General features: G+C 30.3%; 5 protein-coding genes across 36 annotated transcripts; 3 read left to right on the top strand and 2 right to left on the bottom strand.

Annotated features, from left to right (window-relative positions):
- Positions 1 to 417: 417 nt before the first annotated feature.
- LOC112285981 (protein ENHANCED DOWNY MILDEW 2) lies at positions 418 to 6,555 on the bottom strand. 24 transcript variants are annotated; one of them, XM_090252575.1, is made up of 16 exons: positions 6,421 to 6,555; positions 6,023 to 6,119; positions 5,017 to 5,598; positions 4,650 to 4,903; positions 4,275 to 4,327; positions 3,738 to 3,834; positions 3,434 to 3,490; positions 2,899 to 3,296; positions 2,606 to 2,702; positions 2,342 to 2,440; positions 1,963 to 2,207; positions 1,736 to 1,792; positions 1,325 to 1,434; positions 1,149 to 1,188; positions 889 to 969; positions 418 to 756 (listed from the first exon to the last, which is right to left on the bottom strand). In XM_090252575.1, the coding sequence occupies exons 4-15, from the start codon at positions 4,650 to 4,652 to the stop codon at positions 942 to 944; spliced, it is 1,284 nt and encodes a 427-aa protein (XP_090108701.1). In that variant the 5' UTR covers positions 4,653 to 4,903; positions 5,017 to 5,598; positions 6,023 to 6,119; positions 6,421 to 6,555; the 3' UTR covers positions 418 to 756; positions 889 to 941. The 24 variants fall into 24 exon arrangements, with proteins under 24 accessions (XP_090108701.1, XP_090108692.1, XP_090108689.1 ...); XM_090252566.1 differs by having other exon boundaries at positions 889 to 979; positions 4,275 to 4,415; positions 5,223 to 5,598; XM_090252563.1 differs by having other exon boundaries at positions 4,275 to 4,415; positions 5,223 to 5,598.
- A 7,182-nt stretch (positions 6,556 to 13,737) lies between these two features.
- Positions 13,738 to 15,160, top strand: LOC112286091 (small ribosomal subunit protein uS7). Its single transcript, XM_024527656.3, has 4 exons — positions 13,738 to 13,854; positions 14,079 to 14,350; positions 14,504 to 14,707; positions 14,859 to 15,160. The coding sequence occupies exons 1-4, from the start codon at positions 13,795 to 13,797 to the stop codon at positions 14,911 to 14,913; spliced, it is 591 nt and encodes a 196-aa protein (XP_024383424.1). The 5' UTR covers positions 13,738 to 13,794; the 3' UTR covers positions 14,914 to 15,160.
- Positions 15,161 to 29,836: 14,676 nt separating this feature from the next.
- On the top strand, positions 29,837 to 33,601 carry LOC112285802 (uncharacterized). 8 transcript variants are annotated; one of them, XM_024526971.3, is made up of 11 exons: positions 29,837 to 29,966; positions 30,285 to 30,339; positions 30,688 to 30,755; positions 31,031 to 31,174; positions 31,351 to 31,461; positions 31,674 to 31,905; positions 32,077 to 32,135; positions 32,263 to 32,315; positions 32,631 to 32,862; positions 32,967 to 33,075; positions 33,252 to 33,601. In XM_024526971.3, exons 1-11 carry the CDS (start codon positions 29,931 to 29,933, stop codon positions 33,518 to 33,520), a joined length of 1,368 nt encoding a protein of 455 aa, XP_024382739.1. In that variant the 5' UTR covers positions 29,837 to 29,930; the 3' UTR covers positions 33,521 to 33,601. The 8 variants fall into 8 exon arrangements, with proteins under 8 accessions (XP_024382739.1, XP_090108683.1, XP_024382740.1 ...); XM_090252557.1 differs by having other exon boundaries at positions 29,955 to 30,075; positions 33,264 to 33,601; XM_024526972.3 differs by having other exon boundaries at positions 29,958 to 30,075.
- On the bottom strand, positions 33,483 to 34,488 carry LOC141045700 (uncharacterized). Its single transcript, XM_073535787.2, has 2 exons — positions 34,154 to 34,488; positions 33,483 to 33,845 (listed from the first exon to the last, which is right to left on the bottom strand). The coding sequence occupies exons 1-2, from the start codon at positions 34,345 to 34,347 to the stop codon at positions 33,716 to 33,718; spliced, it is 324 nt and encodes a 107-aa protein (XP_073391888.1). The 5' UTR covers positions 34,348 to 34,488; the 3' UTR covers positions 33,483 to 33,715.
- A 312-nt stretch (positions 34,489 to 34,800) lies between these two features.
- LOC112285801 (uncharacterized) lies at positions 34,801 to 37,362 on the top strand. 2 transcript variants are annotated; one of them, XM_024526967.3, is made up of 3 exons: positions 34,801 to 35,112; positions 35,266 to 35,987; positions 36,087 to 37,362. In XM_024526967.3, exons 1-3 carry the CDS (start codon positions 34,996 to 34,998, stop codon positions 37,054 to 37,056), a joined length of 1,809 nt encoding a protein of 602 aa, XP_024382735.1. In that variant the 5' UTR covers positions 34,801 to 34,995; the 3' UTR covers positions 37,057 to 37,362. The 2 variants fall into 2 exon arrangements, with proteins under 2 accessions (XP_024382735.1, XP_024382734.1); XM_024526966.3 differs by having other exon boundaries at positions 35,266 to 37,362.
- Positions 37,363 to 57,638: the final 20,276 nt, after the last annotated feature.

Below are 57,638 nucleotides of genomic sequence, written 5' to 3'. Positions count from 1 at the left end.
TTCCCTTATGCTTGTATGCACACATCCATAATACTTCTCCATTTTCACTGATTTGGTAATATTTCAAAAACTATATTCCCTTTCATATGTCTTCAATTATTCCTCTCAAAGTCATCACATTGACTATTTGCTGTACCAATTCGTGGTTTTTTTTATGCTTTTAAGATATTGGCATAAACTTCAAATATTTTCACCATCCATGAGTTGGGGTATCATCTTCAAAAGGTGTCCCTTCTCCTTCACAATTCTATCTTACCAAGATAATAAAAATACAGATCTTATTTAATAACTATTTAATATCTGAATCACAAAAAATAACCCTAACGAGTTACTTCCTTTCGATGCAGCATCTCTAAGATTTGCGAAAGGACAAAATAACTAACGAAAGACGTGACAAGTCACGAAATAAATAACAAGTCAGATTAACTAGCACTTCAGGGAGAATTTCATTCTGTAGGGTTATTTGTACATTGGAAATTTCGTCCAACATCCAAAGTTGCCCAAACGCACCGGGCAAACGTTTGCAGCTGACTAATAGAAGACAGCATTTTCTTTACATTTTCTAACTGGGAATAACAAAACTGAACTTGAAACCATTACTCAATTGGAAAATTCTCTCCTTTATACTGGATCTGGTTAAATGCCGAGGAGTGTTCCTTACACACTACGTACAAGTCAGCATCATTGCGTGCTTCCCTAGCCCATATAGTCTTGGTCTTTTCACATTGTTCCTATTGGACAGTTTTAATCCAGTCACTGCAAAGGCAGGTTGAATACAGTGCAAATTTAGTAAAGAAGAGGCACATACTAGTTCAGATGTTTCTCCTCAAACAATATGGAAAAAACACAACAATCGAGATTCAAGAGCTCAGAGCCAGAGCCACTCACCAGCATCAAATTTAGCGGAGAAAGTTTCACTTTCTGCTCGATTGTTTTATGAGTCAAGATTTTGAAATTGTCCCTCTCACGCTACATGACACTAAAACAGTAATTGTTAAACAAGTAATTCAAATTTTGAGCAAGACTAATTAGATACGTATAACTGCATTCAAAAATCAACCAAAAACTAAACTAGTGGTTGACAGAGTTCTTTACATAATGATCGACAGTAGCATCTAAAATCCAATTCGAAGAATTATAATTCTCACTTTAGATTTGCTCCGAAAGGCTTAGTTTCGGGGTTGATATCTGCAAGAAGTGAAAGTAATTAGCCCTCATTCTCAGATCACATAGAACATCCATCCCAAATTATCAGCAGCCCGTGTACATCATTACCTAAATTATATGATTGGTGCATATTCTCCAGCAATGATATGTTGCTAACCTGAAGCTGGTACTTCATATGACAATAAAGACTCTGAATATTTGGAGCCGGCTGGGAACGTGATGTGGTTACGCTCTGGAGTCAGCAACTCTGGATCAAGTCGATGTTTTCTGCTCATTCACGAAGAAACAATACGATCCGATAGCTTACTCATTCATATGCCGAAGAGAAAAAACTGATATTTTCAATAAGAAAAGATTTGTGAAGGCAGAAGTAACACGGATTGATGACAGACAGAAGGAAAAAGAAATATTCGACACAAATGAGTTTTAACGACCAGGGCAGTATCCGAACTACTGAAACTAGTTTGCGTTAAATCATGCACTATCATAGCAGTGTGAAATACAGGAAACTGCATTGAAAATAATAAAAGATGAATTTAGGCTGAAATCAGAGTTACAGAACACCAACCCACAATACATAACACACTTGCCGTCTGCAAGTGGCCAAATTTGACTCCGGCATACTCTGCAATCAACAGAAAAACAATGTTAATGCATACACGAAGTTAGTATAAATCTTGTAAGCAGGTACGAAGACAATCTTTGCATTCACTTGCATTTGCTCATATGGAGATTCCATTTCAACTGCCAGAATACATGCTACGAACTGATATTAGATGGTTAAAAGATCCATACTGTGGCAAGCATTTCTCATGCCATGCTACAGGACACCGCCTGCACTTGACGAGGTGCAGAGTAGGGTCTATTTTATTTTCATCCAAGTTGCAATTTGCACACTTGTGCAGGGGACAAGTAAAGGTCTCTAACTTCAATTGGATGCGACAAGCCAAATTGTTCTGTGCTGCTTCAGAAACAAGGAGTTTTGCCACACAAGCAGGATGGTAGAATCTCCTACATCGGTTATGATCACATACAAAAACCTGCATGCGGGAGGGGGTTGTAAGTACAGAGTTAGCTTTGGATCCAAGGAATTATTTAAAGAGACCATAAAAACTAGGCAAAAAAGGTCCGATCCATGCGATACATCACGAACAACCCAATCATTTAAAATTACCTCCTGCTCATCTGCTGACTCTGTGGATTTTCCAAGCTTTCCGCACGCAAAACATTGATGCTGCCCAACTTCACAGTTTGGGCAGATCCAAGTCTCAACCTGTAAGAAACCATGTAAGCTCAACACATGTTTACGTAGAGAGTACTCATAGTAAATAGCAACGTCCATCCAGGAGGAGTTTAATTGGATCTATGTCCCTTGCCAAGAGCATCAGGCCTAAAACACTAGCTATCTATAAGCATATTGGGAAGTGAGTTATCTTACACTAATGGCTGCTCTGGTAAGGCGAAGAGTTTTGCATTTGTTCTGCAAACCAGAGTCTATAGTAGGATGAAATGACCTCATGCATGGACCATCACAGCTGCATGATCACAGAGTACAAGTGCATGCAGAGCACGTTCATCAGCATACAAAAAGCGAGAGTTTGAAGCAACTACGAATATGTAGTCAACATTCAGAAGATAGTGGTGACATAAAAATGTTTCCTTTAAACTATGTATAATGATTAGGTCAATTTGCATGAACATCAGTTGTTCATTAAGGTAAAGATACTGTACCAAAGAAGTCGCTGACTACCTTCCACACCATCATCACAGAAAACACACACATCAGGCTCATCGGCCCAATCTTCATCTCCGCCAAGTTTGGCACTTCGCTTTCCCTTTCTGAAAGAGTTTCCACGTGCTGGTCGTCCCGGTTTTCTCTTCTTTGGCACTGGTGTCAGCCTTTTTGAAAGGGGAAGATCAGCCTCTACAGCAAATTCAGCAAGACTACGCATCCTGCGCATGGATTGCGAACTCGGTTCTCCATTCAGACTATCGTAAGCTAGTGAAGGAGATTCAACTTCATTACTGGAAGTGTTCTTTCCATTGCTTAACCCTTCACATTTAAGCGCCTCCGAAACAGGTGAACTTTCCCTTTTTACTCGCAATCTCTTCGCATCCGCATCCGAACCCTGACCTCAACAACAAACCGACTATTGCTCAGTACTTAATCTTATCAAAAATTGAACACATATCAGGAAAGAGAACGTGTTATGCTACTAACCACAGAGAAAAACAGAAAAATAATCCACATGCTCCTTTCACGAACCTTGGCGGATCGAGGTCCCCACTTCTTAAATAGTTTTGGAAAGAACTGTGATATAACCTGGAGACAAACCAACAAAGGAAAACAGGTTAAATAAATTAAAAAAACTCAACTTGTATAAGAAAGAATGTCATCCACTTCATTTACAAGCTATTTGCGCCTAAGTGAACTTAATTTAAGGGCAGTTTATCAATATCTAAAACAAAAAAAACAAAAACAAAAAAAAAAAAAAAAAACTGGCGTTCAAAAATTGAAGGCATTGTCGTTTCGAAACTAACTAAATAATACAGTTTGAAGTTGCACTCACCGAAGATGCCTGTAATTTCGGATCGCTAGTCACTATTGCTTGGAGCAGAAGAAAAGCAGGAGATAAATCTTTCTGGTTTGGCTTCACTTTGAACTCACTGCAATTACAAGTTAACATGCAAATCAGCTTCTACGATAAGGAATAACAATACACATAAATAAGTCATCATGTACCAGACAAATGACTAGTATATACACAAAAAACATCCAGCTCGTTGTTTGAAGCCTGTAACTACCACGTATGACTTCGAAATGGTTGTTTTAACTTGCCAACTAGACCCAGCTGTCAAATTGTTGAAAAACCAGGTAATAATAATGTAAAGAGTGGCTTAAGTCCTATGTTTACTATCTCAATGCCAAAGGTCATATCATCAGTTATCAATTCAAATAACAGTATTAACCTGATTAAGATAGACAGAAGCCCAGACAAAGATTCTCTAGCAGAAGGATAGGCCGAGCATTGCAGCGTTGAGCCTTAAAAAAAAGTTGAATAGCCAGAAAGAATGGAATAGATCCTCGAAACATTAGCATGGCTCACCTACACTCTTTGCGGATGTATCGCCACACAGCACCTTTGGTAGATTCTGGGCTCTGCTTGGCAAATATCAAGAAATGAGCTGCAACAATAACCACTTTCATGGTCTCCAAGTAAAAGTCACGCGGTTTACGAAGCTCAATCCTAAAAGCGGACACAAACGCATCAGTGAACCCATCAATTGAGAACAGCTAGCTGCCTCCCATTGAAGCAGTTTGTGTCATCACTAGGAGACTTATTCAACAGAAATCGAAACCATCAAGTACATCGCTGTTGAAAGCATGAAACTTGACAAAACATGCGAAATCTGCACTACGCGGTAACATGCAATGAGTAATTATTTTCTTTATTTTGGTCGTCCAGACTTCTGGGGCTCACCATGCACCAGCTGCTTCATGAATCAAAAATTTTGGCTTGCCAACGATCGGAAGCTCTAATTTCCACAGGTCGATTTCAACAGATACTTCTTGAAGCCCATTGAACTTGCCCTGCACATACACTTTCTCTGCTTGCGACCGCTCCCATTGAATTTCGCGAATGGCAAATGGCAGCTGCATAAGCGAAGGATACTTGTCACCAGATGTCAGGAAAAAATCTTCAAAGAAATCTATAGCCGGCACAGTCTCCATCACCTGAAACACAAATAAATTTTATTCAGGCGTGTGTGTATGAGAGAGAGAGAGAGAGAGAGAGAGAGAGAGAGAGATTATCTGTAATTGAAAATGAAGGAATTGCATAAGTGTACCTGTAGAGTTCAAAGACCAAATTTGTGCCATATGATATACCCAGAACATTCGATTTTTATTTAATGTATGTAAATATGCATTTATGTATATTCAAGCCAAATTGAAGTGTACGTATGAGTAGAAGACATTCATGAAACCACGGCATTCTCACTAGCTCCTTCAGTGCATTATCACCAGTGAGATCGCAAGGTTAGAGAATAGTTACATCGGATGAACCCCACTAATACCAAGTCAAGAATTACGTATCAAGTAGGTCGAGATGGAAGAACACCGGCAAAGCTTTGAAAGTTCTTTTCGCTTCCAAAACACAGGTGTTAGGTGAGTCCCTGGTTGAGCCAGATCACCAGAGTGAATACGATACGGTGTCAAGTCAGCCCCGAAAACCATATCCACGCCGGTCGCAATATATTTTCGGGGAGAAAAATTGGATAAACCATGAACCCGTACAGGCCATGATGCACTTCATTCACATTCTCTACAGCAGGAATATATGAGCTGTACAGGATAAGATTCGCTTATCACGATGAAATATTGGTTAATGAAGGATGTTGGTACACGGTAAAAGTCCACGAAGGTAAATTCTGAAACAAGAAAAGGAATCAACTAAGAATTGGCATACGAGGAACATTTGAGACAATGATGAGCAGCGTACAATACACAAAAGAATAAATAAATTAATAAATAAAAACAAAAAAAGTAAAAGACAAACTCTGCTTCAAACTCAAACAAAACAACACATTGAACGTGCAAGCTGACTGAGCAGAGAATAGAATGCACTTCTCCAAAAAGAAAACAGAAAGTTTATGAACCTAATCAGTCGGCCAAAGGATGCACCAATGCATGGAAAAAAACTAGACATTGCAACAAAAAAAACTCGACAACAACGTAATACAGCACTCTGCGAATCCTGCTAGCTAAGGCCCCACCAAACCAACTCCACAAACCAATGCAGCCCAGCTGAAACCCGACATCATGCACCCACAGGAACGCACTGGATGAACTCACCTCCAATGTACGGCAGTGACAAATGCCAATCACACGCGAATTCTTCTCTCCTCCACTCAGCTCGCCTCTCGATGCAATTCAAAGTGCCACCACACTCCTGCACTCAGAATCAGAATCACACACGTAAGTATTAAAAAACACTGATAACAATAATAATAAAAGACTAGACCCCATTTCGCACTCTACATCCTCACCACAACCTCAGAATCATCCCAAACGTCCCCAGACCATACACACAAGCCGACCTAAAGAAAAAAAACACACGCACACACACACACACACGTCCATCGGTAAGCACCACATAGGAAGACGTCAAAACCCTGACGAGGAACGCAAAACGCCACCAAAACTTGGGAAGCAGCAAACCGATCTCAAAATGCAAGTACTCCGCATCTTACCAGCACCAGGCAGTGGCGGCAATACAAACACACCGATCTCAATTCGACGCATTCGTCATTATCTCTTCTGCAATGAATGAAGCATCCCCCGAAAACACAATGACACGATAAAAACGTAATTTTCTAGTTTTAAATTGGGTAAGCGTGCAAGGCTACACTCGCACATTCATTCCTGCTACCTCAACCCCGATTCATTGAATGAATGTCCTCGTCCATCCTCTGATATTCGTCCGACTGTTTTCCTTCGTTCGACGTTCCCTTTTATCGTTGGGTATTTCTCGTTCGTTCGTCCACCTTTCCGTCCATCCGTCCGTCGGGGGTTTAGGCCTGTAGTGAATTATCCTTAAGCCCCATTCTTTAAGACTAGATCCAGTTCTGCCACAGTGGTACTGAGCATTGGCTTGGGTACTAGATTGTGTGGTCCCTTGTACTAGAGCCCCAAAACAATGGAATAAATGACTTGGTGAATAAAAATGACAAGTTGGCATCACAGTACTAAAGTCACGTTTCATTTTTATACTTGGTGTGAGAAAATTGAAGACGAGGTCAAAAAATAAAATAAAATACAACAATAACTTTCAACTTCCACATCAAAAGTTACATTTCTAAAAAAAAAATCAATGTCTATATATATATATATATATGTATATATATAATTCCTTTCTTTGTAATTTTTTTTGGAAAAAAATTCATGTTAACTTGAAACCTTGGCTTTATGACAAAATAATGGTAATTCAAAATAAATTAATTTATATTCATCAAATATCATTTGCACATATATATATATATATATATATATATGTATACAAACATTACATCAAAGTTAGATATGAAGATCCACATCCCATGGATTTTAATTGTATTGTATATCCCATAGAAACATGGTGTTTTTTAATTTTAGTTTTGTTGCTATAATGTTATTTAAAATAAACAAACCCCACGGGATAAGTAATTCTTTAAGTTCGTAAGTCATTTATGATTCCAATGGATTAATATATTACTTTCAATTATGATTCCAATGGATTAATATATTACTTTCAATCAAAGTTAAGGATTCTAATCAATATATATATTAAAAAAGAGTATTTTTTACATGTGTGCTTCCATCTAAAAGTGCCATACATTTCTTTAAGTATTTATCAATCTATTAGATCAATTAAAAAAATCACCATAATTATTAGTCAATTCTACTTCCTTTAAATAAATATCTCAAAAAAAAATTAAAAATAGATAGTGATCCAATAATTAAGTTTGATTTTAAAACCCACACTCAACTAGTTTTAATTGTATTATCTATTTTCCATTGTGTAAAAGATATTTAAAGTTTTTGATTTTAATTTTGTTGCAATTACTTTAGAGAATTATTAATGCAACATCTCCAATTAATATTATTACACCTTGCATGACGTTCTTGTACACAACTAGCTAATAATATGCTTCCAATTGCTTATTATAATTATTGTTGCAATAGTAGACATTGCATTTTTTTCTTTATTTGAACTAGATGGATTCTCTTAACACAATCGAAAATGGCAATAAAGAATGTATTAGCTATGGCAATTTCTTAAGTAGGTTTGTGTAGTTGGAAATGATAACATTTCTTAAGAAATGTACATGTCTATCTTATGTCATATTCTAGATTTGAACTTTTGAGCAAAGATATTAGAAGTGAAAGTCTTCTTACGACACTTTTTTTGAAATTACAAAATTAAAAGGATGTGAGTGTAGCAAAATTACAAAGAAATTGTGATAACAATTAAGTCTTGAAGTACATCTTTTATAATTGATATTGCAATTTTTGTTAACTTTTTAAAAAAATTATGTGAGTGAAGAATGCATTTGATTAGATATAAGTAATGCAATAAAAGTAGAATAACACAAATACCTTGGTCAAATTGCTTTGGACATAAAAAAAACAAAACAAACAAAACATTAAACAATAGACATGTGTAGTTGTTGTTCCAATATTATATATTGTTGTAAATTTCATTCTAAAAAATATTACTATATAAAATTAAATATAAATAGTATTAATATATATATCTAATTTTTGAATTAAATATAAGTAAATGATATATTTTTTAATTATTATATAATTATATTAAAAATATATATATAATATATAATAATTACAATTAAAATATAAAATTTTAAAAAGTTAAAACAAATAAATATCATCCACTATTGAATGATAATTTTGTAATATCTATTTATAATATTAATAATTTGGATACTTAATTGGCTAAAAATGAATCAATTCTTAAGCTAATATAAATAAATAGTTAATTTTTTAAATTTCCTAGTCACGTGCTAAAATTGTATTAAAACCTTAATTACTTTATATGATCAATATCAAGATTTTTTCAATTATTATTGTGTATATATTTTTTTTGTTGATGTATGCATTTAACTGTTGCATCTTTTTGTCTATTTAGTTATTTGAAGTAAATATAATATGGACAATGAGTATAAGGCCAATAAATGATAAATTATAAACAATTATATTACTACTTTGATTAGCATTGATTACCAATAAGATGAAGTTGTTGAAACAACTCAATTTAAAGATGTCCAAATTATCTCCAAAGACAATCAAATTGGTATCACAGCAATCCTATAAAGTATAAAAATTTTCAAGCAAAAGCCAATTTAAAAAAATAAATATTTATTTTAGATATGAATATATTTTAAGGTTTTCAATGGTTGTTTAATATGCATAGAATGTTAGTTGATAAACACTCAAAATATGCATTTGTGCCCCCAATCTACCTTAAATAATATTTTTGCCCATCATTTCAAAATCACCTATAAGAATAAAAAGATTCTTTGTAGTGCTTGTAATTAGATTCAAATAATATTATCTAATATAAGAGCTTTAGATTTGTATATTATTATGGAAGATGACCAATGCTCTAAACTATTAAAATCTTTGGTGTCTTGGATTGCAAACAACAAACAATTATTTAATGTTGTGAAGAAGTTAATCTTCAAAAATCTTGTATAGACACTTTATTAGAATTACATAATTTCATGTCATTGGACACCATGAAGGCACTTAAAGATGAGTTTGTTATTAGCTACTAAAAATTTTGTTCTCAAGTGGATGATATCATGTTTTGCTTCATATTACTTTAGATTACTTGTCATATAAAGTGTTTTGTAGATATATCAACATTATCATTACCATCTACAAGGTGATTGAATAATAAAAGCCATATTTGGTAATCTTAGAATTTTAATTTAATTTATGCATTTGTACAACTCTACAATTATAAATAATATTATTGATGATTTGCTTCAAAATTTGGCAGGTAACATTGTAATGTGGATATCACCACCAACATTGGCATTGAAATGTCAAATACAATGTAATTTTTAGAAGAGCCGGTGCACAATAAATACTTAAATTTATATTGTGAGAATTTCTACATTTAATATTTTTTTCATATCATCAATAATGCCATGAAAGACACAAAGTTGTATACATAAAAAGTCATTGACATTATTCAAGAGATGTTGAAGCAGATTTATAGCAACAATGTAATGCAACTTAAATTCTATACAATCGAATTTTTCATATGTTGTACAAATATTGTTCAAGCACCAAGACTTGATGTAACAAGGATTAGAACTTATTGTTTATCATAGTAAAAATTTGCTACAAACAATATATTATATTTAATGTTTTGTGTAATATAGATGCATATTATACTCTAATGCTAGATTACATTTTTTTTTGAATTCTAATGGCATATCCTCAAATTATTTTGTAATTTTATTTTTTCATTGCCAAGGTCTTGATCAATCTAGCTTCATCCAAGTCATATGTCATCATATCCTTCCAATCTATTATTTCCAAATTGTTTCTTATCCACTACAATAACACTATATTTGATTGTTGTTAAACATATTTTACAATGTTGTGGTATTATAATCAAAGATATTAGCTATTATAATCAAGATGAAGTTTTTGAGGTAAAAAGACTACATGATTGGTTTTTTATTCAAGCTCTCTTTAATTATTAATACTGAAAATATTCTCTTTGTCAAGTATAGCATAATACTAATTGATCTTATAAATATAAAAAGTAGATAAAACTAAAATATATCAATTTTTAAATAAATAAATAAAATATTAAGATAAAAATCAAAACAAGGTTTTTTACTATTTATAAATTATTATGAAATTTATGATGAAATTTATTAAATGATGGAAATCTTTCTAGTTCAAATCATTTTAAGTTTTTGGCTTGAAGTTTGAAATATGTGTTTTGTCATAATTAAATGTTTAATTCCCTAAGACTTGACATTTTTAAGAACAAGCAATTTATAAGGCAAATATGCTCCAAAATTTATAACAAAAATTTAAAAATGAACATGTTGATCAAAGAAAAAATATCATACATGCCCTTGAAATATATTAAAATATTAAGAATATCCATGTATTCTTGCTAATTTTAGATTATTCTTAATTTTTGTAATAATTGCAAATCTATCCTTTAATCTTATAAACTATCACATTTATTCTTTTTTTAAGTGCAATTGAGATTCAACTTGTATACTATAAACAAATTTGTGGGCCTTCTTCTACACTTTTTGGCACAAAATATACAAACTATAATAATTCTTTGTTGATTCTTATTTGATTTTAATTATTCTTCATAGTTGAATTGATTGACAAAAATATTGGAGCAAAAAAAAAAAACAAAACAATAGGTAGTATTACAGAAATTACTGCCTTCATTGAATTTTGTAGTAGAATGCTTGTTGAGGATTTTTTTTACAAGTTATGCTGAATTTGAAACTCTCTGAATTATGAATCTCAATTTTTGACTTCTTCAATGTATAGAAATACTTCAACCACTTGCAAAAAAGCTCTATTGAGTTGTATGTGGATTTAAAGCGACTTGATCATGGAACATTTGTATCAACAAGATTAAAAATATATGGCACTTGTGATCATGCCAAAAAACTTTTAAAAGGAGAGTCAATAGTTTTAGATTAATCAAAATTTGGTTATTGTGGCAATTGCAAATTTAAAAGAATATACAAAGTTTAAGATATACCTTTGAAAATTTGCTAGGTATGCTACATTAACAAGCATTTCCTTCTCATGTTGGTTTGGATTATGTGTCCTCAAGCAATCGCATTTTGAACAATCATATTCTATTAGTTTTTTAATAAGTTGGTAAATCCAAAGTTGTATATAAGTATAGAGACATATGTAAAGTTGATCCAATGGTTTCAAAAAGGAATACATGCTGATCAGAATGTCAGCATAGTAGTATTTTGGCAAGTATTGGATTGTATTTATTATGCTATTCTAATAGTCTATTGAAGATTAGACCTCCAAAGAATATTCAAACCATTTATTGTAATTTCTTAACTGGAAGTGTAAGTATCACAATGATGAAAATTCCTTGAGCTACTCTTATTGTTCATCCCTTCAATTATAATTATTCAAATCTAAATCACCTTAGTATTTTTCTACAAGCATCCTTCAAAACAATATCAAATTATCTCTTTTTACTTTGAAAAGCATTGTAAACAACTACTAGATTTATCCAACAAGAATAAGAGATAATCAAGACACTAGTATGATTACAAACTAATCAATTCTAGTGTCTCTTCTTCCAACTCCTCCATTTGTTGCCACTTGAATAAGAAAATTGCTCACTCTTGAAAGATGCCAAAAAGTGTGGAAGGATGCTAGCCAATATCTCTATAGTAAGCATATTGGACCTCAATAACTTTTGATACTGCATCATAATTTTTAGATTTTTTTTCAAAATATCATTTTAAAAAAAAGATGAAACTATAAACATATACATTTTTTGATACATAAATGTGGGGTTTTTTTTATTATTATTATTTATGTCTAGTTGTATAGGTAAACAATACAACCAAAACGTTCAGTTTGTAAATATATTTTTATTCTTCATTTGTTCATTTAGAATACCACAATTGCATTTTCCTAATGACAATTTGAGTTGTAGAAAATAAGTAGCAGTTGCTGATATGATATTCAAATAAAAACTGTGTAATTTCACTGCTATCAAGCTTAACCATGACTTCTAACACTACACAAGCCAGGGTTAATCCCTATGAAAGTAAATATCATGCACTTGTAATTCATACACTGTATTGTACATGTTCTCATTTGCTTTGACATCATACAGAAATGACATTTGTTTGATTCTGGTTTATTTGTCTAATTTTGAATTCATTTTCTATGTACAAATATTAAAGTTGTGTGAATTTTCCATATTGCAGACATAAATACTTTTATTAACTCGCTAATATAGCTAAGACTTAATAAATATTTAACAGAGTATAATAAAAGTAATGGCTCCTCTATTTCTTAGTTCTAAAGTTCTTTAACCTCACACATTTGATTTGATTGAAGCATTGCCATTTTGTTTTTTTGTCACTACAACATCTAATTTGTAGCAAATACTCAAGGAAACACTGTGCGTTGCACTTTATAATCACTGTGTAAAAAATAAACAACAATGTTGCATAAACCCTTTATCTCATGCAACTTTGAAAGTCCCATAATAACTAAAAATGTATTATAAACGTTGTTACAGTCATGAATATCCAGTACAGTAGTTTTTGCAATTGGTCGATTTTCAGCATGAATTGCAATTTATTAGACTTGTGACATTGTATACATTGTAGACTTTCTGATTTGCAGGAGTGCAGTGCACAACATTTTATTCTAACAGCCAATTTTGTCATACAAACACACATGACACTTAAAATATAAATTTTGGTTTCTGTAAGGTGCATGCCACAGGAAAATGTTCCTAATCATGCAAAAGATGTCTTCAAATAATTTCAACAATAAAAAAACGAAATAATTTTTCTTACTTTTTCAATAAACCTATAGCACATGAATTGTTAAACTTACTTTTTGAAACATACAATAATCTCAAAAACCCTTAATTTTTATTGACGTTTCTATCTTACATTAAACATTTATTTGTGCAACATGCGCTTCTCCACTTCTGTTGTAAATTATATTTCATTCTCGAATTCATGTATGAGTCAAAATTAGGGTATTTTAATCTCATTAATGTTTCCTCATCTGTTCAATAAACCCAATAAAAACCAAATGGTTGAAGTTTCGTAAAGTAATGCATGGGAAGTTTCAAAATTCCAGGGAACTAACCCTTCATCATCATCAGTTTCAACACTTGCCCAAAGAGGCCTGCCCGAGAGCGGGGGCAGGAGCTGCCCGGGAGGAATTAGGGTTGGGGGAGTCGGGAGGTGCAAGAAGGCCACGGAGCTGCATAGTAGCCCTCTTTTCCAAGCGCCATCGGTCGAGCCCCCTCGCCTAGACCACTCCCACGCTCCTCTGCCGCGCCAACCATGGCTGTCGCGCAACCTGAAGTCAAGCTTTTCGGGCGCTGGTCGTTCGACGACATCGAGGTTCGTTTTTTTCCCACCACTTCAGCCTGTCTTCACGTTCTCTGCCTAACTGTTTTGTGGAACGCGGGGTTTAGGGTTTTTCGGTGGCAAGGTTTTGAGGGTTTCGTGATGGAGTGGTGCGCAATTGGGACTCGGTCGCGATCTGCGATGCGGTCTGCATATGATGGGAGTGTGTTAGGGCGAGCTGACGGTTTGGAGTCGCGTTGTTTGTGTCGGGTGTGCAGATTAACGATATCTCTCTGGCGGATTACATTGCCGTGTCGGTGGACAAGCATGCCACCTTCGTGCCCCACACCGCCGGGCGGTACTCCGTGAAGCGTTTCAGGAAGGCGCAATGCCCCATCGTTGAGAGGTTGACGAACTCCCTGATGATGCACGGGCGCAACAACGGGAAGAAGTTGATGGCGGTGCGCATCGTGAAGCACGCGATGGAGATCATCCACCTGCTGACGGACCAGAACCCCATCCAGGTCATCGTGGATGCCATCATCAACAGGTAGGTTATCTCGAACACTTGTTTAGCTGCATATTGGGGGGAGAGGCGGGGGATGGGCGCATGGGCGGGAGGAGAGGTTGCAACAGGAATTTAGGGTTATGCGGGATGATGTGGGGCTCGGGAGCTGAGAGGTCGCGGTGGGAATGGGTACAGTGGTCCTCGTGAAGACGCAACGCGTATCGGATCCGCTGGAGTGATCAGGAGGCAGGCCGTGGATATTTCTCCATTGAGGAGGGTGAACCAGGCGATCTACTTGCTGACGACGGGTGCGCGAGAGTCGGCGTTCAGGAACATCAAGACGATCGCGGAGTGCTTGGCGGACGAGTTGATAAACGCGGCCAAGGGTTCGTCGAACAGGTAGGAGGTGTTGGGATTGGGGCGAGGTGTGTGAGGGGTGGGATGCATGGAGGGAATTGAGTGATATGGTGGATAGTGAATGGATTTTGTGGTGGAATGGAAAAGAAATGGGATGTTGAGGGGATTGACATAGCGTGGTTGGTTGTGACAGCTACGCCATCAAGAAGAAGGACGAGATCGAGCGTGTGGCCAAAGCCAATCGTTAAGCTAGTATCAGGATGGTGGTTGCTTCGATAAATTCTCTCCGAATTACCTCAAGGGGTGTTACTTTATTTGGAGCCTCTGAGTGACAGATGTTCTGGTATGAAGACGTTTTACTAGCATGTGGTGGTGTAAGTTGATGTTATTTTGATGTCCTTCTTCGTGAGAGTGTATGGGTTGGCAAGAGTGTCGTTTGTATCCATCATGTGACGGTGTTGACTCGCAATCCGGAGGATACGTTTTTTTGTGTTACAGTGGTATGGGTTTTCCTTATTGTATACTTTTGTATGATGTCTATTGTTTTTGTTTCTTGGCCTTACGGAGTAATTATTTTTTAACATACGCTAATGTTCCATTTGCTGTTTGATCACAAATTCAGCCTTACCACCTGAACTTCCTTGGCTTTAATCCTTCTTTTACACAGGTGTACTGTGAATATTTTTCATAATCTTACTCAAGAGTCTTGGTAAGTTGCTGTAGTAGCAATTTTACTTTGGACCTCTCTAAAGAGATCGCTGTTCCAGCATTTGCTTGACTCTCTTTCGAATTCCGGAATACTCAATATTCCATTTTGCGAATGTCAATGATTGAAATGTGCTTCTACAATGACGTATTCAGGTGACTGTTCTACCAGTTTGAGAAATTTCTGAATTTATCTATATAAAATGAATTTGAGTCCTGTACTCTTATGTCAGGAAATGGTTGGTATCTTTACGTTAGTTTCGAAGTGAAGTGCGTGGTTCCTTAGAATTTGTTTTTTTGGTCTCATTGAAATCTGCTCGTGGACCTCTTTTAATACCCATTTTTGGTACGATCATATGTAGACAGAGAAAGGGAGGGGAAATGGTGCCCGATTTCTTTATCCATTCTATTTCAGGGCGCTGATATTGTGTTTCCATGAATTAACTATTTTCACGTTAAACCATCAGATGTATGTTGTGTAGTTTATTGTTATAAATAGATAGAAAAGTAACCTTGGCAAAGATTGGACAAATCAAGATTTGCTTTAGGAAATGTTTCCTCAAAGACTGTATTTTAACAAGAACCCTCTTCTTTTGAATCCCAACTACGGATCATTTTGATAGAGTATCTCTAATGTTTGGTTTGAAGTTGATGTGATTTGAGTTGATGTTACAGCATTTGCCCCTGTTCAAATACTTCCATGTTCTTCAATTTCTTGATGTTCTTATCAAAGGATACAAACAAGAAGAGGGTATTGACTTCTTTGAAACCTTTGCAAAGGTTTCTAACTATGGTCTGATGGTCCATAGTTAGAAATATTATATCTTTGGCTGCTATAAAATTTTGGAAACTATAGCATTTAAATGTGAAAACAACATTTTGAATGATAAATTTAATGATTAGGTCTACATGACATTACCTTTAAAATTTGAAGAATTTGTGAGAAGGAAAATTTTTAAAGACCAAGGATGCCAATACAAGATTTGTAAACTAGAACAAGCTCAGTACCAACTCCCAAAGCTTGGTATAGCAGAATTGTTACCTATCTATGCAACCAAAAACTTCAAAAAAATAATGAGAATCCAAACCTATATATTACAATACATAATAGATAATACACCATCGAATTACTATATTTAGATGATATTATTATAATGGAAGACAACACAAACCACATTTAGAAATTTAAAAGAAAATTGATGAGTATATTCAAAATGACAAATCTTGGGATGCAAAAGTATACTTAGGTATTGAGCTACAACACACCAACAAAGCCACTTATTTTCACCAAAAATAATTCATCAAAACATTATTACAATGCTTAGGATTGAATCACTATAAAACATCATTTGTATTAATGAATCCAAAAATCAAAATACAACAAGAAACTAAGAGACCTAAAGTTAATCCTAAAATGCATCAAAGCCTAATAGAAGGGGCTACTATATACAATAATTAGTGGCTAGGATATACAATTTGTTGTTGAAAGACAATCAAGATATATGAACAAGCCAAATTTACATATCTCATTATTGCAAAAAAGAATCCTATAATACCTCAAAAGCATAATGAATCACAATATTTTCTATTCTACTAAAGATGAAAGAAGTCTACTTACCTTTGTCGACACATATTGGACAAGGAATGTTGACACATTTATCTATGTTAAGAATCCTCTACAAACTTATATCAATACCAATTACTTCATTGAGTAAATTTCAATCAACTATAGATTTTTTTTTTTTTTTTTTTTTTTTTTTTTTCTTCTATAGAGGTAGAATATTGCATTTTCTTGGAAGCCACCCACAATAGCATCTACTTCTGCAAATTACTCATAGAATTGTGACTAAATCATGAAGGCCCTACAGTGTTGTTATACAACACGAGCAACATTAGACTAGTCTAAAATCCTATCATAATGAGAAAATAAAATGCATTGAATTGGACAATTATCACATCATACACAAGCATTAAAATGGCACAATTGAAATAAGTTATTCTTCCATGTATTCATAATAAGGTAATATATTTACAAAGGCTTTAGGCTTCATTATTTTTATTGGAAATAGAGAATCAAGTTAGCTAAAGAAAGTACTAACTTAGTTATATAAATAAGAAAAACTTGATTATAAGTAGAGTCTAAAAATACTAGTTTGACTTAGCTTTTATTGCCATAGAAAACATTTTGATTTTCCTATGCTCTAAAGCTTTAATACTTTGCACTTTTGTAACCCTAAATCTGATTCTTACACTCTTATCATGATGTAAACACTCCTTTCATTTAACTGCAACAAATGATGTAGAATTCGAGCAAACATATCTTTGAAGAAAACTCCAACTTCAAAGACCTTCTTAATCGCACTTCAAAAGGAGAAGCAACTTCAATCAAGAAATCCTCTTTATTTTCTTTATAACTTTCATGTAATAAAGCCAACATGAATCAAGATAAATTGAACTAAAGGCTAATCTACATATACATCAAAGGACTACTATAACTAGCTACATTGCAAGGAAGAAGAGCTAAAGTTGAATAAAAAAAAATACATATTAATTTTTTATAGTGGAATAATTTGCTAAAAAAAAATAGACAAAAAAAAATGTCTTACCAATGTCAATTTATTGATAATAATTTGCAATTAATTAAGTGCTTTGAGTAGAGTAATATAATGGTGCCCTATTAAAACATAACAACATGAACACATGTTGAAGAGAAGTATTGGTGATATCCAACTTGCACCCTTATTCATCTATCAAACATCTCATCTATTAATATAAAAGTTATATTAAAATAAAATTATTCTAATAGATCTTTATTGTAGTAAATTATTTCAATTGTATATAATCTTATATCATCTAATGAAATATAGGTTATTATGTACATATCAATAATACAACTCTTGCAATTGAAATATATATTAGACGTCCTATAAAATATTTTTATGTAGCTCCTAGCTTAATAGTATATATAGAAAAATAAGAATGAGATATTTTTTACACTTTTCAAGGCTATTTATGTTCTAAATCTTATTTTAAGAATCTCTAGTTTTTTATCTTTAGTAATAGCCATTCTTGTATTAATTTTATACTATTTTTGACTAATTTTCTATCTTTTCTAATAAGACAAGCATGTACTTATTCTTTAATTTTTTGTAATTCAAGTCTTTTACAATGAGTTTTTATTACCATATAAGAATAAATCTTATTAGATACTTCTATGTATGTTAGCAACAAAAATTGTAATATATAACTAAAATACTTTAAAAATCATCTAGATAAAGAACCACCATCTTAAGACATCCAATAAAAGTATAAATAAAAAAATTAATATTTTTTGAATTTATAATCAATAAAATCATTTTTTTAATAATATAGACCAATATTATCCTGCATAATTTTAAATTTAATTTTTTTTAAAGAAAAAGGTGGTAATAATAAATTACTTAAAAGATTGACATATGGCTATTGAAGACATTTATCACAAATAATAAAAACCTTAACACACTCTTGTTTTATTTGAAAATAATAGATATTTATTTTAAAAATAAATTATTACTAAAAATAAGAAGACTAGAGACTCTCGAATCAAAAATAAAAAATAAAAAAGACATAGATAAGAATAAAAAAGGCTTCACTCTTGCTTTAATATATACTATCTAATTAAGAGCTATATGGCAATATTGTATAGGACCTTCAACATCCATTCAACTTACAAGACACATGTCTAATTTTCTAGATAAGTTTCTTATATATGCACTATATGGCCAATTTGTACTATAAATCATTAATATGTATAATATGTGGCTAACTTTTATTACAAAGTTTCTAACCTACCAATCAATTATAATATATTTAAAATAAAATCTATTTCTATAAAGTTTCTAAAAATTTTATTTTTAAGATATTATTAAATCTAACTATATTTATTTTCTACTTTATACTTCATATCTAAATAATTATGTATTTTCATGAAATTAACATCTCTTCCAGAGATGAATTCCACAAAGAGCAGTGATCACTTGTTAATTAAGTCCAAGATGTGAGAAATTATATTTGTTACATATTTTTATCTTTATATCCTTTTAAGATTATTAACAAATCTTTTCAATTATTAATAATATATCTATCTAAGGTATGAAGACCACCTTGGTATTTAATCATTACTAAGACCTTTGTAACTTTTTTTAAATAAAACATTTGAAATATAAATAGGTATAGTTCCTACTTCTAATGATATTATCAAATATTTAAATTCTCTTTTAATATTGTGATGTTAAATATGTTGTGTCTCACCATTTATTCAAAGAAAAATATATTATTTTTAAACATCTTAATTTCTATTATTTTATCTTATAGATTGTAACAATCTTAATATATTGTCCAATGGCAATTCTTGAGTTAAATCTATTGGTTGTTTATTCTTTATCATTTATTGTAACTTGTCTAATAAGTTAAAGTTCAACTCTCTACAATTAGGTACCTGGTGTATTCTTAGATAGAAAATCATGCCACATAACAATGTTGTGTCAAAATCTTTGTTGTTATTAATTTGATAAGATTTAAGACCTTAGAGAATTTGGTCATATTCCATTGATATTAGAGTGAATGTTAGTTTGTTCTTTGATAGTGTATTGATAGCCATCATTTAATTGGAATTTAATTATTGTGATTACATTGGATACTATTTTTGGGCTACAACAAGCTACTTTAAGAAGTCAATTGAAGGAGAGAAGGTATTATTGTAGCAAAATTTAGCAAAGAAATTATAGCATAGGAGATATGGCTGAGGAATCCCAAATGGAGATTCAAATTCAACACCTCCTAAGCTAAATAGCTACTCTACAAGGGCAAATAGAAGCTTTTAAGACAAGGGAGTTGATATCTACTAGATCAAAATTGAACAAGCTCAATTTATATTCAGTGATCTTAAGACAAGAAGATGTATGCCAATAGTTCTTCAACATGTGACACTACTTCCAATTATCTAGAACAAATACCAGTAAAGAGATTATATATATGTCGAATTATTTGAGAGGTACAACAACCATTTGGTGCAACATTGAGGTCAACGTTGTGGAGCTTAAAGCTGATTTGGTGACTAGGAGGAGTTTGAGACCGATCCTAGGAATCAATTTTTGCCCATTATTGTGGAGAAATTAGTATGCCATCAGTTGCCTAACCTTACACAATCTAAGTTAATGCAAGATTATGTATCTTGATTTAAGTGTGTATGTCTCAAAATTGGTAATATTTTAAAGGCAAAAATAATAGATTGATTTATACAAGGATTAAAATTTGTAGTCCAACGAGAGGTAGAATGAAAGAATTGACATTTGAAGATGCATTTAGGATTGTAGAGAGGGTTGATGCTATAAATTTTAGAAATTGTGGAGTATGACCTATAGCATGGAGTCCTATGCCACTAGCCAATATTAAAACACAACAACCAACATTGATAGAGATTAATGCTCTATAACGACCATCAACACCATAGAAATGAAGAATATTGACAAAAAAAAGATTGTGCTTTTATTTTCGGAAGTTAGACCATTAGATCAAAGATTTTCTAAAATATCAAAGTTCAAGCACCAATAAATCATGGCAGATTCACCATCTTAAGGGCCACCAAATTGATGAAGAAATAGAGCAAGAAAACAGAGCTCTCCAGTAAAGGCATTAAGCACCAATGTTGGAGATAGTTGCTATTTCTTAGAAACAAATGGCATGGTTTTGGAAAACTATCAAAAGGATTGACTAGTATGTTTAATGAGTTGATTAAGAAGACAATCATGTTGAGTGCTTATAGATTGCAGCTCTATTAAAAATTTCATTTCAACAATAGTGGTCAAACAACTTAAGATTAAACTAAAGGTGATCAAAGGAGGGAGTATATACCTAGTACATGACCAAGAGAACATGTTGAGCGAGACAAGTGAAGAAGAAATCCTAAGGCTAAGTGACACCTATATTTTGAGAGAGAAGCTTGTAATAACAAACCTTAGATATGATATTATCCTTGATATGCTGTGGCTAGAGGTAGAAAATAAATAGGCTAATTAACTAATAAAGATAATGTCTTTTAAGGATGGAAGACACATGGTGATTCTTTGTACTTATGTATAGACTGGGATAGCAATGTAATTTGTGATTAAGAGCTTATTTATAGAAATGACCTTTATAAAGAAGCAAATAAGGCTTAAGCAACTAGTATATGTGGTGGATTTGAATCTTGCCTCAATATTCAATAAGACAACCAAAAGAGCAAAAGAGATAGAAAAATTCATACATGAATATTGAGATGTGTTTTCAATTAACTTACCTAGTGGTCTGCCTTCTGATCGAAGTACCTTCTTTCAAATAGAATTAGTATCTAAAGCTAAATCAATAAGTTAGCCAATTTATTGCGTTGCATTAAATGAATTTGAAGAATTGTAAAAGTCATTTGATGAATTCTTAAAAAAGAGCCATATTTTAGAAAGCATGTCACCATTAGAAGCATTTATATTCTTTATATAAAAAAATGGTGGACTTTGACTTTGTATCAATTATCAAGGCTTTAATAAGTAAACTATCAAGAATGCATACCTACTTCTATATGTGGATGTTCTTCTTGACCAACTTTGAGGTACAACCATCTTTAGGAAATTAGACCTTTAGAGTGATTATTGGCATATGCCTATTGCTTAAGAAGATATAAAAAAGATGGCATTTTATATATGCTATGGACATTTTGAGTAGCTTGTATTATCTTTCAGCCTCATCAATGCTCCAACATCTTTTATAGATTATATGAACAAATTATTTTGGCACATATTGGATAAGTATGTAGTTGTCATCATTAATGATATCTTAGTATGTAATAAAATCCTTGAGGAGTATAAGCAACATCTACAAAAAGTACCACGCTGATTATATGACACTCGCTTCTATTCCAAACAATCAAAATGTGAACTTTGGAAGTTGGAAGTCACCTTTTTAGAGCATGTAGTATCCTCCAAAGGCATGCACATGGATCAAGATAAGATAAAAGCAATGGAAGATTGACCAACCCCCAAGGATGCTTCTGAAGTCTGCTCATTTTTAGGCCTTCTTAGATATTATCACTATTTTGTTTGGCAATTTGCACACATTATTGTCTCACTGATAAGCTTATTAGAGAAGGTTGCCTCATTTGAATGGAAATTGGAATAAACAAGGGCCTTAAAGGAGTTGAAGGAGGCATTATTTACTATTCTAATATTGCAACCGTATGATCCCAACCTTCTATGTGTACTTAAGATTGATGCTTTCTACTTTGCTATTGGCATAATTCTTCAATAAGACTTTGTAGGGGCCTTCAATATGTGGCATATAAATCACACAAACTCAAAAAGATAGAACATACTTATTTTGCACGTGATTGAGAGCAACTAGCAATTGTACATGCTACAAAGGTGTGGCAACACTATTTGTTGGAAAAGCCAATGATTGTTTGGATTGACCATTGATCCTTGCTACATAATTTGCATCTGGAAAATATAAAATCACAACATCATCATTGAAAAGAGCAATTGCAGCTTTTTGACATTGAGCTTGAATACACATAAGGGCAAAAACTCACCATACTAAACATTTTATCATGTAGATCCAACTTAAAACCAAAATCAAATAACAAAACAAGAATTGCTACCATTAGTAGTATCATTTTAGACTTAATGAGAGGAGCAAAATAGAAGGAAATTAGGCATTGCGTTGCTTATTTTGAAGATAGTTATCAATTAACTAAAAATAGATGATGTACAATCTAATAACAAAGGAATTTATACAATGATTTATAATGGAATTATAAGAGGCATAACACTATCTTTTTATTACATAGAATTGATAGAAGTAATATGCGGATAACTACCGGCAATACAAGATCTTTTGAGAGAGTGACCAAGTATTATTCTCCAATGTCAACCATCCACTTGCTATATCAATCCAAGTTCATAAGCTAGCACCTTAATGGCTTGGACCTTTTTACATTTCTATAGTAATTTTTGATGTTGCATATTGCCTCAAGTTTCTACCACATATTTGAATCCATCCAATCTTTCATATTTTGTAGCTCAAAGAGTTTTATATTAAACCAAGGGACTTTCTCAATTGATACCAACTACTACTACCACCACCACTGGTTGTGATTGATAACCAACATAAGTATGAGTGGGTAGTATTTTGGAGCATCGCTTTCTTTATTATGGCAATGGACATCCATAACTTTAGTATAAAGTTCTTTAGAAAGGTTATTCCATCTATAATGTAATATAGAAACCTGTACATAACCACACTCATTATCAAGAAACCATTTGAAAATACCATCAAGAATAAAATGAAGAGGTTTCATATTAGTGGAGGAAAATTAGCTATAAGAAGGTATAAATAAGATATTTGTATTTTTTGCACATATTAATATGTAGTTGGAGTTTTTTTTGAGAAGTTTCTAGAATTGAAGTTAGGGTGGTGATTCATGTGGAATGTGCCATAGAATCTTTTAAAAAATCTAGTCCTATTTCAGATAGGATTGGAGTAACATCAATTCTATTATTACATATTTTTGTCCAAAATTCGATGGATGGTATTAGAATAATGGCTATTGTATAGATTGCTTATTAGTATAATAGTAAGAAGTGTAGTTGGTATCATTTTGATGAAAGAATATCAAAGTATTAATTACACATATAGGATTTCAAATAGCTACGACTATTTGTAAGTGCATGTTTGATTTTGTAAATCCAAAATATTAGATGATTTCATTGACATGCATTCAAAGATAAAATCAAATAAAAGAATGATGAAATATCCACATAAAAATATCTATTACCATTTGATTTGTAGTTGTGCACTTATTGCCAATAGTTTAGTAATTGAGTTGACTATGATATGTTATTCATTATAGCATACTATAAACTAACAACAAATTATTTCTAACATTGAAATTAATGACATATCATGCACTTCTAAGATCTAGAAGTTTAGAGATTTTGTAATATTCAATACCATGTGGCCAAATCAATTATTATCAAACTATGTTAATGCCCAATACTATGGTCAAGTGGTCATCAAGTACTTTGTAACTTCCTTTAATACAACCTAGTTTTTTGAAAGTTTGATGTTGAAATTAAAAATAATTGGTGCCCATATTATTGTCTATAAAAATTATACAAGCATTGGGTTCTTGAATTATCGTTGAAAATTCTCAGTTAAATGGCACATACAAAATATATACTTGTATGTTGGAAATGCAAGGTTGACAACATCAATGAAACCTTTTTGCCAAATAGACAAAAATGCAAACTTCGAAAATTCACTATTCAATGGAAGAGATGCAAGAATTATTGTCTTTAGTTTCTACAAGAATCATAGTCAATTTTTGGTATTTTTAACATTCTCAATGCTGAAGAGAATAGAAAATAGTCATTTGTTTGCATTAATTATTATATCAATAAAAAATATTTTATAATACATATTTTTTTAAATGAGTGTTTTTTATGCCAATGACAAGTTGATAATATTGCAAGGCTTCTAAACCTCCATTATAAGTAACAAACAATTGAAAAAAGTGATTTTCTTCATCAACTTCTAATTCTACATAATTCCTAGGATTTGTAATCTTGATTTGCTAACAATACACTTTTAAATTGGTGTAGCTATCTTTACAAGAGCCAATTAGCTCAAAAACAACCTTTTTCTCTTTTATACCATATTATCATGTAGGATATTATAATGAATTCATTATGTCAAATATCCTTTCAGATATCTATAGCTTTGTATTATAGGAAGTCTTCCAACTTTGTTCTTCACATTGCCTACTTTATAAACCACATTAGCATATCGGTTGCCCAAATGGTCAGCATCAATGCATGTGTGTTTAGAAATAAGAGTTTGAATGACAAATTCATTTGTGCTTGCCGATTCTTAGAATACTTCATTGTGTATTTTATTGAATTGAACTTGATAATAGATGTTTCATAATGTTTGGTAATCACATAATGAGAAATTGCTTCCTTCAATTCCTTAATACTACTAAAAACAACACTCACCATTAGAGAAGCTATCATTTCAAAATATTATTTTTATTTTTTATTTTTTTAAAGTTCTTCAAAAGTCAAACCTATCAAAGATCCATATTTTGTTGATCATGCACAATATTCAAGAGTATGCCAGTTTTCTTGCATAGGGTGCTAAGCTCCTCTTCATAATTTCAATGAGAAGAGTGTAGTAAATAGTTAAATATGTAGAACCAAAAAAAAAAATTGGAAGTGAGTGTAGTCTTCTTCAAATGATCACGGTAGAAACATGTTGACTTCTTTCCCAGGAGCAAGTCTGTCTTCACGATGATGTGCAACATCTCATCAAACCTGGTCCACATAGAAGCCTTTGGCTGAATGCGATAGCCGCTTTGTGCTTGAATATACAAAATTCAAATGGCATGAGGATCTGCAAACAAGGGATGCCTACCAATTATTCAGGAACAACTAAAATCTTTCATTTTACGAGATGAAGAAGAGGGCCACAAACCTCGCAAAAAACAACGCATAAACTGAATAACTGGCTCGACTTGTTCAAAGCACAAGCCGTTTCTGGTGTTGCTTGGATTGTTACTGACCTTTCATTGTCAAGCCTCCGATTCTAAACACCTGGTCTTCACTATGATTCTCGTGCTCTTGCATTTACTGCGAAGAACCCCTCTGCAGAACGAAAAGATGGCGGAGGTAGTGTAAAAAGATCGTAGAATCACCACAACCTTTACTGGATTGCTGCGGCACCAGAGCACAACGTTAACTTGAGTCTCTCAATGAGCCCCACAAACAGGCCGAGGAAAGGGATAATTATCATGTGCAGACGACTGAGCGCACTGCACTTTTCTGACAGATTGCATAAATGTAGTCGGAGGTTTCGACCGTCATCTCATGATTACCCAACCTTGATTTGACAGTAAATTCACCTCACTAATTCAATAGTTAGCCTCGGCACTAGGACTCAAGAACAAATCCTCTCTCCCCCAACGTCGAACTAGGGATCTAGTCGACGAGCTCAGCGAGTTGCTGCGAATCGTTGAGAGGGATAATACGCTTGATGGATTTTCTTCCCAGCAAGTGCAGCGTTGTTTACCCACGTTTCTTGCTATATTTGAGAATGTGCCACAAGTGATAAGAAGACTAGATTCAACGCCTAGAATTAGTGAGAGATTATCAATCAAGCTTTTTGAATTTTATGCAATACAATCAACAACATGCCAATACTAACATTCTCCGTCGAAATCTGATCTTCATGAACGTTATCTCTGAACGTTACTGAGCAAGGCTGACGACAATAAGTACTTGACTGCATTAGTAGTAAGTATCTACATCCAAGCATATCAATCACGTGTTTTAAGTAGATCCATGGGCCAGTATGCACGTGACATTGAAGCAGCATTAGCGAGAGCTGCCTTGGAGCCTTGTATCCGGATGGACCCTTGTATTCGATCACGTCGTGTAGAAGTGGCTGTGTAACCAGACTCAGAGGAAAAGCCATGTCTACATGAATGATAGGCTATCCATGTGTCAGTGGAATGTAATATCATCATTACACACACGAAATTGGATTCGGTGCTTACCAATTTGAGCACACCTCTAAACCCCCGCGCATCCGCATAGCAACTTATAATCCAGCAGCTCGCAGAAACTAAAACTCGCAGAAACTTGAACTCGCAGAACTGGAACTCGCAGAAACTCGCAGAAACCAATGTCTGAGGCAGAACTCGCAGGCTTTGGGCCTCAGTTAAAACTAACAAAAAAAACTGGAGACACATAGTGCAAAGGGCATTTTTGCAATTATCACAAAAAGCAGGGGTAGATATGGTATTATCAAAACTTGAGGGGTATTCTTGATATTTCGGGAAAGTTCAGGGGCATGTGTGATATTTGCCTTTTTATACATCATATGAAATAAAATTTAAACTTCTTAGTGAGCGTACTTATTTATACTTTGATCAATAAATTAATTACTCAAAATCAATGCATTTCAAATTTTTTGCAATAGAATATGTGTGTGTGTGTGTGTTTATATATATATATATATATATATATATATATATATATGGAATTTGATGGAAAATTTTGTTATTATTCCAACTTGGAATAAATCAGAATGTTTCAAGAATAAATATTAAAAATTACAATGATATAATTCTATGATACCCATAAGTTTAAATATGAATTTCATTAAAATAATTTTGGTGTAATTTTTAATGTTTTTGGTAAGATAAGATTATATGCTTGTATTGTAGAGAAATAAGTGCCAAATTTATATAAAAATAATTCAACAAGTTAAAGTTGTATTGTAGTAATGAATGTTGTTCAATTACACATAATCATTCTCATTTGTCCAATCATATGAAAGTACATAAAGTGTTGTTTTTCTCATACTATCATATTGTTGATAATATTCTCTTTGAACAACAACATTGTGTTGCATTGTGTTACTCTGTATTTCTACTCAGTTTCAAAATAAGCTTGGATTTTTATTTTGATCTTTTTTTATTTCATCTGTTTTTCTATATATATTAATTAGACATTGTAGGATATTAGACAATGTTAGTAGTTGTAACTAAATAATAAGTCCCAAAGCCTATTATTTATTATAAATAGACAGCTATAGGATCTAGACACTTAGAATAATAAAAAAAAAAAAAAAAAAAAAAAACATTTCTGTAGATTGTCTTTATACATATTTTATTGTATCTAACTAAAATAACAAAATTTATATTTTTTTCTTACTCATGTTTTTTAAATAAAGGAATATGACATGATTGAATGAATAAAATTTTCTAACCATTATTGTTTGATTTACTAGTAAAAAATGTAGAACATTTCTTGTATTTTCATTTTCATTTTTCTTTTTTCTTAATGTGTTTTTAAGCACGTCAAAGATATGTATATATATATATATATATATATATTCATTTTTTTTAGTATAAAATGTGTAGTTGTATAAACTATTGTTTTATATCTTAATAGTTATAATTTTTAAAAATTTGATAAAATACTTTCTTCTACTTTTATTACAAAATTATAAATATATATATATATATATATATATACACATGTATATACATTTATTTATTCATTGTATAATATTACTACATATGTAAGATTCTCAATTAGCTCATATATGTCTTCATTACATTTATATAATTGTACATTCCAATTTATTCTAGCACAACTTCAACCTCAAGACGTTATCTACCTCAAATTTGTGATTGCAATGTATTCCAATAAACAATAGTGATAGTATTTTTTATTTTATTTTATTTGTTTCTTTTAGCATAATAGTTGTTATTAAAATTTTAATAAAAAAAACACATAAAGCAAGGTAAATCTTTGTTAATTTTGGTGATTGCAACTAATATGCAACTTTATATATTCATTGTTTCATAATGGACAATTCATATTTTTAATAGTTTAACTTGTGACAAGAGTAATTGATCTTGATATTGCAACAATATAATTGTATCTTATTACTAACTTAGAATGGATGTTGTTTGTTTCTAAAATAATTTATCTTAACTTTTTCTTACATAAATATTTTTTAGATAAATATATTTTATCAAACAATATTGATTATAATAATGTACATTTTTTTTAAGACAAAGCAAAAGTACTATTTAGATTTATCAAGATTACAAAAAGATTACAAAAAGACAAACTTGGCATATAGACTTAGTCAACTTTAATTTACTATTCTTTACAACAAAATTTTGTATTTCCAAACAACAATGATTCCACCTCATTGAATTGACATATATACTCACTAAAAAATGTTTTAGAAACTCTTAACTTTTACACTCTTATAACAAGATGTTAAAACATAAAGAATAACAAATACTAATATTAAATAAAGAAAGAAAAATAATTAAATATAAATATAAATAATAACACATAAACCTAATGAAAGAATGCAATGAGATTGAACATAATTATATTCTTTGAAAGACTTCAGAAACAATACACACAAAGAAGTATCCTTTCTTCTTCTTGTGAAATTCGTAGTCATCAAAATAACAACAAAGTGTTGGAAAATGATGCAATGGGGTAGTATTATGCCATTATAAAAGTAATGTATTCATTTATTCACAACAAAATAGTCATCCTCATTTGTCCAAATCTACTGCGGAAGTGCGAGCAATATCAAGTGTGCACTACATTCCTCATTTTGTTGCATCCTCCACAACCGATCTTGTTGCATGAAACTGAGATCTTCTGCATCGTCACAAATGGAGAGAAGGCAGAATTAGAATTTAAGCACAAGCTTGCACCTTACACCGAGAAATTTCATTGTAATTCGATGCAAATCGAGAATCTACAACAGATAGTAATTATTAGTTATTTATTTATTTATTTATTTTGGACGTGGGTTTTGATGAATGCTGCAAGGAGATGACATTTGAGAAGATGGGTTGAAGACCCATTTGCAAAAAACACACCTTTTCAAGTTTTGTTGTGGGAAGCGATGAAAGCGATGAAAAAGGACTTATGATGTGGAATTATGTGATGGTATGACGGTGCAGAAGTTGCGGCGCGGCCATGAGAAAGTGAGAGATGGCGGTGTTAGGAAAAAAGGAAACACAAAATCTGGATTGTTGGAGTGCATTTCTTTTTCGGAGACTTGAATTTGTAACTCGAAGTTGAAGCTTCGCTGAGGTTTATTTTTTTTATTTGAAGCATTGGTAGCAATGGCTTCTCGCCTCTTCCTTCGTTCTGCTCTTTCACTGAGGAGAGCTTCCCGTTGTGCTTCTTCTTCTTCTTCTTCTTCCTTTCGATTTGTTTCGTCTTCTGGATTTTGTTCCTCTTCGGGTACGCCCGGATTTCATCCATTGCCAGTATCTGATGCTGCTGTGGGTATCGAGCAGCCTGCGCCTGAGAGTTCCTTAGTCGTCGATCGGTCGGGTCTCTTCAATACTCCAGGTCCCAACCCTGATATTCCTGTTTGTGAGCTTTATTTTTGGATAAAAAACAATCTTCCGCAGTTCGAATTACATTGCGAATCGATTGTCATTGTTGTGACGTTGCACGTGCTTCACGAAGCTCTCATGTCTAGGAGCCTTTTGCAACTTCGTTGTTGTACGGATTTAATTTCTTTGATCTTGAGACCTAAATGTTTAAGCACGTCGGAATGCATCCGCATGTGGGTTTAAGTCGAGGTTTTTTCGTTTTAGCTTAACTGGTGATGCATGTGAGGGTTTGGAGTTTAGGGTTTATGTATTAATTTTGGTTTTGAAAAGTTCTAAATCAAAGTGGGTGTTGAATGAATAGAACACAGCCATGGGCCAGGACCGTCGGAGGAGACTCCTATGGCGAAACACCTCAAGGCTCTCATCCGGGTGAGAAATGACTATCTTCTTTTAATGCCGATGTATTTGACGTTTGTGGAATCGTCTATACCCAGTATCTATGTGTGAAGACCTCATTCAACGCAGCAGTTTTACTGTCGCTGTTATTTTTCAAGCTTAATATTCCGACACGTATTTGAACCGGTTATTCTTTCGAGTGAACTGATCGTCAAGAATCTTGGAAAAGTATCTTGTACTTGAGGACGATTATAGCATTCCAAGTCTATTGAATAGTTGAATGAATTTTCAACCATGCTTCCACACAGTTTCGGGGAGGCCCAATCACCGTCGCTGAGTATATGGAGGAGGTATTGACAAATCCAAATGCGGGCTTCTACATGAACCGCGATGTCTTCGGAACTCACGGAGACTTTGTCACATCACCCGACATCAGCCAGATGTTTGGCGAGGTATTTTTTTTTTTATTGGACGTCAACATTGATACTTTGCACTTTTGTGAGTCTCGTTATGGTGGATGGTGAATGACACTCAAACTTCCTACTCAACGTAATGCACTGTGGCTAGAATTTTTTTTGGGTTATGTACTTGAATGTTTGCTGAAGCATATTGTTACATGGTCACGTAGATGGTGGGCGTGTGGAGCATGTGCTTGTGGCACCAAATGGGTCAACCCGAAGCCGTGAATATAATTGAGCTGGGACCTGGTCGAGGTACCTTGATGGCCGATCTTCTTCGGGTAATCTTGTGAACCATAAATGATTGAGTTCTGCTTTCAAGAACTTACACATGTTCTTTTGTTTTCAAGTTCGAAAAACGTTCGAAGCGAAAAGCACGAATAGGAAATGATTATCATCTGGTTAATTTTTCATCAGAAACATGACAAGACCTAAGGCGTAAGAAGCGATGATATCCGTGTTATATTTGAAACCGCTTGTGTTGTCTTTGCAGGGAACTGCAAAATTCAAGGATTTCTCGCAAACGTTGTCAGTTCATCTGGTTGAATGCAGTCCTGCTCTGAGAAAAATTCAGCATGAAACACTTAAGTGCGTTTATAAGGGAGGAGCTGAAGAGAAGCCCACAGCTGATGGCCAAAACTCAGAAGTTGTGGACGATCGGATTAGTCAAATCTCAGGGGTTCCTGTAGCTTGGCATTTTGATCTTGACCAAGTTCCTCGAGGAGGTTGTTTCTACTTCCTTGCGGACTGATATTTCAAACCACCGAGTGAAATTCAGTATCAGTTGGAGTATGTTTGTTGCTATGAAATGACATTTTTGGCATAATGTAACCAACAACTTTGTTTTTAACTACATATTAACAAGTTCGTCATGGTATATCGTTTCCTATGTGCAGTTCCTACAATTATTATCGCTCATGAATTTTATGACGCCCTTCCCATCCACCAGTTCCAGGTATACCTTTCCTTTCCTTTATCAATATTCGTATTGTATATACAGTTTGCTATTTAGACGCTGTTAAGGCCATGTTTCTTTTCTGCATTATTTTGAACTGATGATATGGATGGGTGGCAAATTACAGAAGTCGCCACGAGGATGGTGTGAAAAGCTGGTTGACGTTGCTGAAGATGACTGGTATGCTTTCGTTCCATAGTAATTTCTGGGTCTTTGAAGGTCGTGGTATCTAAGTTTTAGTGACTTTCTCATAGAAGTATTTGTGCATCTTTGATTCATAACTGTATTGACCAAAGGTGTACAAATTACGTTTCATAATATTCGTGGTTTGTTCAACAGGTAGTTGGGAATTCACGAGCTGTTACTTCTCATTGTATTAGTTTCTTTGGTTTGATTAATGTCTTTCAGGTGTTCAGTTTCCAAGTACAGTTGCTGGTTTCACATTGATGATCTTGAATCCTGTAGCCAATTTGAAATATGTGTGCATGGTTCCAGCCAGGGGTTGAGGTTTGTCTTGTCACCAGGACCTACTGCAGCAAGCAAATTATTTCTCACAAGGCGAATGAAATGGGCTTCTTTACAAGAGAAAGCTGAGATAGAACATGTTGAGGTCTGTCCTCAGGCTATGAAAGTGACAGCTGACATCGCAAAGAGAGTTGGTGGGGATGGGGGTGGCGCACTCATCGTGGATTATGGAGACAGCAAAATTGTATCAGACAGCCTGCAGGTTTGTTTTCAAACAGGCTGCTTTTATCATGTTAACTTTGCATCCATATTATGTGACCATGTGTTGCATGGAAGGATCACTTTCTTGCTGTGACAATTTGGCAGGCAATTAAGAAACACGAGTTCGTCCATGTCCTTGATAGCCCGGGCAACGCAGACTTAAGTGCTTACGTGGATTTCGCTGCACTGAAGCACGTTGTGGAAGACGCAGCAGGTAACTCTGACCCTGAAACCGACTTAGACTTCTAAAGAACTAGAGTATAACATCGAGCATGTGTGTTTGTACAGTGCCATTTTTATTTTTTTTTGCAAATAAATGATACTAGTCGTGTTCTTACGTATGCCAGCATTTTTGTAAGTAGCTCAAAAGTCTTAATTTATCTGTAACAGTGGGTGCAGCAGTGTATGGGCCAATTACTCAATCACAATTCTTAGGAGCTTTAGGCATCAACTTCCGTCTTGAATCTCTCGTGCAAAATGCCACTGACGAGCAAGCTGAAGCCCTGCAGCTTGGGTACTGGAGATTAGTGGGAGATGGGCCAGCACCATGGCTAGACTCTGATGATGATGTCAATAGGGTACCCCCAGGTATGGGCTCTCGATATAAAGCGTTAGTAGTAGTTAATGATAAATATGGTGCTCCTGTTGGCTTCCAATAACTCAAAGCATGTCGGGACACCCAAAAGTTGATGTATGTACTGTCATTTAGGACTGGTAATATAAAAATTGATTCTTCTTCACCCTCATGTTCCCAGTATCAGAAGGAGTCGTTTCCTTCTTGTAGCTGCTGATAACTTCTACTTACAGTTTTCAGCTTCTCAACTCCGACTGTAGAGACACAATTCGTTGGCAGTTTAGCCGTAAATCATATTGATGAAGACACTATTGCAAGCGATGAATTGCAAAGTAACGTCCCTGTCGCAATTAGCAGTAAAATCTCTTTTGTCATTAGTAGCAATGTTGTGCTCTTGGAATGCTATTAACCTGCACATAGTTTAACCACGTGGGTTCTTTCAACTATCTTTATAACCAACATCACTTTGGGGTAGACGAATTGCTAAAAAAAAAAAAAAACTAACCTCGTGACCACTATTGGTGGATTTTACCAGTTAGAAAACGAGTGAACAAAGTACACTCCAGGGGTTTCCAACTCTGAAAAGCTGAGAAGCTAATACAATCTCTTAATAAGAGAGTACGAGTGTCTACCACCTGGTGTTTGAAACTGAGAAGCATCCACCATTGAAAACCTCAAACGGACATTATCTTAACATTTTAATGTGTTGTCCACAAACCACAATCTGATTCTCAGTAGATCCAATATCTCTTCATTTGTCGAACCTTGTCTTCCGTCTCCCACATCTCCTAACTTTACTGAAGTACACACTTCCTTCCGCAGCCATTCCACCCGAAACTTGTCACAGCGAGAATCAACGATCATCCTCACCAGCCGTACCAAGACTCGGCACCGGAAGGATAGACCCCCCATGATGGCGTCACCGAGGCGTTGATCGGCCGCTTTTTCTCACATCAAATGTCGGCGAGAAACCGTTTCTCACCGCTTCCATCTGTCCGCACTTGTCACAGGCTCACTGAACGACGTTTAGGACTCAAACGCATCGTTGACGAAACTGGGTTGTCCAGATGAACGGTTACATAATCAACTGCAACTAATCGACTAATGACTTGAATGAAGAACGAAGAGTGTTCGGGATGGGATGTGAGGAAATGGAAACACGGTGAGATGGGTTTTGGTGTCCACACATGGATAAGCCAATTTGGGGGTGCCAGCTGCAAACGAAAGAGCCACTTGGCAGACTGCCACGTGGGAATAGCCCACACGCATGCCTGATTCCAGGTGGCGTTGCCGTGAGCGCCGCACCGTGCCAGTCAGGGAGGTTAATACCACTGGCCCCCGAGTGAACAAACCATCTTCGCAGTCACTCGATCACATTTTAATTTGTATAAACCCCTTCTTTCGATCCCACTGTAGATACCAATCTCTGTGATAGAACCCACCTGGTTCAATTTTTTGTGTAAGTATTGTGTTGTTGGTGTTTTCATTGCTGCGTTGAGATAGAGGTGCTGTAGTCGAGCGTGAAGAGAAGGTTCAGAGTTTAGCGATCTTTTTGTAAGAATGGCAGGAGCTGGAAAGATGAGTTACGCCGATATGGCAAAGACCAAAGGCAATGACGCTAAGGAATCCGTCGACGATGGCAAGCATGAGGCCAATGCGGCAGCTCACGATGCGGAGGTGAGTTTTGAGATTGTGTCGCTGTTCTTGAGGTGTGGGGTGTTTTTATTTTTGTTCGTGCTCTGGGCGGAAGTTGTACTTTTTTTCTGTAGGATTGTGCTGTCTAGTGTGATGAATATTGTGGTGATGATAATATCTTGTTGACGTGTGCAGGATGTTGCATCTGCCTTCGGCAAGGGTGCGAAGGATACCGCGCAAACGACTGCTGAGAACGTTAAGAACTTGGGCGGTGATGCAGCCGACGCAGCCAAGAACAAGGCTGAGGATGTGAAGGAAGGTGCGGAAAAAAAGGGCGAGCAAGCGAAGGAGAAGGCTCCTGATACAAAGGATGCCGCAAAGGACACTTCTGGATCCGCCAAGAGCAAGACTGGAACAGTAACTGAGTCGGAGTCTGATATTACGAAGAAAATTGACACTGATGTCTTCGGGACCGACGAGTTCCCCGCAACTGGTGAAGCAGAGTCTCACAAAGATGCGTCGCACATGCGAGACGAGAAGAAACCTTCGCACAAAGAATCTTCGAATGAAGAGTCTCACCACGACGTGTCGCACAAGCGCGACGCAAAGAAAACTTCACACAAGGAGTCTTCGAAGGAGGACAAATCTGCCCATGGCCCAGACGGTTCTGACATTACCAAGGAAATTGATAGCGATGTTTTGAGGACTGAGGAGTTTCCGGCAACTGGTGAACGCCCCAAAGGTTTTTACGGGGGTGAGTCTCGCAGGGATGAGTCTCACAAGGATGAGTCTGAAGGCGGCGATGTGAAGAACTTCGAGGGTTCAGAGTTTGACGTTTCTACCAAGCGCGAGGATTCCACACACGAGCATTCGAAGCACGAAGACAAGAGCGATGATTCTAAGCCCACGACACACAGGCAAGTTTCTGGAACATCGGTGGCTGACATTGTTAAGAGAATTGACGCTGATGCACTGAGGACTGACAAGTTCCCAGCAATCGGTGAACGATCTTCCAGGAGGCATGAGTCAACGTCTCACCACGAGAGCAAACCCGAGTTTCACCACGAGCGCAAGTCAGAGTCTCACCATGAGCGCAAATCAGAGTCTCACCATGAGCGCAAATCAGAGTCTCACCACGAGAGCAAGTCAGAGCCTCACCACGAGAGGAGGCCTGGTGTGAAGACAGCGGATGAGGAAGTAGAGGATGCGTTGCGCGCCGCGCGAGGCGAATCGACCGATGTTACAGACAGAGCAGCTGATAAGGCAAAGGAAACGAAAGACGCAGCGGCTGACAAGGCACACCAAACTAAGGACGCTGTAGCGGACACAGCCCAGAGAGCTGTGGACAACATGGGCGATGCAAAGGAAGACATCAAGGGCGCCGCGGTAGATGCTAAGGACACCGTGAAGAACACAGCAGGAGACATCAAAAACGAAGCAGACAATTCAGCGAGCGCACACCAGCCCAAGGTAGGCGAAGCCAAGGAAGACGCAGGTCACAAATGGGACCACACCAAGAACAAAGCCGGCGAACTCGCAGGATCTGTGCAGGAATCTGCAGGAGCAGCAGGAAATGTGGTGAGGGAGAAAGCAGAGCAGGTGAGGGACTCAGTCAGCAGTGCTTTGGGAGCTTCGAAAGAGAAGGCCAACGAAGCCAGTGAACACATCCAAGACAAAGCTGCTGATTCTCAAAGGGCCGCATCTGCAAGGCAAGATGCGGCTGCAGCTCGTGGTGAGTACACAGCTGACAGCGAGTGGAAGAGCAGGGCTGATGCAGCAAAAGACAAGGTTGATGAGGCCAAGAGCAATGCTAATGAAGCTTATGGGAAAGCTGCAAATGACACCAAAACTGATGTGTACCCCAAGGCTCAGGAAACCGAGGAAGCGAAAGGCATTTTGGGTGCTGTTACGAACATCCTCGGTGAGGCTTCCATGGTCATTCAGGACACTGTGAACGCTCCTGGAGAGAGAATTAGCGACGAGTAGAACAACAGACAATCTGATGCTGTTGCTGTGATTTGTGATTCTGCTTTGTGGATATGAGTTGCCGTTAGATTGGTACCTGATGATATCATCACATTTAGCTCTCGATTTTAGCTTCATGGGGTCTCTGGGTTGTGCTTTTGTGAGCTTGGAGATCAACGGCGACCACATCACAGCTTGATGTTTCTATAATAAGAGCGTAGTTTTCTCTCGATTGGATTAGGTTTTTGAGACTGTAATCAAACTTGAATCCGGAGTTTCTTTTGTATTCAATGATACTGTAATATTAACAGCCGGTTTCGTGTTGAATTTTGTTTGTTTGTTTTTTTTTTTTTTTTTTCATAGCCTTCGATTGCGCTTTGCAACATGACAGAATCTTGAAAACAGATTATACAAGTAGAGTACATGTGAAGTTGTGCAGTAAAACCTTCAGGTCACAACAAGCTTCATAAATCTCATTGTCACATTTTCTTACATGCCCATTGAACATTCTTAAACCTCTGCTATTGCAATTAAAAGTAACTACAGTCACGACATTATTTTCAATCAAAACAACTATTTCTCAACTTAATCAATTAATCAATCAATTCTGTTGCATCACATACAACCTTTGCGTAATCAAATGTGTGTTCTTACCCTGCTAATTAAACTCACTATGTTTCTTAATGCATATGTCTATCATTCCTCGTGACATTAGAGTAACATACGAAATACATTAATTCTTTTCACATTAGTGGTTTAAAAAATGATTATATATATATATATATATTTATATATAAATATGTGAATATATACGGACACATAACATACGCAATAACATCATCAAAATCAAACCAACTATGTTTTAAAAACCTACATTAAAGTTTTAAGATAGTTTTGGTTCTAAACATTGATATTTTTTTGCTATAATTAATTGTAAATGTCATATTTTAAAAATTCAATTAAAGTTTTTTTGAACCATTACAAAAAATTATATCTTTAATTTTATTTATCTTTAATTTTTTGAACCACTACAAATATTTTTATTAATCTTTAATTTCAAAAAAACTTTAATTTAATAAGTTTATTGTCTAAAAATTTTAATTTTAATTTAATAGATAGAAAAATATAAATTTAGACAATAGTATGTCAAGATATTTGAAACTTAGTCATTTAAGTAATAAATAGAAGAAATTTACAATATAAACTTAATCCTCCTAATTATGTAAATAAAAATTACTGTGTGAATTTACTATTTCTGAAAAGAATAAATACATGATTTTATTCAAAAGATTATAATTATCAAGATAACTTGTATATTATAATTTTTTTAATTAAAAATAAAACTACTTTCTTCAAACTAAGGATCTAGAAAATATATGTATCTATAACATTAGTTAATAATTACCTTAAAAAAATGTGGATGTATATTTTAATCGAAAATCTAAATTAATAAAAATATTTCAAAACTCTCATAATGAATTTAAATAATTTAACTTAAATAAAAAATTAATATAATAATTTTTATTTATATAAATGTGTAAGAAAAAAAATTGATCTAAGCTTATAAATCCTATAGAAACGAATTACTTGTGAAATTTTAATTAGTTTTTTAACATTTTCAATACCAATTTATATTTGAGTGATAAAAAAATATGACTTTTGCATCTCCAAATCAATGTCTTCTAAAGATACATAACATCAAGACTTCAACTATATTGTCTATGGTAGAGAGTTTTTGAACACATTATCAAACTTATCTTTAGGCAATAAAGACATTACTTTATAGTAAGGTTCTTAAATATTTTTAATGCATAACTTATATTAAAAAAAAAAAAAAAAAAAAAAAAAACTTTAAAATATATGGAAAAATATATAAATATACATGTAACAAAAAAAAACAATTTTTTTTTGCTTCTTATATTCAAATTATCAACTTTACATATATTTTTCAAAAGTGATACAACTTTTCTTTTAATTTTTTGCAAAATATATAAATACAAATCATAATTCTAATCAAAATTCTATAATTTATGCAAATATAATTATTTCCTTCATAACCAATAAAATATAAATTCATCACTTTTTCCACTTAAATATGCTAAAAGAAAAATACCTTGATTTATTAAAATTTGAATTTATTAAAAATTAAACATATTATTTTATAATTATAATATAATGTAAAATTAAGTTCATGATTGCACAAGGCATCTAATTCTAGAAGGATTTTAGTTTATCTTAAAGTTCTTCTTGTAATCAACAAGAATTTATGAAGTGTTTAGAAGAATCTATCTTAACAATTATGATCCTTTTAAAATCAATTCAAAGAAAAGTCAGAATTTTTATTTAAGAGTTGGATGGTCTTCTTTCTTCAAACTTAATGTTTATCTCTCACTTTCAATATCTCTCTCTTGATTATTAATTTTCTCTAAAACTTTGCAATTAAGAAATTTTGGTATTTACATTTGCTAATACTTGACCAATTTTAACTTCAATCAAACTAGCAAATTATTCCAACTCTTAGAAATCTTTACTAAACCCTCAAATTTTTAATTTTGGATATCTTAATCTACTTGAACTCCTACAAATTTTAATCTAATCATCAAAATGAACTCAAATTAAAAAAAACACATTCAGCAAAACTATTTTCACCAATCCACAAATTTTTAGTTATAGATTTGTATCATAAACTGTAAATCCCACTTTATTTCTTAAAATCCAATATCAATTAAATCAAATCCTAAATTTACATAGTTCTAACAAAGTCACAAAAAATTTATTAAAAACCCAAAACTTTCCAAGAAATGTTCACAAAAATCTTTTCTAGTATACTCTCTATTTCAAATTTTATTCAAATAGGAAATCATCTTTTTATTGTAGATGTGTAATTTTATGCCTTATGTCAGGTTTTGATATTAATTCATAATTAGGCTTCTTTTAGTATCAATGTAAGGATTTTTTAAATATTTTTTTCTATAAATTATGTATTATTTTATCTAAAGATATATATGGTATTTTTCATTCAAAGATTGCTTTATTTATGGTCCTACAAAAGAAGTAGAAGCTTCTTAAAAACAAATGTAGTATAGTCTAAAATTTCTATTACATGCCTATCATTTACATATGACTTGTAAAGTTATTTATGACTATATTTTTATTAAAGCCCTTATATACTATTGGTCTTCATATACTCTTTCACCTTATAGTTGTGTTATAATGAGATATTGTGTTAATTACTTATATTACATAACATATATATATATATATATATATATATATTGAATTAATGTTGGATTATATTCCATCACCTCCATTAATCCTAGCTTATCAATTCCATCAATTTTAGGTTATAAATCCCATCAAATATTAAAGATCTAATGGCAAGAAAAATATTACATTTGTTTATTATAATTTATTATTTTTTTATTACAAAATCATAGAATTTTCTTCAAAGTGATTAGATACAATTTACAATATCTGTACTTGAGTTTGTTTCATCTTAGTTTATTCCATGGCTTGTCTAAACTTTTCTTAAGTTTGTTTTTATTCTACTTCTTTAAATGATTACCAAATCTTCACTTGGCTTGAAATGGTGATTGTAAGAAAAAAAAAAATTATATTTGTAAAAATTACTTACTTGTATAATAGATATTATTAACAATGTGTAAAACAAAGAATGTTCAAGTCTATTGTGGTATTGATCACAAGTTTAAAGAAGATTCAAAGTATAATTAAAGGATTTTTGATACTCTATGATTATATCTAAAAACAATAATTAATGTGGAATAAATTGTTGTAAAATCATTAAGCTAAATTTTAAGAAAAGAGATGTAAAATAGAAATGAAATCAGAAATTTCATCACATCCAGATTGTCATGTCAAATTCATGAATTGCAGCAAATAGATTAAATAATTTATAGTAACTCTTAAACTAGATGTCTTTATTTGATCAAAATAATTAAAAATTTATTGTAACTTCTAATTAATCTCTATATATAGTAGATATGTAATTTTTTTTCTCATTCCTCTTATAAAATTATCTTCTTTTTAATAAGACAAAAAAAACCACATCTCTACCATATAAAGATACTTTATCAAGGAATCATTCTTTACAAGAGAGTTGTATATATTTAAAGGATTTAATTAATTGTTCATTATTTTATTATATTTTTTTTCGAAAATTAATAATTAAAAATAAAAAATTTATAAAAAAATCATGGCTACATATTAAAAAAATTATTACCGTATTACATAAAAATTAAAAAATATATGAATATATATCTAATTAAAATACTACTTTTTGTAAAAAATTCTAAAAGCCTCAAAGATATGAATTGGATTTGCTTAAATCCTTAAGTATGTTATTTTTACTTTAAAATTTACTTAAATTTTTAAATAGGTTATGACATAAAGACATTGTTTTGAAGTTTTTTGAACTTAAAAAATTTGTATAATAGTATTTAGTAACTAATATAATTTTTCTACAAATCTAAAATTTAAAGCTTTTTTATAGGATTAATAAATATAAAAATATAAAATGATATAATTTTTAATTTTTTTATTAATATTTATTTTCTATTTTTTAATTTTTTAATTTTTAATAAATATGTAAGTATATTATTTTAATAGATTTTTATTTATATTTATATCATTAAAAATTTAATAAAATTAATATATGAAAAATAAAAATTTAATACTTTTGAATAAAAAATTTAATACTTTCGAAAAAAAATAGAATATTTTTTAGAGTATCAAAGTCTAATAAAAATTATAAATAATATTTTTTAAATTTATTTTATTTAAGGTGTTATATTCTTAATTATTTTCTTTACTTTTGTAGTAGTTCTCAAGTTTATATAGTATCACGGATATATATATTTACCTAGATAAGAAATACTAGGTAAAAGATAAATATAGATAGATTTGATATTATTATATGGCAAAGCTTCTTAGGAGCTTCATATACACATATTTGACTTTATACATGTTTAAAGTTGAATTGTAGCTTCGAAACTTAGTGAACAAGTTAGCCATGTATTGCATATGTAGATAACTTGTAGTACAAGCTAATAATGTAGCGCACATATAAAAAACTTGCCTTGCAAGTTAAGACATGTCTTGCAAATTGGATATGTATTGGAGGTCCTATAGAACCTCAATATGTAGCTCCTAGTTAGATAGTATATAAGAAATCAAGAATGAAGGAAGCTTCGTTCTTGATTCCTTCATTCTTCATTTCTTATATACTATCTCAATATCTTTTTAGTCCATAGTCTTATTTCATTTTTTTTTTAATAATAGCTATTTTAATTTAATATTATACCATCTTTAATTGATTTTTTAGTTTATTTGAATGACACAAGAATTTATTGATCTTTAGTTCTTAAAATTCATGTCCTTAACAATTTGATTAGATTGTTGATTTATTTATTTATTTATTTATGTTTAGAAAAAAATCCATTATTCTACTTCTACTATTGTATTTTAAAGATTGCAAACTTCTTTCTTTCAAGCTAACTTTTAATTTTCTAAAAACTAATTGTTTCTCAAAAAGAGAATAGACTACCCCTCTTTGTAGAAATTTTCATTTGGTATTAGAGATAGGAAATTATCCTCCTTTAATTTGACTTGTGAATTTATTTGAGTCATTTATGAAAGAAAAAATCATAGATGCTATTCATAGTATAAGTAAAAATAGACTTGTAACTATTGCAAATCTTTACAAGCTTGTCAATACTCTTAGGATCAAAATCTTATATATTTATAATGTGAACTATGGAGTTATTATTTCTATACCTATGGAAGAAGTTAACAATAAGGTTTAGACTCTATGTCAAAAATATGTGCAATTGAGAGATGCAAGTAGATTAAATTCATAATTAAATATAAAAATGATTGTTTCTATAAGTATGAGGGATGCAAGGATAAGTATGCGTGAGAAGTTTGATAGAACAAGATCAATGTTTTGAGGATTTCTACAACAAATAAAGTTCTTTTGAAGGTTGCATCATTTATAATATCCTAACAAATTTGCTCAAGTTGGATTTATAAATGCACTTCTATCTGAGAGTGCTCTCTCTTGGTTTGTACCTTTGATGGAAAAGGATTCAAAACTTTTATATGATCTGAATTCATTTTTAAAAGTCTTAACAGCCACATTTAGAAAAAGTGATAAAAAAAGATAGCTAAAATCAAATTCCTATCTTTACAATATGGAAAACATTTAGCGACCATATATATTGTAAAATTCCAAAACCTTATATGCAACAAAGATTAGAATTACAAAATCTTTATCAATCAATTTTGATATGAGCTAAAAAATAATGTCAAAGAATTATAGTCAATAATGCCAAGAGCAAATTCATTGAAGCAATTTATTATTTAAGCTATTGCATGCAATAATTGACTCTTTGAAAGATACCAAGAACAAAGGTTTAGTTAGTGAAGTATAAATTAAGTCATGGCAATAACTTCTAAGTTTTCAAAGGCTTATTCATTAAAGTTGGAACTTATGTAAATTGATATAATATATTTTAAATTTCTTATTGAGTAAAAAAAAACTTGACATCAATAAGATTGTGCTTATATTATAAAAAACCTAAATACACTACTCAACATTCTCAAAGAAGCAACATATTCACAAAATGAGGAGCATAATTGCCAAAGAAAAAGATGTGTCAAAAAACAAGTTTCTCCACTTACAATAAGGACCACGGAATTAGAATCTTGAATAATGTTTAATAAAGATTCTATTCTTTCTTAAGATTTCTCACCTTATTTAACAATTTAAGTTTATTTAGGACCAAAAAAGTGACAAAGTCTTTGCCTTATTATATTTAAGATTTTAGTTTATTTTATAGACAAATATTTTGTTAAAAAATAAAAAATATATTTACTTAAGAAAAATAAATTCATGTAGATGGTTGTTTTTCGTCTTTTAAATATATTAACTATAAAAAAATTCTTTTAGATGTAACAACTAAAGATTATAATATCTTAATAATATTTAATATAATCGAAATTATTTTTAATTTAATTATTTTAAAATTAATGTAGTTAGAAAAGTGTAATCCTCAAATAAATTAAATTTTTCATAACCATGATTTTTCTTGTAGTTAAGCCTAAGATTCTATAAGTAAAAAATAATAAGTATAATATGTCTAAATCTTTATTAATAGGTATAAGAGCTTTCATGCATGCTGTAATAGAAAGCTCAGCGTTTGATAAATATACTACATTTATTTTTGATGAAAAAAAGATTTTAAGTAATAATTAAAGCTAATATTAAGATTATTAAGATTTTTTTGAAAAAAATAATGTAAATATTCTTTCAATGCATCATCTCTATAATTATTCCATCAAACTTTTAGAAAGAACTCAACGATCATTTGGACCAATCTATAATATATCATAGAAAAAATTGGCTATATTCAAGGAATACATTGACAAAAACTTTGTTAAGAACTTCATAGGCTATTCTAAATTCTCAATAAAGGCTCTTATCTTATTTATATAGAAATAAGACAAATCTCTATAGATGTATGTGGACATTTGAGGATTCAACAAAATCACCATAAAAAATATGTATCTTCTATCTTTGATTTCAAAACTTCTTAATCAATTGAATCAATCAAATATCTATATAAAAATAGATCTATGAAGAGCATACAACTTGATATACATCAAAGAAAGATATGAATGAAAAATTACTTTTTGAATTATATATGCATATTTTAAATAAAATATCATATCTTTTGAATTTACAAATGTACCAATTACTTTTCAACATCTAATAAATGATATCCTATATGAGTTTTTTGATGATTTTCTTATCTGTTATTTAAGTTATATTTTAATCTACTTTAAGAATACCAAAGAACATGAACTGCATATTTTTCATATCTTATAAAATTTAAAAGATACAAGATTATATGCTAAGAGGGAAAAATGTATATTTTACACTACTCAAGATCACTTTCTATGATATATCATTTCAAATATTGGCCTTATAATAGATTCTAAGAAAGTTCAAATTATCATAGATTGGACAATCTTAAAAACAATCAAAGATATGTGATGTTTTTTGAGATTTATCAATTATTATCAAATCTTCATCAAAAACTTTTTTTAAATTATGGATTTTTTATACATTTGATGTGTAAAGACAAACTTGAGTGGAAAAAAAAAAACCAAAATATTTTATGAAGCCTAAAAGATAATATTTATTTTTGCACCAATTTTGTATCATGTTGACTTTTTTAAGGCATTTTTAATAAAAATAGATACATCAGACTTTGCTTTTAGTGCAATATTGTTACAGAAATAGATGATAGGCTCTATTCCATAGCTTTTCATTTCAAGAAATTTTCAACATTCAAGATCAATTATGAGATCTACAATAAAGAGTTTTTTGTAATTATAGATTTATTTCAAGAACAACGTCATTATCTTGAAGATACTTCCAATCTAATCATTGTATATATAGATTACAAGAATCTCAAGTATTTTATATCAATACGTGTTCTGATTCATTACCAAGTCCTTTGGAGCATGTCTTTATTAAGATTTAATTTCAAGATTATTTATCAATCCAAAAAATAATAAGCCTTATTAGATGCACTTTTTAAATATTTTTATTTTATATCCAAAGAAAAAAAATGCAAATTTTCATAAACAAAAAACAATTCCCTTGAAATTGGAGTATTTTCATCTTTAAGCAACGAAATCAATATTAAATATTGATTTAAATTTTTTCAATCAACTTTAACGAGTAGCTCTTTTGATCCTCTTATTCATGATATTAAAAATAATTTTTATAAGTCTTGTTAGACTTCTAAGTTTGAATTCAAGAATAATCTATTTTATTTTGAAGAATAATTATATATTTTAGAAGGCAAAGCATGATTATGTGTTCTTCAAGCTTGTCATAACTTTCCAACAGCCATATATTTTAGATACATTAAGACTTTGGATCTAATATGTAAAGTTTTTTAGTGGCATCAAATGTGGATGGCAATCAAAGACTTTGTACAATCATGTGATGTTTGTTTAAGATAAAAAAATTCTTTGTCATCGACTTTACGGATTTCTTTAATCATTACCAATTCTAGGAAAATCATAGCCTTTTGTTTCTATGGATTTTATGATGGATCTTCTAATGTTAGATTCTTATGATTTTATACTTTTCATAGTAGATCATTTTATTTAAATGGTATATTTTGTATGATATACAAAATCTATTACAAGTCAAGAAATAATTAATTTTTTCTTTAAGAATATCTATTATTATCATGGATTTTTCAAAGATATTATATTAAATAAAATAATTTAATTTATATCAAGATTTTTAAATTTTATTTTAAAGATTTTAAAGGTCGATATAAAATTATCTTTGGCTTTTTATCCTCAAATTAATGGACAAATGGACCAAATAAATCAAGTTTTGGAGTAGTATTTGAAGTGTATCAATAAGATATTTTAACAATTTTTTGCCATTAGTGAAGTTTGTTTATAATAACATAATATTATATAACAATACATCCATAAGCTAAAATATATATATATATATACATATATATATATATTATAGAAGAGCCTAATTAAAAGATATAATAGAAAAATATAGATAAATAATATGAAGATAATAAAATCTTATAGTGTTAAAATTACTTTTTAATAAAAATAGATTCTATTTATTTTATATGGCTATGAATAAAGAAAAATAAGATATATTAAAAAAATGAATGATACAAACATATGTAAGAGAGAGTTAGGACTTGATTTGGCAAAAATTACCTCAAAATAATAAGAATTGATACTTAAAGAGGACTAACTACAATTAAAGTCAATATCTTATTCTAAGGTACAAAACCAAGCACCTATACTATTTCCAAAATTCTTTTGTAAATCAAAGAATAGAATTTAAAAAGAGATAAAATTAAGCTTTTAAAAATTTTAATTTTGAGGAATTTGAGTTTGTAATGGCTTTATAAGAGATTTTCAAAGTCAAAGTTATTTTGGATTACTCTAGGTTTTATGAAACAAAATAGGATTTACATTTTGGACAATATCATAAGATTTGTAGTAGATCTAAAGCAGTGAAATTTGTAAGTTTGTAAGTATAGTTGTGTTAAATATAAGTTATAACTTTGAGCTTAATCAAATGGTTAAATTGAAGGTTATTGAAGTTCAAGTAGATTGAGGTCTCAAAAATTGGTTTTTAATGGTTATTGAGAGTTTTTAAGATTTTTTGCAATTTATAAGAATTACTTATATAGATAGAAGACTTAATTTCTAATATTTTTGTGAATTTTGAAATCAATTTAAAAATTTACAAAAGAGATATTGGAACTAGAAGCTCGGCATTAAGGTTGGAGAAGGAAGCCGCCTAATATCCAAATGAAATATCATACAATTTTTTCAATTGATCTCAATTTATTTTTTTTGCTTATTTTCACTTGAGTTATTAAAAAATATAAAAAATTCGAATTCAAATCAATGATTCAATCATTAATTATTGATATTTCAATTTGTTATAGGATTTTAGATTTTTTAGAGCTTATTTAGGATTCATTAGGATTTAATTAGGATTTAGTTAGAATTTAGGATTTGTCTTAAATCTGGTTTGGATTTAGGTTTGATTAAGGTTTAATTAAAATTTGAATAGGATTTTATCAGAATATTATTAAAATTTGATTTAGGTTTTCTTAGGATTTTCGATTTATCTAAGATTTTTTTAGAATTTAAGATTTACTTAGAATTTAATTATAATTTTTTTATAATTTATTTAAAATTTGATTAGGATTTGATTAAGATTTGAATAGGATTTCATTAGACATTGATTAGTATTTGATTTAAAATTTGATTAGAATTGGTTTAGAATTTTATTAAAGTTATATTAAGATTTGATTAAGATTCAATTAAGATATCTATTTTTGATATTTTTCAAATATTTTTATATTATATATTTTTTATTAAGATTAATCTATTATTTCTTTATATTTTTTTATAAATTCTTTAGAATTTTTTGATTTTAATTAATAATTAATTAACATTGTTATAATTTAATTAGAATTTGCTAAAGATTCTATTAGAGTTATTTGGATCATCTTATTGCAAGTTTCATTTTTTTTCTATAGCTAGGTATTTAGTACATTCTTAAGTAGACTTTATATAATATAACAATGATACATTCTTCTATGTAAAAAATACCTTTTTTTGCTAATTATTGTTATGATCCAAGATTTGTTGCTTTTGACTTCACAAAAATTAATAATCTTAGGAGAAATATTTTGCAATTTATTTATTTAAGCTACATACAACAATGAATCATTTTTTATTTGTAAATAAATCAATCTTATTGCATATTTATTACATCTATCAAAGTTAATGAAGATCCATTCTATATTTCATGTATCTTTTTTTAAGCCATATAAGATAGTGAATATCTTAGAAAAAAAGACAAATGCCACTTCTTTCTATAGAAGTAGATAATAAACAAGAATTTAAGGTGGCAAAAGAATTAAACTCAAGGTGGTACCAAAATAAGTTAGAATATTTTATTTATTGGTATAGATATGATATTAGTGAATTCACATAAAAATCAAAGAATCTTACAAATATAATGAAGAAAATTGATATTTTTTTTATTAATAACATCTATTAAAATCAAGATAAAGAATATCAAATCTTTGCTATTGTAGAAACAAGATCTAAGAGATGATAGCAAATTCAATTCAAGAGTGATTATTTGTTGATTTATTGGACCAAAAAATACAATTGTTATAATATTTAAGATGCAATAGATATAAAGATCTTTAAGAATGATATTTTCTTCTTTAAATAGATGGCAAGATTTAACATGTTTGACATCACAACCTTGGAAGAAATTCTTAATGTTTGATGATTTATTAGAGATAGGAACGACTTCTAAGAATATTTTAAATGTTTTATTTGAAGGGAGTTACAAAGACTTCAACAATGATCAAATAATAAGTGGTCTTTATTCTTTGATATAGGGCACTATCAATGGTTGTGAAGATCTATCAATTATATTCAAAAAGAACAAAGATTAGAATATATGGCAAATACAATTTGTTGTATCTTAGATTTCTTTAACATATAATGACCATTTTTTACAAAATTTATTTTTAAAAGAGAAAAAATAATATTATATATATATTTATTTAAATAAGAAGTATTAAGTAGAAGATAAATGTAGATAGATTTTCTATTATTATATAAAAAAGCTTTTTAGAAGCTTCATAGATATATATTTGATTTCATATATGCTTATAATTAATTTATAGATTAGAAATTTGGCAAAAATTTTAGCTATGTATCACATGTATGGATAACTTGTAGTACAAGCTTATGATATGGTGCACATATAAGAAACTTGTGTTGCAAGTTAAGACATGTGTTTAAAAATTAGATATATATTGAAAGTCCTATAAAACCTTGCTACATAGCTCTTAGTTAGATAATATATATGGAATCAAAAGTGAAGCCTTCTTCAATCTTGTTAACGCCTTTTTAGTCCTTAGTCTTGTTTCAAGTCTTTCTAGTCTTCTTTTCTTTGACATTAGTCATTTCAATTTAATATTATATTATCTATGAGTGATTTTTTAATCAATTTAAGTGACATAAGAATTTATTGATTTTCTAAAACTTTAAAATTCATGTCTTTCATGTATAATTATTATAAAATTTGTCAAAATAAAAAATACCATAGCATAGATTTATATATAAATCAAAGATTTTATACTATATTTGTATAAATATACACATCACAATGTTTTAGAAGTAGAAATTAATTTTAAATAGAATAGTGATATAGTTATGATATTATTTTATAGATTACATTATGATATAAAAAATATATTTAAATTAGTTAATTCTCAAATTATAAATCAAATAAATATTTTTGTTGTCAAAAGGTTTAAAGATTGATGGATTTATATTTTATTGATGTTGTAATTTAAAAGTATAGTTTATAGTTTGAATAGATTAAACTATATAGTAATATGCTTTGATATTCTTTTGTTGTAATTATGAACAATAAATGTAATGTATGCTATAAACACAACTGTCTTAGATATATAAAAGAACTTTATAGGTAAGTTATAATACACTTATATTTTTTAAGATGATTTTAAAGCTAAATAAATATATATCCTTTATCTTTATTAGGTTAATTTTTGATGCAAATATATTCTTAAATTATATTTAAATAAAAATTAATATTATAATTATATTATAAATAATTTCAAGACAATGGTGTAGTTTTTTGCAATTAAATTATGAACAAAAGTACATAAGTATGTATTCTAAGTTAAAATTGGATATATTATTGTGTTCAAGAAATGTACTTTTTTAATTAAGTATTAAGTTTTTATCTCGGAAGATGAGGTGATACATCACTATGTATAGATTATTCTAAAAAAATTAATTATTTTATATATTATTATCTAGTAATTTCTAATATGAAAGAATATCTTATGTTTTGATACAAATGTTATTAAAGCTCATGTATTAATCATGATTTTTAATCTATAAAAAAAATATATTATTTTTGTATCAAAAATAATCTAAATAATTGCTATTAAGAAAAAAACTCTTATATTATAATCTTATATAAGATGCATTGATGTAATAAACAAGAGCAAAAAAGTGCAATAATATTTTTGCAATATGTTTTTGGTTAAAGTTTTGGTTTTAGTATTTTTAATTATATGATATATTGGTGCTAAAAAAAGAAAAGAAAAGGCATAGGAAGGGTTATTGTCAAAGATATGAATCTTAAAGAACTAAAAGATCAAGATATTCTTGTGTCACTCAAAAAGACTAGATAATCACTCAAAGATGATATAATAGTAAACGAGAATGGTTATTGTCAAAGACAAGAATACTAGAAAGTCTTGAAAACAAGACTAAGGATTAGAAATGCATTGACAAGAGTGAAGAAGGCTTTTATATAACTTATAATGAATAGATAAATTTAAGAAATTGTACTAATGAGACAATTTAAAGCAATAAGTAAAAATTTAGAAGATTATCAAATATAATTATGTGATAGAATTAAAAATTTAAATAAAAAGAAATTTAAATTTAAAAAATAAATAATTTATAATTTTGTGGTAATCTAATTTTGTTAAGAAATAATTTAAAAAATATTTTAATTGATACAATAAAAAATATAGATTTTAAAGTAATAAAATATTATATAATATGCTAGTCAAAGAAAATGTTTACTTCAATAATCGAGTAGTCAAAGAAAATATCTATTTTAATGATCAAGTGCATGAAATTTTGATTATTTCACTTTATATTATTAATAATCAAATTTCAATGGTTTTATTATTACACTTTAAATCTAAATCAATGTGCTAGTCAAAGAAAAATTTTATTTTAATTATCAAGCCATTGATTTAGATATAAAGTGTAATAATCAAATTTTTGAATTTCAATCTAATTGCAACACAAGTAGATTTCATTGTTTTTACAATTCAGTGGCAATTTTAATATCTTCTTAACACATACATTTGAAAGTAAAAGACATGCAAATTTACATAAGATATTTTTAACATCTTATTGAGCAAGAAAATAATTGATGTTATCAAAAAGGATTGAGTTTTTATTATAGAAACTAAGCTTATTGCTCAATATTACTCCAAACATCAATACAACCGTAAAATAAAGAGCACAAAGGTTGAAAAAGATAATATGCTGGAATATAAGTTTTTCTAGCTATAATATGAATTATTGTCATGTTATAGCACATTAAATAGGTGAAAGAGAGAAAAAAATTATACATTAAAATATCTTATTTTAAAATATAGTAGCAAATTATCTTAGAAATATAAATAATAGTTCAAGAGGTGATAGAATCAATAAGTACTAATATTATCTTTTTATAAAAATAGACTTTAATATACCTTATGAGACCATAAATAAGACAAAAAAATAGATAAGTAAAATTAGTATTGTGAATATCTTAAGATAAAATTATATAATAGCTACTAGCAAAATTAACTTAGAAAAAATTAGATGTTAATATCCAAAGAAGATTGGTGATGTGACTATATCAAAATCAGATTCTTAGGTACTAAATCATATTCCTGTGGAAAATCTAAATTTCTTTTCTTGATTAGATAACAAGATTAAAGATTAATCTTTCAAGAATTTTTTTAAGCATTATTATTGAGTGATTTGGATTAATATTGAATTTTTTAGAGCTTTTTAAAGTGAAAGGTATTTTAAGTGGTTTGGAATTTATTAGAAATAAAAAAGAGTTTATATGTTTGAGATTTTTAATAAGGATTCTAGCATATAGACAAATAAAAATTTGTAGACGTTTGAAATTTGAAATTTTAAGAGTGAAAAAAAGCTTCTTTGATCTTGGATAATTTAACAATTTGATTGAAAGAAATTTTGGTGAGCAGTGTCATATTATGCAAAGTCTTGCTTGAGAATGCAGTAAGCACCTAGCTATAAAAGATAAACAAAAATCACAACAATAAGTCTAACAACTCTAATAGAATCATATGTAAATTGTAATTAAAGCTTAACAAAGATAATTAAATATTAATCAAGTGTAATTAAATTTTTAAATAAATTATAAAAAAACACAAAAAAATCCTAAATAAATTCTAAATGAATCTTAATCAAATCTTAATCAAATCCTAGATAAATCCTAAAAAAATCCTAATCAAATCTTAGAAAAATTCTAATTAAATCTTAGACAAATTATAATTAAATCTTAGAAAAATCTTAGTCAAATCGTAATCAAATTCTAAACAAATCCTAATTAAATTTTAATCAAATTTTAGACCCTAAACCAATCTTAAATCTTAAATAAATTCTTAACAAATTCCATGGCTCATTAAAACCTCTATAATTAACAATCAAACTATTGATTTCAACTCAAATTTTGTACAATTTTTAAAAACTAAGTTGGCAACAAGAACAGATGTTTTTAAAAATATTAAATTTATTAAATAGAACATAAATCCTAAAATCCGCTTTAGTGTTAGTTGGCCTCTTTTTTATATCTTAATGTTGATTTTTTCAAGCCAAAATTTCTTAATTATACCATTAAATACCTTTCAAAATTCACATATATATTAAAAAACAAGTCTACTATCTATATATGTAAATTTCACCTCAATCCAAGTAGTAGATTGTTAAAAATCTTAAAAACCCTCATTAAGCCTCAGATCCCTATTTTTGAGATTCTAAGCTATTTAATCTTTAATAACCTTCAATCTAATAGTTGATCATACTTAAATTTATAATATATAGTAAAAATATTTAATCACAATTCTATAAATTTTTATTTGTAGATCTACTACTAAACTTACAAAATGCTTCCAAATATAAATCTTTTCTTTTATTTCACAAAACTAGATTCACCAAAAATAACCATGACTTTACAAAGCTCTTATAAAGTCATTACAAATTCAAATTAATCATAACAAATGCTCAAAAAAACCTATAAAGTCTTCTCTCAAATTCTACTTTTTGATTTACAAAAGAAATTTCAAATTTCCATAGCTACATGGTTTTGTGCCTTGAGGTTTGATTATAACCTTAATTGGCAATTAGTCCTTTCTAAGTATCAATTTACATTTTTTTTGAGATAATTTTTACTAGAATAAACTTCTAACTTCCTTATACACATACTTATATTCTTTATTTTTCTATTTTACCTTATTTTATCTTATTTATGTTCCTACAAAGTAAATAGAAGTTCACTTTGCAAAAATGCAATATTTGCTCTTTTAGTTTTGTTACCTTTTGACTATTACTTATATTTCTAAGATAATTTTTTATAATATTTTGAAATAAGATCTTCCATAATATAATATTCTTTTCACTCTTTCACTTATTAGCCATAATACATTGCTATAATAAATTATAAAATTAATTTTTAATGACTTTTAAATTTTAAATACAAGTGAATGGTTCAATAAAGAATCATTATTGCTGAAAGATCAATAGCAAAGTTAAAAAGAAATCACAACCAACATCCAAAAAATTAAAGAGCTTCTTCTTCCAATTCATATGTTGAATTCTTCTTCAAATTGATGTATTTTATGCTAACCATCAGATCATAGTGCGTATAAATCTATAAATAAGATCAAAAATTTAATCAATAGTTATTAAGATTTTAAGACTACTTTAAGATCATTTAAACTAATTAAAAATTTATAAGGATTTTTTTAGGATTTCATTTAACTTTTTAAAGTTTTAAAGATGTTATTAAGATTTGACCAAGATTTATTTAAGATTTTATTTAAATTATTATAATTTTTTTAGAATTTTTTTAGAAATTTCTTAGGATTTTTTTATTATTTACTTGTGGTTTATTTAGAGATTATTTTTTATTTTTTTACTTCTATAAAAAATAATAATTATAAAAGATTCTTTTTTATAAAAATTATAAAGATTTTATTATAATTTCTATAAGATTTTTTTAAGATATATTTTAAAGTTTCTTTATGAATTCTTTAAGATTTCTTTCAAAATATTTTTTATGATTTTTTTATAAATTCATTATAAATTATTTGGAATTTCTTTTAATAAAATTATGATTATTTGATATTTTTTTATAAATATTTAAAATATTCTTTGATATTTGATTAAGACTTAATTATAATTATTAAGATTTAATTGTGATATTTCTAAAAACATTATTAAGTTGTTAAGTTCTTTAATTCTTGTAAATAAAATGTATCTTCTACATTTAAATGCCTAATGCATTTTCATGTTGGTTTTTATATAATACAATTTCATATCATTAAAATCTTATATAATTTAATAAAAGTTATATTCTATCTTTAGAATCTTCTTTTTATTTTATAGTATTTATTTTTTTGGAACCTAAAAATCACAAAGCATCTATCTTACTAGATTCAAGAGTCTCAACTTATTATTGAAATGAATATTTTGTTAAAAGACTAGAATATTCTTTAAAAAAAAGAACAAAATCTACAGTGACTCAAAAAACTATTTTAATATTGACATATTTTGAAAAGAATTGTGTATTATAGATGAATTGTAGTGAATAATGACCTGTGGTTTATATAACAAATAAAGTATTCTTTTACAACTACTAAATGAGCCAAGGTTGAAAAGAATCCATTAGGTAATTGTGGAGCTATGACCAACCTAATTTGGAATAGTATTGAAACAATTTTTTGAGTGTAGTGTCTAATTTTTGGATTCTATCAATTACTCAACATTAAAACATTCTATCATCATCAAATTTTCTATGACAATATTATTATTAATCTAATGACATCATTAATACTTACTAGCAGCTATAAAAGTACCATTCTTAATCACAATTCCTTGTACAAACATATTCCAAATTACCACATTCTAAGATCTTCTAGAAACTTCTACAATTTTTTAGAATCTTTTAGATACTTATAGAATTTTCTATAATCTTTTAGAAACTTCGATAAGCTTCTAGAAGCCTCTTTAGACTTCTAAAAACTTCTATAGAAAGTACCATAGACTTTTGTAACCTTCATTATAGTATAAATAGGAGTCTTTGGAACCATTTTTGCTATCAATCTTATTCTTTGTCTTTAAACTTGATATATTTCTTTTTTCAAATTCTTGTATCTTTGATAATTCCTTGAATAACTATGAGATAACTCTATCTCCAAAACAACATTATCTTTGTTCTTCTTCATTCTCAAAAATCTTATAACCAAATTGCCTTTGAACTTGGTTGTAATAAAGCTACTATCTCTAAGCTAGCAAAAAAGATAATTTTTAATAAGAAAAATCATAAATTAGGCAAATTAAAGAAGCTCATTGTAATAGATGAAAATATAATAATTTTCCAAATCAACACTGAGAAGGCTAAAAATATTGATGACATTACTAAAAACCTTATTAATATTATTAATATTCTTAAACCAATCCAAACTATTTGAAATATTCTCAAAAAATGGAATATGAAAGCCATGGTGAAGAAAAAAAAAACCAATATTATCTACCCACCATCAAAAGCAATACTTAGATTTTGCTTTGAAGTATAAAGAATGGAATGTGGAGGATTGGAAGAGGATTATTTCGTCAGATGAGAAAAAATCAACATGTTTGGATTAGATGGCAAAAAATGGATGTAGAAACAAAAAGTCAATCTTTGCTTAACAAAAAGTTCCAAGAAATAGTTAAAGATGGAGGTAGACATATAATGGTATGGAGTTGTATGAGATGGAATGGAGTTAGGAAGATGGTAGATGTTGAAGGGAGGATGGATGCCAAGTAATTTGTGGAAATTTTTGAAATAAGCTTACTTCCTAGCATTGAAGAATCTGACATTTCTAAGGAAGAGGTGATTTTTTAGTAAGATAACGACCTCAAGCATAACTCAAAACTAGCATGGAAGTAGTTTGATTATTATAGGATTAAAGTAATGGATTGGCCCACTTAATCTCCTCATCTTAATCCCATTGAACATCTTTGAGAGCACTTCAAACGCTAATTCAATACCTAAAAGATAAAACCAAAGGTAGTTTGAAAATTATGAAAAAAAAATAGATATAGAATAGAATAATATTGAAGAAATTTGTACCAAAAGTTAATAGAAAGTATGTTTAAGAGGTTGGAAGCATTTATCAAGGCAAAAGAGGTCCTACAATATATTGATATGTAATTAGATACCACACTTTAAAAAAAAAAATCAATATTGTTCCCAATTGGATTGGTCATAACTCCACAATTTCCTAATGGTTTCTTTCCAACCCAAGTTCATTTGGTAGCTATAAAAGAATACTTTATTTGCTATAGAAACCACATGTCATTATTTAATACAATTCATTTGTAATATATCATTCTTTCCAAAATATGTCAATATTGAAATAATTTTTTGAATCATTGTATATATGTAAAAATCATAGATGGTTATTCATTATTTTTTAAATATATTAACTATGAAAATATTTCTATAGTTATAGCAAAAAAATATTATAATAAGTTAATAATTTTTAATATCATTAGATATCTCTTTAACTTAATTATTTTAAGTATATAATAGCTAAAATAGTATAATTTTTAGATTTATTGAATTTCTTATAGTCTTGATTTTTTCATAAATATAACAAAGAATTTTTCTTATCAAGTAAAAAATTATAAATTTAATATAAAAAAATTCTTTATTGTAGGTATAACAACAATTATACATATTCCAAAAAAAGAGCCATTTCTTTAAATATATATATATATATATATATATCTAGAGCATTATTTTTATAATTACTTAATAAATCTTTAAAAAAAATTCAACCATCATTTGGACCAATTTATAGCTAATCACAAAATATATTAGTAAAAATTTAGGAATACATTCATAAAAATCTAACTAAAAATTTCTTACAACATTCAAAATTCCTAGTAAGAGAATTTATCTTAATTATGAAGAAAAAAAGATAAATCATTGCAAATATGTGTGGATTATAAAAAGCTCAATAAGATCACTACTAAGAATAGATATCTTCAATTTTTGATACAAGGATTTCTTGATTAATTGAATCAAGACAAAATTTATAAAAAAAAAAAAAAATAGATCTATAAGAAGTATAAAATAT

Source organism: Physcomitrium patens, chromosome 8 (assembly GCF_059467195.1).
Source record: "Physcomitrium patens ecotype Gransden chromosome 8, ASM5946719v1, whole genome shotgun sequence".
NCBI classification, from domain to species: Eukaryota; Viridiplantae; Streptophyta; class Bryopsida; order Funariales; family Funariaceae; genus Physcomitrium; species Physcomitrium patens.
Note: the sequence above shows the minus strand (reverse complement) of the source record. Positions and strands in the feature narration are given on the sequence as shown.

Coding starts and splice junctions, on each gene's coding strand:
- LOC112286091 (XM_024527656.3), top strand. CDS start 13,795: ATGGCTGTCGCGCAACCTGAAGTCAAGCTTTTCGGGCGCTGGTCGTTC. Junction 13,855..14,078: donor GGTCGTTCGACGACATCGAG/GTTCGTTTTTTT, acceptor TCGGGTGTGCAG/ATTAACGATATCTCTCTGGC. Junction 14,708..14,858: donor GCCAAGGGTTCGTCGAACAG/GTAGGAGGTGTT, acceptor TGGTTGTGACAG/CTACGCCATCAAGAAGAAGG.
- LOC112285981 (XM_090252559.1), bottom strand. CDS start 4,900: ATGGAGACTGTGCCGGCTATAGATTTCTTTGAAGATTTTTTCCTGACA. Junction 2,208..2,341: donor AGTCAGCAGATGAGCAGGAG/GTAATTTTAAAT, acceptor TCCCGCATGCAG/GTTTTTGTATGTGATCATAA. Junction 970..1,148: donor CCTTTCGGAGCAAATCTAAA/GTGAGAATTATA, acceptor AGTGTCATGTAG/CGTGAGAGGGACAATTTCAA.
- LOC112285801 (XM_024526966.3), top strand. CDS start 34,996: ATGGCAGGAGCTGGAAAGATGAGTTACGCCGATATGGCAAAGACCAAA. Junction 35,113..35,265: donor CGGCAGCTCACGATGCGGAG/GTGAGTTTTGAG, acceptor TGACGTGTGCAG/GATGTTGCATCTGCCTTCGG.
- LOC141045700 (XM_073535787.2), bottom strand. CDS start 34,347: ATGGGGGGTCTATCCTTCCGGTGCCGAGTCTTGGTACGGCTGGTGAGG. Junction 33,846..34,153: donor CTACTGAGAATCAGATTGTG/GTTTGTGGACAA, acceptor AACTATGTGCAG/GTTAATAGCATTCCAAGAGC.
- LOC112285802 (XM_024526968.3), top strand. CDS start 30,108: ATGGCTTCTCGCCTCTTCCTTCGTTCTGCTCTTTCACTGAGGAGAGCT. Junction 31,462..31,673: donor TGATGGCCGATCTTCTTCGG/GTAATCTTGTGA, acceptor TTGTCTTTGCAG/GGAACTGCAAAATTCAAGGA. Junction 32,136..32,262: donor TTCCCATCCACCAGTTCCAG/GTATACCTTTCC, acceptor GGCAAATTACAG/AAGTCGCCACGAGGATGGTG.